We start from the raw sequence: 72089 nt of genomic DNA, 5'->3' as shown, positions 1-72089 counted from the left end.
ACTTCTTGTGGTTTTGTGTTGCTTGTACTCGTTGTGGCTACTCAAGTGACAGGTGACCTCAGCATTCGTCCGCTTCTCGCGAACACATTCTCCTCTCCATCGTTTGTTGGTGTGTTATTGCAACTATTCATATTTTTCTGGGTCCCAACTTCGGGCCGCTATCTCCGCTCGTTGTACATAGTCGCTACCAGTGATCCCATGGTTATCTATGCAAGCAGTGAGGCCATGCAGGGGTTGACACGGTCCTTCATGGGGACCGTGTTCAGAGCCAGATCAGCGCAAGTCAGGAATGTGACATCTGACGCCTAGTACCTAGTGCCTGGGCCTAGACGAGCATCGAACGTACCCGAAGACTTGCCAAGTTATTACCGGGACGGGGGCAACCGCACTATTAGCCCAAACGCCATTTCAGGACGGTGTCACCCTTCCTTACTCAGGGAACAGGATAGTACGACTGTCAGCCTTTAGCGTCGTGTTGAAATCGTTTCCGTATCGTGTCCGTTATCTATGTCGTAACCAGTATGTCGTAATCAGGATCTTACTGGCGTCAATCCTGATGTGCTTGGCACTCCTTTCGTGGCTCCTGTACACGGTATTTCCCCCGTGCAATCTCCAATAGGCTTTACCACGCCCTTACTCGCGTTGTCACCCGATTAGTCGCCTCATACGACAGGGACAGGGACCAAGACCCGAAGTGCTATTCTAGGCCGGCAACTCCACGGCCTCTCTACTCTCTCTTCACTCCTCATACGCTCCCTAGTCTCTACTCTCTCTACTTTCTCTACTCTCTACTCTCTCTACTCTCTACTCTCTACTCTCTACTCTCTACTCTCTCTACTCTCTACTCTCTCTACTCTCCACTCTATCTACTCTCTTTACTTTCTACTCTCTACTATCTCTACTCTCTACTCTGTGCTCTCTCTACTCTCCCTACTCTCTAATCTCTCTACTCTCTCTACTCTCCCTATTTTCTACTCTCTCTACTCTCTATTCTCTCTACTTTCTACTCATTCTACTCTCCTTACTCTCTACTCTCTCTTCACTCCTCATACTCTCCCTACTCTCTACTCTCTCTACTCTCTACTCTCTCTACTCTCTCTACTCTCTACTCTCTACTCTCTACTCTCAACTCTCTACTCTCTACTCTCTCCTCCCTACTCTCTCTACTCTCTACTCTCTCTACTCTCTCTACTCTCTACTCTCTCCTCTCTCCTTTCTACTCTCTCTACTCTCTACTCTCTCCTCTCTCCTTTCCACTCTCTCTACTCTCTACTCGCTGCTCTAAAAAAACGCACACACAAACACATACACGCACATGCACGCACAAATGAACACATGTACACACGCAGACGCGCACAGTCTCACACACAAAAAAACGCATCGCAGCGGCTGACTGCTCACTCTCTCACACTGTTTTTGATAACATCAACCAACCAACTAACCAAAACACACACTCCCGCAAACGCACACGCCCACGTACACGCAAACACACACACGCACACACAAACACATACACGCAAATGTACACGCACACGCAGTGAGCCGTGGAGTTGCCGGCCTAGAATAGCACTTCGGGTCTTGGTCCCTGTCCCTGTCGTATGAGGCGACTAATCGGGTGACAACGCGAGTAAGGGCGCGGTAAAGCCTATTGGAGATTGCACGGGGGAAATACCGTGTACAGGAGCCACGAAAGGAGTGCCAAGCACATCAGGATTGACGCCAGTAAGATCCTGATTACGACATACTGGTTACGACATAGAAAACGGACACGATACGGAAACGATTTCAACACGACGCTAAAGGCTGACAGTCGTACTATCCTGTTCCCTGAGTAAGGAAGGGTGACACCGTCCTGAAATGGCGTTTGGGCTAATAGTGCGGTTGCCCCCGTCCCGGTAATAACTTGGCAAGTCTTCGGGTACGTTCGATGCTCGTCTAGGCCCAGGCACTAGGTACTAGGCGTCAGATGTCACATTCCTGACTTGCGCTGATCTGGCTCTGAACACGGTCCCCATGAAGGACCGTGTCAACCCCTGCATGGCCTCACTGCTTGCATAGATAACCATGGGATCACTGGTAGCGACTATGTACAACGAGCGGAGACAGCGGCCCGAAGTTGGGACCCAGAAAAATATGAATAGTTGCAATAACACACCAACAAACGATGGAGAGGAGAATGTGTTCGCGAGAAGCGGACGAATGCTGAGGTCACCTGTCACTCGAGTAGCCACAACGAGTACAAGCAACACAAAACCACAAGAAGTGTTTGCCGCCCAAGCATTCCAAGGAGATCTTGGCTCCGTACAGAGCCAGTTGTTTACGCTGACCTCAAGCGCATCCCAAGAAGGGCAACTTGGGAGGCTCAGCATCACGGACGTTAGGAAAAAGGTCAACGAACTTTACGAGTTCGTAAAGGACAAAAACAATGTCCACTTAAAAATAAAACATCTGGTGACGAGCATCAGATCGGTCGTCATGGTTGCTGAACGCGAGCATAAGGAGCTGCAGATGAGAGCAGAGGGTGCTGAAAAGGCTCTGCTCGAGGCGAATGAGAAACCCGTCGAGATACTTGAGACGCCGAAGGGTCCTCTGAACACACGATCGGACAAGCGAAGGAGGGACACCCCAGGAGAAGAAGAAGAGCTGAAAAAGGCCAAGAACGATCTGAGTAACGCGAAAGGAGGTGAAAGCAGTGAATGGCGTACTGTCGATAACCAGGCAGAAAAACGCAAAAAACAGAAGGAGAAGAAGAAAAAAGTTGAGCAGGAAAAGAAGAAACTCGGACCTCGAGTGGAGCGAATCAAGGGCGATGCTTTGATCGTTGAAGTGTCAGCAGGAGTATCGTATGCAGCTATCCTTCGGAAAGTGAGAGACGATCCGGAGTTGCAGACACTGGGCGAGAACGTCGTGAAAACTAGGCGCACGCAGAAAGGCGAGATGCTCTTCGAGCTTAAAAAAGATCCAGCGGTTAAGAGCTCCGCTTTCAAACAACTCATTGAGAAGTTACTAGGGGAGGAGGCGAAGGTGAGAGCTCTCTCTCAGGAATCAACCATCGAGTGCCGGTATCTGGACGAGATCACGACTGTTGAGGAATTGAGAACTGCGTTACAGTCACAATGTGACCTTGGCGATGTGCCAATGACAATCCGGCTGAGAAAGGCATACGGTGGGACACAAACGGCCTCGATACGGCTCTCGAAACAAGCTGCGAATAAACTGGTGGAGAAGGGTAAAATAAAAGTGGGGTGGTCCGTGTGCCCGATGAAAGCTCCCCCTCGTATGGCCAAGCAAATGGAGAGATGCTTTCAATGCATGGGCTTCGGTCACCAGGCGAAAAACTGCGGTGGTCCTGACAGATCGAAATTGTGCAGGAAGTGCGGGACGGAAGGTCACGTTGCTAGAGACTGCACCAAGCAACCGAGGTGCATGTTGTGCAAGGAGGAGGACGGAAACGACCACGTCACAGGTAGCTTCAAATGTCCGGCGTACAAAAAGGCGATTGCGGGTTCGCAGTAATGGAGGTTACCCAGCTCAACCTCAATCATTGCGACATAGCACAGCAATTGTTGTGGCAGTCAACAACTGAAACTAAATGCGACGTTGCAATGATCGCAGAACCGTACCGAGTTCCTCGCGATAACGGAAAATGGGTGGTGGATAAAGCAGGGATGGCTGCAATACTAGTGATGGGAAGGTACCCCATCCAAGAAGTGGTGGAAAGCTCACAGGAAGGTTTCGTGATCGTCAAAATCAACGGAATCTTCATGTGTAGTTGCTATGCACCCCCAAGATGGTCAGCGGAGCAGTTTCACGAGATGTTGGACGTACTCACGGATAAGGTCAGCGGCCGCAAACCAGTCATCATCGGAGGAGACTTCAACGCCTGGGCTGAGGAGTGGGGAAGCAGATGCACCAACGCCAGGGGGTACAGCCTACTAGAAGCCTTCGCAAAACTAGACGTCACACTTCTGAACGAAGGCACTAGCAGCACCTTTCGAAGGGACGGCCGCGAATCCATCATCGATGTAACTTTCTGCAGTCCATCACTGGCGGCTAATACGAAGTGGAGAGTGTCGGAGGGATACACACACAGCGACCACCAGGCAATCCTGTATAGTGTCGGCCAACGGAATCCCGCAGCGGTACGGAATACAAAAACCTTTGAGCGGAAGTGGAGGACAAAGGTTTTTGACAAGGAGCTTTTCGTCGAAGCACTACGCATAGACAGCAGAACTCTTAATCTGAGCGCCGACGGGCTGGCAGGAACATTGGTGAGGGCATGCGATACAGCGATGCCGAGAAGACTGAACCCGACGAATGAACGACGTCCAGCCTACTGGTGGAACGAGACACTCAGCATCCTCCGCGCTAACTGTCTACGAGCCAGAAGAAGAGTCCAGAGGGCACGAACCGATGTAGAGAGAGAGGAGCACCGCGCGTCTTTCCGAGCGACCAGAGCCGCCTTGAAACGAGAGATACGTAGGAGCAAATCGAACTGCTATAGGGAGCTGTGTCGAGACGTCGACGCAAATCCTTGGGGTGAAGCATATCGAATCGTGATGGCGAAATTCCGTAGTTCAACGACTCCCATGGAATTATGTCCGGAAAAACTCGAGGTCATTGTGAATGGACTCTTTCCGCAGCACGACCCACCGACGTGGCCACCCACACTGTACGGTGAGGACGAAGCAGAGAACGCACAAGTCACCAACGAAGAACTCATCGCGGTGGCAAAAGGTCTAAAGTTGAAAAAAGCACCCGGCCCCGACGGAATCCCCAATGTGGCCCTGAAATCGGCGATCCTTGCTTTCCCCGACATGTTCAGGGTGGTGCTGCAGAAATGCCTGGATGACGGTCTCTTCCCTGCGGAATGGAAGATACAAAAGTTGGTGCTGCTCCCGAAACCAGGAAAGCCACCTGGAGATCCAGCGTCGTATAGGCCTATTTGTTTGTTGGATACTTTGGGAAAGCTCTTGGAAAGGGTTATTCTCAACAGACTGGTGAAATGCACGGAGGATGACCACGGATTGTCGAAAATGCAGTTCGGGTTCCGGAAAGGAAAGTCGACAGTGGACGCTATTCGGACAGTTATCGAGAAAGCTCAGGTCTCGCTTAAACAAAAACGAAGAGGCGACCGTTACTGCGCGGTGATTTTGATTGACGTGAAGAACGCCTTCAATAGTGCCAGCTGGGAGGCCATCGCCGAGGCGCTACACAGATTGAAGGTCCCTAGCTACCTGTACAGGATACTGAGGAGTTATTTCCAGAATCGGATCCTGGTATACAACACAGACAGGGGACAGATAGTGAACAATATCTCGGCGGGAGTTCCACAAGGCTCCATCATAGGTCCTACGCTTTGGAACACGATGTACGACGGTGTTCTAAGGCTGAAGCTACCCAGAGGTGTGGAGATCGTGGGCTTCGCGGACGACATCGTAACAACGGTAATCGGCGAGACGCTTCAGGAGGTGGAAATGTTGGCGACTGAGGCTGTAGACATGATCGGTAGTTGGATGGACAGCGTAAAGCTCCAGATGGCACATCACAAAACCGAGGTGCTGTTAGTGAGCAATTGTAAGGCAGTGCTGCGGGCAGAGGTATCGGTCGGAGGACATACCATCGTTTCGAAGCGGGCGGTGAAGTACCTCGGAGTCATGATCGACGACCGGCTGAACTTCAACCAGCACGTCGACTATGCATGTGGGAAGGCGTCAAAGGCCATCAACGTGGTGGCGAGGATCATGCCAAATAGCTTTGGCCCAAGCAGCAGCAAGAGGCGTCTCTTGGCAAGTGTATCTTCGTCGATACTGAGGTATGGTGGCCCTGCCTGGTTGGCGGCTCTGGAAACCCACCGAAATCGGAGGAAGCTGAACAGCACATTCCGACTCATGGCCATGCGAGTCGTAAGTGCTTATAGGACCATTTCGACAGAAGCTGTGTGTGTAATCGCCGGAATGATTCCCATCTGCATCACTCTGGCGGAAGATAGCGAGTTCTACAAGCGACGGGAAAGCAGAGGTATCCGGAAATTGATGAGAGCGGAGTCGTTGGACAAATGGCAGTATGAATGGGATACGGCAGAAAATGGTAGATGGACGTACAGGCTGATACCGGTACTTTCGACCTGGTTGAACAGGAAACACGGTGAAGTTAACTTTTACTTGACGCAGTTTCTGTCTGGGCATGGCTGTTTCAGGCAATATCTACACCGGTTCGGGCACGCAGTTTCACCCCTCTGTCCGGAGTGTGGAGATATGGAGGAAACACCGGAGCACGTCGTTTTTGTCTGTCCCAGGTTCACCGAAAGGCGCGAGGGGCTGCCTGCACTTCATGTCGAGAATATTGTGGAGGAGATGTGTCGCGACGAGATGATCTGGAATGCCGTGAGCAGTGCAATCACACAAATCATGTCGGAGCTGCAGCGAAGGTGGAGGGCTGACCAAAGTGCTGACAACGTCCGACGGTGAAAGGTGAACAACGGCGACGGCTGTTGCAAGAGATGGTACCTCACGAGAGTAGCTGTGACGGGGTGCGCGTTGTGTTGGAGGGCACCACCTAATCGGCTCTCCGCTGGGAAGAGAAATCCTGCGAGGGTGACTGTGACGGGGCGCGCGTCAAGTTGGAGGGCGCTTCCTAATCGGTTCACGTCTCGACAGGTGAGAAACCCCGCGAGGGTGGCTGTGACGGGTTGCGCGTCAAGTAGGAGGGCAATTCCTAATCGGTTCACGTCTCGACGGGTAAATTCAAAATGCCTGCGAAGAGGACATCAGCGCAGTGGAATTAAAAACGAATGGAAAGAAAAAAATATTGAGAAAAAGGGAAGGACAACGCTTGTTAGCGTTGAAAACTCGAGAAGTGCATGAGCACAGCCGCCCCCTGAAGTAGTCGCCTAGATGTGGTCCCAGGGGGAATAAGGCAACGAGTAGAGGGCTTGGTTTTTGTGGGTGCGATCCCCACTCGACGTCTGGGTTAACCCTTCCCAGGTAAGGCTGGTAGAGCGTTCCTCACCTCTTAAAAAAAAAAAAAAAAAAAAAAAAAAAAAAACACGCACACGCAGTACACGCAGGAAAGCCACCTGGAGATCCAGCGTCGTATAGGCCTATTTGTTTGTTGGATACTTTGGGAAAGCTCTTGGAAAGGGTTATTCTCAACAGACTGGTGAAATGCACGGAGGATGACCACGGATTGTCGAAAATGCAGTTCGGGTTCCGGAAAGGAAAGTCGACAGTGGACGCTATTCGGACAGTTATCGAGAAAGCTCAGGTCTCGCTTAAACAAAAACGAAGAGGCAACCGTTACTGCGCGGTGATTTTGATTGACGTGAAGAACGCCTTCAATAGTGCCAGCTGGGAGGCCATCGCCGAGGCGCTACACAGATTGAAGGTCCCTAGCTACCTGTACAGGATACTGAGGAGTTATTTCCAGAATCGGATCCTGGTATACAACACAGACAGGGGACAGATAGTGAACAATATCTCGGCGGGAGTTCCACAAGGTTCCATCCTAGGTCCTACGCTTTGGAACACGATGTACGACGGTGTTCTAAGGCTGAAGCTACCCAGAGGTGTGGAGATCGTGGGCTTCGCGGACGACATCGTAACAACGGTAATCGGCGAGACGCTTCAGGAGGTGGAAATGTTGGCGACTGAGGCTGTAGACATGATCGGTAGTTGGATGGACAGCGTAAAGCTCCAGATGGCACATCACAAAACCGAGGTGCTGTTAGTGAGCAATCGTAAGGCAGTGCTGCGGGCAGAGGTATCGGTCGGAGGACATACCATCGTTTCGAAGCGGGCGGTGAAGTACCTCGGAGTCATGATCGACGACCGGCTGAACTTCAACCAGCACGTCGACTATGCATGTGGGAAGGCGTCAAAGGCCATCAACGTGGTGGCGAGGATCATGCCAAATAGCTTTGGCCCAAGCAGCAGCAAGAGGCGTCTCTTGGCAAGTGTATCTTCGTCGATACTGAGGTATGGTGGCCCTGCCTGGTTGGCGGCTCTGGAAACCCACCGAAATCGGAGGAAGCTGGACAGCACATTCCGACTCATGGCCATGCGAGTCGTAAGTGCTTATAGGACCATTTCGACAGAAGCTGTGTGTGTAATCGCCGGAATGATTCCCATCTGCATCACTCTGGCGGAAGATAGCGAGTGCTACAAGCGACGGGAAAGCAGAGGTATCCGGAAATTGATGAGAGCGGAGTCGTTGGACAAATGGCAGTATGAATGGGATACGGCAGAAAATGGTAGATGGACGTACAGGCTGATACCGGTACTTTCGACCTGGTTGAACAGGAAACACGGTGAAGTTAACTTTTACTTGACGCAGTTTCTGTCTGGGCATGGCTGTTTCAGGCAATATCTACACCGGTTCGGGCACGCAGTTTCACCCCTCTGTCCGGAGTGTGGAGATATGGAGGAAACACCGGAGCACGTCGTTTTTGTCTGTCCCAGGTTCACCGAAAGGCGCGAGGGGCTGCCTGCACTTCATGTCGGGAATATTGTGGAGGAGATGTGTCGCGACGAGATGATCTGGAATGCCGTGAGCAGTGCAATCACACAAATCATGTCGGAGCTGCAGCGAAGGTGGAGGGCTGACCAAAGTGCTGACAACGTCCGACGGTGAAAGGTGAACAACGGCGACGGCTGTTGCAAGAGATGGTACCTCACGAGAGTAGCTGTGACGGGGTGCGCGTTGTGTTGGAGGGCACCACCTAATCGGCTCTCCGCTGGGAAGAGAAATCCTGCGAGGGTGACTGTGACGGGGCGCGCGTCAAGTTGGAGGGCGCTTCCTAATCGGTGCACGTCTTGACAGGTAAACGGATGCCGATTTAATAACTACGACGGAGTGAGTGTCAAGGAGGGCGTCTTCAAACTGGTGTATACCCCACGAGAGCTGCTGTGATGGAGTGCGCGTCATGTTGGAGGGCACTACCTGATCGGCGCTCCGATGGGAAGAGAAATCCTGCGAGGGTGACTGTGACGGGGCGCGCGTCAAGTTGGAGGGCGCTTCCTAATCGGTGCACGTCTCGACAGGTAAACGGATACTGCCGCGGAGAACAGCAAAAGGCCTGCCTGACAACGCCTGATCGTGGCCTGGATGGAGGAACACCGCGAACATTTCGAAGGAACGAGCATCAAGTATGAAGCCACGATCAAAATGGTGAATACCCCACGAGAGTAGCTGTGACGGAGTGCACGTCAGGTTGGAGGGCACTGCCTAATCGGCGCTCCGTTGGGAAGAGAAATCCTGCGAGGGTGACTGTGACGGGGCGCGCGTCAAGTTGGAGGGCGCTTCCTAATCGGTTCACGTCTCGACAGGTGAGAAACCCCGCAGGGTGGCTGTGACGGGTTGCGCGTCAAGTTGGAGGGCAATTCCTAATCGGTTCACGTCTCGACGGGTAAATTCAAAATGCCTGCGAAGAGGACATCAGCGCAGTGGAATTAATAACGAATGGAAAGAAAAAAATATTGAGAAAAAGGGAAGGACAACGCTAGTTAGCGTTGAAAACTCGAGAAGTGCATGAGCACAGCCGCCCCCTGAAGTAGTCGCCTAGATGTGGTCCCAGGGGGAATAAGGCAACGAGTAGAGGGCTTGGTTTTTGTGGGTGCGATCCCCACTCGACGTCTGGGTTAACCCTTCCCAGGTAAGGCTGGTAGAGCGTTCCTCACCTCTTTAAAAAAAAAAAAAAAAAAAAAAAACGCAAATGTACACGCAAACGAACACACGCAGACGCACACACTCTCTCACACAAAAAACGCATCGCAGCTGCTCACTGCTCACTCTCTCACCATGTTTGTGTTTACGTCAAGAATACGAACATTTACGACCGTTTACGACTGTTCACGACGACCGCGCTTTATTTTTTAGCGATTTTATTTATAGTAAGATTATTTATAGTAAGAAAAATATGATTTGGAAATCTGTAATTAGCTTCTGTATATCCTCTTTTAACGTTATTCGTTGACACATTCAATTTTGTACCATTTGAGTAACTGAATGGTATGCCTGGTATGTGAACCTCCTATCTTCCTGGCTACTAACACAATCAAAGTTCAACACAACCAAAACCCGTGAATCTTCCCACCTTCTATTTTTCATCTCAACACATCCCTACCAACGATTGGTACATTCTACTACGCGGTATCGGTAACTTTAACGATTGTCATTACTGGCAACCGCGAAGAAAATGTAAACATAACATTATTAACACTTTCGTCGCCTCGTCACCCAGATATGGGTGACACTTTCCTCGTTCAAATTGAATAGGATTTTGAAAAGGAATTCGATAGAATAGGCACCTAAGTGTAACTACAGGATGTGTAGAAAAATAATAAAATTATACCCATATCATTATAATATTTATACTATACTTTTTATTAATTTATAGCGCGGATAGTTTGTACTGCAGATTTTTGCGAAACCCATTTAATATGACTTTGGCATGTGTTATTGTTGTGAATTCATCTTCAAATTAAATAAAATATTGCTAGATCATGTAAAAATTGTTTACAAACTAAGTTTGATCTTCATTTAATAATTTATCTGCAAGTTGGGCTCCGCAAAGATAATTGAGTTGAGCGTAAATACTTTCCGATATTGATTTCGCGATTTCTCCACAGAAAAAGGTCGAACTAACCCAGATTCAGGACAGGTGAGTGACGTTCTTGAAAATTAATTCAATTTCTGTTCTTTAATTAACATTGATACATATTTGACAGCCAAACAATGTTCCGTGCTCGTCTGTTACGAGAGAATCAATAATGAGAAATCTTCAAGGAATCGATAACTTCAAGACACAAGAACGTGCCCCGCCGAGTCCTAATTCCACCGCTTTGCTGTTGTATTTGGTCAAGAAAATCTTAATGGACGTTTTTCGGATGATTGTGATCGGTGATTCAATCAATTGGATGTTTTCCGGACGAAGGTTTCGTTTCCTCTGACGCTGCGCTTCAACCCAATTCTTGCTAGTTCAGCAAGCAAGAGATTAGTTTTTATGTTAGGTGACATAGCATCTCGTTGGAAGCAAACCGTGGCGTTTGAATTTACATGCAATGCAATTCCGGAAGATCAGCTCAAACCAATAGTCTTAGACATTATTGAGAATGCCGAAAAATATAATCTACGAGTCCACTTTGTCACATCCGATTGGGGTAGTACGAATAAAACGACGTGGAATGAGTTCAGAGTGAAAGCTGGGAAAAGTCAGAATGATCTATCAATTGAACATCCATGTGATTCGAATAGAATGTTGGAGTTCACACCCGATCCAGTGCACATTTGGTATGAGATAAATAATCTCAGATTATGAATTCTCGTACAGGTGCCCAAGCATTGCGGCCTTCTGAGTCGTTTAATTATAAGTCATCCATTGATCATAATAAGATAATTGCTAGGCTTATTGGTAATATTAAAGCAGAACAAAGTGCGCAAATTGCAGCAGTTATTGCAACAAAAGCGGTTATAAGACTTCAAATATATTTGTTTGATGTAAACAATTATGCTGTTTTTATACGTCATGATGTGCTCAGGATTGCATTAATTATTTATTTTCTATAATTCGTTCAAAACAAAAACGACCAACGGTACTCCATATGAAGAAACATTTGCAATATATGAATGTCAGAAAAGGCAGCTAATGTGATATTGATGACCGAAATTACCTTATTTTATTCAATGACCTGCTAAAAGCCAGGAGTCGAAATAGTAGGGTTAACAATTCTGGAGGTGTTTTATTTGTCCCTGGTTTGTCATCGTCATCGAAACAGGATTTTTCTGCGTCGGAATGTATAGACCCATCAATGGATAACACGTCACAGATTTTGTTTATTGTTAAAAATTATCCCACCTTACATTTTTCTTCTCGAGTTCGTTCATTTTCCTAGCCTATTGACGAATTTACGCAAGGCTGAATCAGCTCATGCGACACCTACATTAGAGCACAGAACCACAAAAGCGATGATTTTTGTTTTTTCTACGCACTGTAAAGCAAGATTCGGTCGTGATTATACATTTTATTTCTATATAGATTCGTTTCAACCATTAAATCGTCAGTATATGGTAAGAAAGTTAAAGTTTTGTAAATTTACGATGGTTTCAGCACGCGATTTGACCAAAGTCATAGATAATCTTCGAAAACATTAACTTTGTTAATGCATACTGTTTATGAATACTGTGAATAATGACGATGAAATCGATACCATATGAGGTTGGCTAATATAATTGATTATGTAGGGGCACATTCGAGAATGATTTGCAGTATTTTTAGCGCAACACATGCTACTCATCGTTTATCTAGTTGGAAAAGAATTATAGTTACAACACTTATACCAAGCCATTCTGCATAATATACATCACACATTGTAAAATGATGATTTTCTAACCTATTCAGCGTGGAAAGAATACTTAAATCCGGGAAATTTGAAGGAAAATTCGGATTTTTCTAACAAATTTGAACGAATTTCAAATCAAAAAAACAGGAAGTGGGTTATATCTATGGTATAACCGCAAGGGTGACGTAGGACTATAGTTGATTTAGAGATCATTTCTCGCGTAACTTTTGAAAAGGTCCAATGTAACATTTTCGTCAACTCGAGAAAAACGAAGTTGAAGACCCGAACATTATTCCTCGAATTGCCTTAAAAGTTATCGATCTTTATCGCTCCTCTCGCCACTAGCGATCAAGAATAGCTCTCCAAAACCAATAGTAGCTGTTGTTCCGTGATTTGAGTTTAAAGTTGAAGCCAAGGAGCGAAAAATGTTACATTGGACGTTTTGACTGCCCGCGTTTGCACATTGGACATATTACGTTGCACGATAAGAATTTGAAATTAACTACTAAACAACAATCCAAAAATCAGCATTTCGTTCTAAAGACAGATTATTATTGTTATCACCCGTTGAATTGAACTGAAATCGATAACAACTACTGTAAGAAACAAAAACTCAAAACGACCGAAGTACGACTTCGTGTTGTTTTGACTGCTTTGTTACTTCGGACGTTTCGGGCATCGGAGGAAAGTGGCGTCCGAAGTAACAGCCGGGTGCTTAAAATCCGAATCTGTACATTGGATATTTTTTGTATCGGCGATAAAGATGAAGAAAATAGATACGTGAACGATTGTTTTTGTAATGCATTCAATGATTGAAGACTAATAGCGTGCATCTATTAACTCGATTTGTTTACATTTGTTACATAGGACCTTTTCAAAAGTTACGCGAGATTTGTTTGAAGTTGAATCTAAATCCATTCTGAATGAATGAATAAATGAATATTTAGGGGACTTCGAAAACGAGAGCGTTGGAGGCTCAAGGTTTTATGCATCCAATATTGGATACAAAAAACCTTGTTCTGAAGAATAATCTTCAGAAGCTTTCCTGCTAACTGCACTTGATTGACAAATCACAAAACCAAATGTATGTGGTCGCAGTATTATATAGATAGAAAACATTAAAAAAAACTCGCTTGAATGTAATTTTCAATTCCAAGGGGAACTGGCAGATTAATTTTCACCAACGCTCACTTCTTTCCAGGTTTCTTCTCGATAACCAGCAAACAAAAAGAGTTGCGCGCGTGTATGTGTGTGTGTATGTGTGGCGGCTGCTTCGATGTCTTCCCGGGGAACCGTTTTTCGATGCTGATACTCTATTGGTCACTTTCTCTTCTCCTTCTGATCGATCGGCTTTTCTGCGCTCCCTCACAGTTAAAACAAACTGATTGCGTTTCAGGTCAGGTCAGGCCAGGTAATGAATTCTCGCGTAACTTTTGAAAAGGTCCAATGTAACATTTTCGCCAACTCGAGAAAAACGTAGTTGAAGACCCGAACATTATTTCGCGAATTGTCTTAAAAACTATCAATCATTATCACTGTTTTCACCACTAGCTGTCAAGAATAACTCCGTAAAACCAATCGTAACTATTGTTCCGTGATTTGAGATTAAGGTTGAAGCCTCGGAGCGAAAAATGTTACATTGGACGTTTTGACTGCCCGCGTTTGCACATTGGACATATTACGTTGCACTATAAAAATTTGAAACTAACTAATAAACAACAATCCAAATATCAGCATTTCGTTCTAAAGACTGATTTTTATTGTTATCACTCGTTGAATTGCACTGAAATCGATAACAACACCTGTAAAGGTGGTTGTACACTGTTTGCCCGGAGGTCAAATATTTGTTATTTTTTGACAGATAAGTTTTGTTTTGATATTTGTACAAGCACTATTTTGTTTGCCACTCTTCAATTTTCAACAGTAGTAAACAATATCAAACACCGAACATGGAAAAAATCAACTGAAATATTCAAGGTAACCTAACCATGTACCGACAGGTTCGAAGAACAGTCTGAAAAACAGGAAGTGGGTTATATCTATGGTATAACCGCAAGGGTGACGTAGGACTATCGTTGATTTAGAGATCATTTGTTTGAAGTTGAATCTGAATTCATTCTGAATGAATGAATATTTGGAGAACTTCGAAAACGAGAGCGTTACGTTGGAGGCACAAGGTTTTATGGATCCAATATTGGATACGGAAATATCCTACAAATATCCTACTGATGGGGAAGAATAATCTTCAGAAGCTATCCTGTTAATTGCGATTGATTGAAAAATCACAAAACCAAATGTATTTGGTCACAGTGTTACATGGATAGAAAACATTAAAATAAACTCTTTCACATGAATATATTTTGAAAATTCCCAAAGAAACTGGCAGATTATTTTCAGTAACGATTAGATATTTCCACATTTTCCTCGATACTTGGTTAATGCTAACTCGATAACAATCTGTTAATAGCACTTGATTGAAAAATAGTTGGTCACAGTGTTACATGGATAGAAAACATCAAAATAAACTCTTTCACATGAATTTAATTTTAAACTCCAAGAGGAACTGGCGTATTATTTTCCGGATCTTTATCGATGCTGAATGGCATCCAAACGGAAAGAATTCCGCGCGTGTATGTGTTTGTGTAGCGGCTGCTATCTCGATCTCGATCTTCCCGGGGAACCGTTTGTGGCATCACTCTCCTCCTGATGGATTCCCTTCTGGCCTAAGGTGCACAAACAGGTTCTTGGTGACACCGTTCATCCGCGCTTTCATGATAAATGAAGAGCTTCACCACAACAGCGACAACATGCTCCAATCGCTGTTCAATTAGAACTGAGTGGATTTCCGAGCGGCTCTCGCTTATATATATTGGTGATATCAATAGCCTGTTTTGAAAGCAGTTTTAAGACTATTGAAACAAGTTTTTGGATCAGAAAGTAACAAGTATAGAACGCGTAGACATTTTATCTTTCGAATGAAGTGTTTATCATACCATTTCGTTCAGCTGTTTAGGAGCTATTAACACTCAAAATCTCGGTCTCCGGCGTAACGCTTTCGTTTTCGAAACTTTGATTTTACACCCCGGTATAGAAATGAAAGACGTAGTCCTACGTCAAAAAATATTTTAGGCATCCAATAATTGAATATTTGCTTGTCGTGTTTTGTGTAGAATATATTTGATCAGTACACGTTGACCAAATTTTATCTGTCAAAAAGAGTCAAATATTTGGCTTCGGTCAAACAGTGTATGAGCACCCTAAGAAACAAATTCCAAAACGACCGAAGTACGACTGCGAGTTGTTTTGACTGCTTTGTTACTTCGGACGTTTCGGCCGTCGGAGGAAAGTGGCGTCCGAAGTAACAGCTGGGTGCTTAAAATTCGAATCTGTACATTGGATATTTTTTGTATCGGCGAGAAAAAGATGAAGAAGATAGATACGTGAACGATTGTTTTTGTAATACATTCAATGATTGAAAACTAATAGCGTGCATCCATTAACTCGATTTGTTTACATTTGTTACATAGGACCTTTTCAAAAGTTACGCGAGAATTCCTCGATCCCTCGCCGACCAGCTCGTCCAGCACGTTCAGCTCGTTCAGTAACGATGTTGTCTTGTCGATGTCCTCACGAAAATTGAATGCGTTTCACCACCTGAATATCACTCAAGTATGCTTTTTGTCCGTGATTGAATCGAGAATAGGTGTGGTTTACGATGGCTATTTGGAAGGCAAACTAGAGGGGAATGAACTCTCTGAGTTTGAAACTTTCGGCGACTGAGCAATAACCGATTGAAAATTATATAATTTTCGCAATGCGAAACATTTTCCGTTGCGCGCGCATACAATATTGGATACGAAAATATCCTACTGATGGGGAAGAATAATGTTCAGAAGTTTTCCTGCTAATTACACTTGATTGAAAAATTACAAAATCAAATGTATTTGGTCACTGTGTTATATGGTTAGAAAACATTAAAAAAAAACTCTTTCGCATGAATGTATTTTTCAATTCCCCGGGAACTGGCAGATTAATTTTCAGCAACGATTAGATTTTTCCAGATTTTCCTCGATACTCCTCGATACTAACTCGAGAACCACCTGTTAATAGCACTTGATTGAAAAATATTTGGTCGCTGTGTTATATGGGTAGAAAACATTAAAATAAACTCTTTCGCATGAATGTATTTTTCAAATCCCAGGGAACTGGCAGATTATTTTTCAGCAACGATTAGATCTTTCTGGAATTTTCTCGATGCTGAATGGCATCCAAACGAAAATACTCCTTTCAGTTTGTCTGTCTGTCTGCTTTGTCCCAAACAAACGAGTCCTCACGGTGCGAGAGTAGAGTAAGAAATGAACGAAAGCAAAGGAAGCATCATTTTATAAACCATAAAAGTATAGAATGTAAACCCCACCCTTATTATATTCGTAGCTTACCCTGAGAGAGAAACGAATAACATTGAAGTAAGCGATTAATTAGTAACTATCAAGTAACTATATTAGTAAATATTAATCGCATATATTCAACATGAAAAAAATGTTATAGCTGTGGTATGATATTGAATGTAATGCAAAGTGTCCGGATTAAAAAGCGTCCGGATTCAAAAGCATTACTGTAAAAGAGAGTTAACTCGACTGAAAATTTTTCAGTTCGGTCTGCAAAAACGAAATTAATTGGAAGAGTACAGCATAATGCATAGACGTGAGTATGAGCTTCCCCATCTCACATTCCAATAAGATTAATGGGTTTCCAAGTGGGCGCGCTACATACGGATACGAATGATTTCAATAACCTGTTTTCGAAGCTATCATTAAGCTATTGAAACAATTTTTCGAGTCAATAAATAGCAATCGTATAACTCTTGGACATTTTATCTTTTGTATGAAATGATTATCATACTGTACCGTTGATCCGAAGCAGAATGAATCACGCTTAAAGAAAGAATCGATTTTTTCTTGGAATTTACTCAGCAAAAATAATGCCATTTCCCAACTTCATATTTCCTGCGGTTGGTGCGCTTATCCGAGCTGCTTTCGTTGTGCCTTACCACCGAAAGACTAACGAGCTGTCTGCTTAGGCCCGATGAAACGAGTCCTCACGGTGCGAGAGTAGAGTAAGAAATGAACGAAAGCAAAGGAAGCGTCATATTATAAACCATAAAAGTATAGAATGTAAACACCACCCTCTTTATTATATAAGCTTACTGTATACTTACTTCGATGTTATTCGTTTCTCTCTCAGGGTCTCTACGAATATAATAAGGGTGGGGTTTACATTCTATACTTTTATGGGCACCTTACACGATCAACCGGATTGACAATAAGTGTCTTCAATATCGTGACAGCTAGGCTCTCAACATCTGATCTAACCTCAATCAATATTTTTCCACCTTACACGGTCAATATCGCCCTCAACCCGAGACAACGAAAATATCCGCGATGGCTAATGGCGACATTTGAGTTTGGGATCCAAACTATTCTCTATCAGATTAGAAGGCTAAAAGGCAATTTTCAATTGGTAAAATTTGAATGAAAATATCTACTTGGTATTATTTAATTAGTTGAAGCGCGTAGTCCTAACCTTAACCTATTTTCCCTGTATTTTCAGATATTCTTACTAAAATGTATTATTATAATATAACGTCAATTTCAGATATAATTTTTGTATGGGATTTTCTCACCACTTGCAGGAAAAAAGTGATTTGCATTCACATAGAATACTAATTTGATTCGTAAAAGTTAATTTTCATTCATAATTTACACTTTAGAATTCGGTTTTTCTTCTCAAAAATACATCATAATTCTCGTTTCGCAAATACAGACTGTTCCTTTCAGTTTCAGAGATGCCAGATTATTTTAGTTTGCGAAAATATAATATATGCAAGTTATTTTATCTGCAAGCAAATGTTTTTATTCCATTAATGAGACTATGATAGTAGAACCCCAATTATCCGCGAGCGGGTGATTCGCCCTGCGGATTATTCGTGACTGCGAGTTCCAAAGTAAATCAATAGGCCTTTCCGGAATTTGTTAGTGAGTGGTAGGCCCATGCTCTTTTGTTGTGGTCATGGTTTTTACATTATTTAGCCACTGGTGTACACGACCTTATAGATGGATAGTTGATTGATTTCTGTATTGATAGAACATAGTTTTTATGTTGAAACATCGCTTTTCGTGTTTGCATTTTTTTGTCCTTTAATGGGTCATCCGCGATTTTCTTTAATCGCGGTGAGTTTGCCCGACTATTCCGCGGATAATCGGGATTCTACTGTAGCTTGAATTTACACATGATGTTTTTTCATCTGTGATTTTCCCAGATCTTCTCATTTTCCAAATTTTGTAGCGGAGTGTGAAGAAACACACAACCCGCTCACTAGCGCAAATAATGACCGAGTTCAACGTTAAAAAATTCCTAAAACGTTGTTAAGTTTCATCCACTCTCTCACCATCACATTGTCAGTTTACTTTGAAGTTTTGATTTGTATCGTGAAAAGTACCGTATTTTGCTATTCAAAGTATCGGTTTTCCAAACTAAAAGCTTCCATTTATGATTCCTACAATTTTAATTGCAATCGCAAAAAAAGACTAACAAAAATTAAATGTGCGCTTGCATATCTGGCAACTCAGTCTGGAAGTCCGTGAGGTAAAACGTCAACATCATGCATCCATATGAAATGTCACGATATTGATGCTCGAAAATCAGAAAATCCGGATTTCTGCGTCGTCGGCCATGTTCAGCTGTCATTATGCTCTCAAATGTCATCATATTGTCAATAAAGTTGACCGTGTAAGGTCCGCTTTATGGTTTATAAAATGACGCTTTATTTGCTTTTGTTCATTTCTTACTCTACTCTGGCACCGTGAGGACTCGTTTGTTTGGGACAAAGCAGACAGCTCGTTAGTCTTTCGGTGGTAAGGCACCACGAAAGCAGCTCGGATAAGCGCACCAGCCGCAGGAAGTGTGGAGAAGCCACATCGCTATCGACCGGGAACTTTGCGTGAAATTCGTCGCTATCAGATGTCGACCGAATTGCTGATCCGCAAGCTACCTTACCAGCATTTGGTTCGTGGAATTGCTCAGGATTTCAAAACCGACTTGCGCTTCCAAAGTTCCGCGGTTATGACGCTGCAGGAGGCCTATTCGAAGATACCAATTTGTGTGCTATCCATGCAAAACGCGTCACATCATGCCCAAGGACATCCAGCTGGCCCATCGTATCCGAGGAAAGCGTGCTGTATTAGCTTAGCATATAATTATCGATGATCGATGATAATTCGATACCGATAGGTGCCATGGATATGGATTTTATAGTGAAGAATATGAAATACATGACATGATGTAGTGAATATTTCCCCATATCGAAGAAATCACTTTGATGAAACTGCATTATAAAATTATTTGTGTACGAATACCGCTATCGATAGTCGATTCTAATTTGCGCTGGGTAATTTCCTCGGAGGACTCGATTCCTCCTTTGAGCATTAATAATCTCTTTCTGGAAAACGAAGTGGTATGAATCACATTCTTCGAAAGATAAAATGAAGATGTTTTCTGCCAATTTCCTTCAACCTCCAAACATCTCTTTCTCCAGTTTGTGGTTTTTGCGTTCGCTAATCCTTTCTCACAACACCCATTTCTCGTTTGCGAAATTGTTGAGTAAACATCGTTTGCCAGTGCGCGTAGAGCGGGAATTCCTAAAGATTCATTGCATCTCTAATAAATTGCCGAGAGTGGTCTTACGTTGATCGCACTTGATTGAAAAATGCAAAACGAAATGTATTTGGTCGCAGCATTATATGAGTAGGAAGCAAATAATCGCTCGAAAATTACATGATTTCCGCGATGTGAAACATTTTCCGTTTTTCATGTTATGCATCCAATATTGGATACGAAAATTTTGTACTGATGGGGAAAAACAATATTCAGAAGCTTTCCTGTTAATTGCGATTGATTGAAAAATCACAAAACCAAATGTATTTGTTTGCAGTGTTGTATGGATAGAAAACATTAAAATAAACTCTTTCGCATGAATGTATTTTTCAATTCCCAGGGGAACTGGTAGATTATTTTGCAGCAACGAGGGTTCCGCGCGTGTATGTGTGTGTGGCGGCTGCTCCGATGTTTCAAGCGGAATCGTGGCATCACTCTCCTCTTGATGGATTCCCTTCTGGCCTAAGATGCACAAACAGGTTCTTGGTGACACCGTTCATCAGCGCTTTCATGATAATCGAAGTAAGTTTTACCACAACAGCGACAACATGCTCCAGTCGCTGTTCAATTATAACTAAGTGGGTTTACGAGCGGCGCTCGCTTATATACCGATTGGTGATTTCAATAGCCTGTTTTGAAAGCAATTTTAAGGCTATTGAAACAAGTTTTTGGATGAAAAAGTAACAAGTATATAACGCGTAGACATTTTATCTTTCGAATGAAGTGTTTATCATACCATTTCGTTCAGTTGTTTAAGAGCTATTAACGCTCAAAATCTCGGTGTCCGGCGTAACGCTTTCGTTTTCGAAACTTTGATTTTACACCCCGGTATAGAAATGAAAGACGTAGTCCTACGTCAAAACAAAACATCATCACTTTACTCGCTGCGCCATCTGGTTGCAAATCTAACGTAAATTCCAACGAGCCTAGAAATATACCCTAAGGTGAGGCCGTTTCGTCACTTAGTTGGTTATGGGAGCGGTATATGAAAGCAGTACGGAAGAAATCAGAAAGGGAAATATTTGTTTAAAACGTGAAAGAGACAGACTGATCACGAGCGAGCTTGGGCACAAGCGTATTGTGTTCTGTTTACAAACAAAACACAGTAGACTTCCTAAAACGTAAAATCCCTCATATTGCCAGTGTACCCAATATTGCTGCGGTTCACTGACATTTTGGTTCTGTCAATTACTGTTGTTTACAACTCGGTCCGGTTATATAGTCATATAGTGGCTAACTTTATACTTATGACAGACATACAGCTGTACTAGCTTTGTGCTCCGAACATTGTATGTCTGTCACCATGTACAGCGCTAGAACCATGCGAGCAACTCGGAACAATCGTTGTACCTGTACCGACCTGTTTTACCGCTGTACATGGCTACAGTTGTACTGTGCGCAGCGCCATAGACGGTTGGTGGTGGGTAGCATGAACAAATCGAATCAAAGCGCTTGTTAAACGTTCTTTTCATTGATTTTTTCTTAAGTTAATAACTCAGATTGGATGCTTGTTTGTAGTGTTTGATAGTTTAGACGTTAGAAAACCCTTTTTCATTGAAATTTGTGGTGGAAATTGGGAAAATTTCTGATTGTCAGTTTGACATACGGTACAATGTACAACCAAAGTATGTCTGTCATGGTACGATGGTACCTGTACAACGCTGTACACGTACAACGCAAGTGTAGGGTTTTCCCCTGGATACGGAGCTGAACCTATCTTATAATTAATATTAATATCCCTGAGTGTGGCCCTGTAGTGTGGACAGGAAGGACAGTCAGTTAGAGTGGGTGTGACGAAGTGATCGACACAGGAAAGAGTTCCGCGGCGGTGGAATCTTTTGTTAAAAGGTGTCGTGGATGTATTTTGGTCGCTGCGCCGGAACCTCCAGAACCTATGGTACGCAAAGAGATGCCGAATGGGGCCTGGCAAGAAATTGCCATTGATTTCCTTGGGCCTTTACCAGACGGACAAACTTTGTTAGTTGTGGTAGATTACTACAGTCGATATATCGAAGTCTGCGAAATGAATTATACTACGTCTAAAGAAACAATCAACCAGTTGTCAACGATATTCAGTCGATATGGCGTTCCGTTAACATTACGTGCTGATAATGGACCTCAATTCAATGCGAATTGTGAAGAATTTCAAGCATTTTGTGATGATCTAGGAGTACAGCTGATAAACACAATTCCCTACTGGCCGCAACAAAATGGGGAGGTTGAACGACAGAACCGTTCAATTCTAAAAAGATTGAAGATAGCACAACAACTTGGACAGGATTGGAGAAAAGTTTTATCACAATTTCTTCTATCGTATCATGCCACAACTCATCCTACAACTGGGCGTGCGCCGTCAGAACTTATGTTCGGTCGAAGAATCAGGACAAAGCTACCTGAAGTACCAACAATCACTCGAGTCAATGAAGAACACCGAGATCACGACAAACTTCAAAAAGAAAAGGGAAAGGAGTATACTGATGCGAAGCGCAAAGCCCGGTTTAGTGAAATCACAGTAGGAGATCGCGTTATTGTTAAACGGATGCGGAAAGAGAACAAGTTGAGTACGAATTATGAACCTGAGGAATTCGAGGTAACCAGGAAAGCTGGTGCTGATGTAACAATAAAATCACTTACCAATGGAAAAGAGTATCGCAGAAATGTTGCTCATCTGAAGAAGTTACTAGACGGTATCGACAAACCAGCGAACGCAGGAGATTCTGAACCGGAGAAGACAACGGGAACAATTCCAACAAACAGCTGTGATATTGAATCATCTACAAGAACTACTTTAACGAGGATGCAGCCCCAGCCAGAGCAGGATAGTAACATTATGGAAAAACGAAACCGTGTTGTACCATCTAAGTTCAAGGATTATCTACCTCATTGAGCACTCATAAAATAAATATTGTAAAAGGGGGGTTGTAGGGTTTTCCCCTGGATACGGAGCTGAACCTATCTTATAATTAATATTAATATCCCTGAGTGTGGCCCTGTAGTGTGGACAGGAAGGACAGTCAGTTAGAGTGGGTGTGACGAAGTGATCGACACAGGAAAGAGTTCCGTGAAATAAATCTATATATATACGTGTAAAACTCCTTGAACATAATTGTTTTATTGCTACAGCAAGTACAGCTGTATGTCTGTCCCTGGTATTAAACTCCATGTTAAATGTGAACACCTCCATGTGAAACCGATATATGAAAATCATTTACTATCTCCGTGTTTTCAACGATTTCAATCCTCGCAAATGATATGTTGGTAAACAAATGACGCCATATTGATTTTGATTTTGGATTTTGGCTATATTCAATTGATGTCTAGCCCCTGGTGGTTTTAGCAAGTTGGCCCACCTTAGGATATACTTCTAGGCGCCTTGGTAAATTCGTCAATGATCAATCCAAGACGGGTCTATGGTACTAGGTGAGGCAGTTTCGTCACTAGGTTGGTTAGGGGAGCGGTATATGAAAACAGTACGGAAGAAAGCAGAAGGGGATTTTTTTCCTTGAAGTGTGAAAGAGACATACTGATCACGAGCGAGCTTGGGCATAAGCGTATTGTGATTTGTTTACAAACAAAACACAGTAGACTACCAAGATGGCTGAAGAGTGGTTCTAGCAAGTTGGCCCACCTTAGGATATACTTCTACGCGCCTTGGATCAATCATTACGCATTCGCAAGAAGAGTGTGTTGGAGTTGTTTTTGTTTTCGTACACTGATTCCTAAGATACTGATTCATAAGTTTAAACGGTAAAGTAAAATGTTTCATTGAAATACGGAGAACTGATGTTATTGTAAGGTAACTTGATCCACCCAATTGACGAATTCTGCTCAGTTTGAAGTAATATATTTTTGGTTTTACTGCTTACATTCCTTCAATTACCGAAAACAATCCTCATAATTATTTTCAATTACGCGGCACTTGTTAATGCAAAATTTATATATTTTCCAGGCTTGTAATGGGTCCCTCAAGCAACGTTTCTGCAGCTCGTGAAAAATATTATTCACAGTTATTTTTAATATATTACCGGATATACCACTGTTGGCCTAAGGCTATACGATATTCAATCGGTCGGAAGATAAGGAAATATTCATGTTTCAACGATGTGCTTCTGAAAATATACCGCGAACAAAGTTGTTCTGTATACCTCTTCGAGATTGAAAACCTTCGGTACCGAAGAGAGAACGGCCCTGACTATGGATCATTGGGAGAAGCGCCGCCAACGATTGCGTACAACCTTCAGAACTATTTCAAAACATATCTGCGGATGAGAGCAGATTCCAGCTTCTCGGATTGCAAGTTTGTTGTCTTGGTCAATAGTGAGTATGACGTTGATCGGTTTGAGCATAATCCTAATTATGACATTGTTCAATGCTCGGATTCGGACTTCGATGAGACAGATGTTATAAAATATCGGATCGTTTATAATTCAAACATCGCAAAGGAGATACTGAAACATGCCCACCCTCTGTGGGGATTTGCAAGGAGAATCTCGCGAATGTTATTTAAAAACATAAAAATCGGTTCGAAAACATTCCCACACCAATTTTACGACGTTCTGCTAAGAGATGTGTTTGAGAACGAGTCGTTTCGAGAATGTTTCCTCCAAGACAGCCCAACGCTGGGTAGCGAAGCAAAGGTTTTCAGAGAATATTTAGAGGAAATATTACAGCATAAGTTTCGTCGAAGAAACTTGGATGGTTTTGCATTATCTCGAATAAACCAGGAACAATTCGCCAAACACATCAATATTCGCCTAAGTCACACGACTAATGATGATCGCTACGAAGATCCCCAGTGGGATGTTGATTGCCCCGCAACTAATGTGGAAGTTGAGCAATTCCTCGTGGCGCTCGTTTTTCACGTTCCTACTCAAGCAACAATCGATAAAATATCTCGCTATGAACTGAGCAGATTCTACAAGAGAGGTATTTGGCTTCACAGCTCAGAAATAAATCTTATATTTAAAATGATCGAGTTGAAACGGTGGAGGGAGGATCGCTCGAGGCAAGATATACGTTTCAAATGGAAACAAATGGATGTACTGGGATCAACATTGAGAAATTTCTGTTCTCAGACTACAATCAGTACTTTGCTTGTTGAAGCTTGTGCAGACCTGAACGTTACAGTTGATCGTATACAAGATTTGCTGAATGAATGTAAACTCTCTACCAATATCATGATACTGAACGATGAACAATATAGAAAAAATATGAAACGATTGTCACAAATACTTCACATCCTTGGTCCAAAGATGGAGGAGGAATTGATTTTGATTGTTGCTGTTGAATCGCCAAAAAAGGACTATATTCGTGCACAGCAGTTGACCGCAATGAGATGTCCGACTATATTCGTGGTGCCAAAAATATGTTCCAACATAGCCGTTGAATCTATGGATTATCACGACCAATTTAGTTTCAATGATCTTGCGAACTGTACCATGCATCGAATGCTATCAAAAGTTGTTCTCCTTCAAGGGCGACAAATTCATATCAAGGACTTATTGGATAAGGATTTATTTTCAAGAGTTTCATCGTCAGCGCTTCTAGATTGGAACAACAGCGAACGAATAATAATAGCAACAGAACAATACCCTGAGCTTTTGGAAAACTTTATCAAACGTGATATTCGCGATGAGTTTGGGAATTCAGTCAATTTATTTGAGAAACATCTAGCAAAAGTTGTGGTCCTTTGTGGTCCACCTGGAATGGGAAAAACAGCCATACTATCAGAATGGTGTAAATATTTATTCGAAGCTCAGAGCGATTGTTTAATAATATCAAAGGACGCAAAAGCAGTAATTGAGTTGTTCTGCGAAGCTGAACATGATTTCGAAAATGTGCTAAAATTACTTGGAATCAAGCAGCTGGATGGTATCCAGAGATTTATTGTAGAAGAGTTGATCAAAGAGGGTCGAGTGTGCCTTTTTTTAGATGGGTTTGATGAAATCAGTGACTCATGCCAACAACATTGTAATTCTTTGCTAAGATTCGTGAATAACGCTGATTTTCGTTTAATTGTTATCACGACGCGACTAGAGCGGTTGAGGTACTTGAAACATCATTTGAACGAGCCAATGATCTGCTATGTGCAGCCGATCTCTGAGGAAGATCAATCCAAACTACTCAGGAATAATTCTAGAAAATGTTGTTCCAATGAAGACCAAATCACTGACTTGCTTTACACGTTCAAACGAATGTTCGATAAGGATGAAGGTACGGGAACATTACTAGGAGTTCCTCTCCAAACAGCTATTGTAGCGTCTATCATTGACGAATGCCGGACGTTAACCAATCATCCAAACATTGCTGAATTGGTACAATTATTCATCAACAAAACATTCGACATATACGTTCGTAAATATTTCGATCCGACCAACAGAGCCCATGAGATCGCTTCGAAGATTCTTAGAGCAACCTTTGAAACGAAACACGCCGAAGTGGCATTCATCATTGAAATCAATCGTAAGGTTGCCCCGAATCAGCTTGAAGACCTTCAGCAATTCGGGCTCCTTCGCCTAGAAAGCGATCGGATAATATTCTCTAATTCAGCCCTCTCGGAATATTTCCTCGTCCAATATTTGCTGATGCATTTCGTAGAACAACATTATTTTAACCACATCCTTGCCAATCGGCTCAGCAAATCGAACACTAACTGGTTCGATGCCTTCCTGGATCATTGCATCAAACAAACTGATCCACTTCGGAAGCTTATTGGATACACATCCCTACATCAGTCAGACTTCAGCGAATTCAGGAACACCAAAGATAGCCGAATTCACTTAGACAAAACTAAACAATTTCACTTGTACCTAAAAACAAATTGTACCGACCAACAAGTATACCACTATCTCCGAGATGCTACCAACCGGGCCGCATTCAACGTTTTTGAGGTCCTCTTCGACAGTTTGCCCATCGCCCTCGCACAGAGACTGCGATTCAAATTCATTTCGTGTGATCATGACCCAGCCATGATCGATCTATCAACGATCAGCGACGAGAATTGTTTGGTTCAAATACTTTCTATTTTCGGCAGGAAGCAGTCCGCAAAGCCACTGCAAATGTTAATAACCAATCCCACCCTGAACGAACCCGACTTTGTTGAGAACGCTGTCGTGAAGAACTACGTTCGAGTTATCGATCAGCTGTTTGATTTTGAAAGAAGCATAACCGATCAGGAAGCAAGGAATCATTTGCATAAATATTATGACAGCAGATGGCGACAGTATTTTCGATTGATTGTTCTTCGAGGAAAAAGCGACATTGTGCAACACATGACCCAGGGTTTGGAGAAAAGATTTGATCAGAAACTGATTCGACGCTTTCTGATGACAGAAAATGTTTTACGCGAACTAATCCTCGTGAGCGTGGATGCGGAAAGCTCGGCAGCAGAAGTAATTCGACGGTTGATTGATATCTTCAAACAGTATTTGAACGATAATGATATAAATATTTTGACGAAAAGAATACACAACGGTCAAAACTATTCGGAATTGAACAAGTGCGTAAAAAACAAACAAATTCAGGAGTTGATTTTTGCATTCACGAATCTCAGTAACAATTACCAAAAGTAGTATTATAGTGTTTATAACTTATTCTAAAATTTTTAAGAAAAATATAGGAAAATATATTTTTTTTGTTTGCGATATCGGATTTTATTGTTATATGGATCTAATAAAAAATATTAGTAATTTGTAAAAAGACAAATACAACATTTTTTTATAAAATACAACATTTTTTATTTTAATTAAAATCGTAATGAGTGAAATGTGTTGAGCTGAACTTGGGATGACTTCAATTTGTAGTTGCTCTTAGTATTGACCTGAACCAACGAAATTGTACCAAAAACACACCGAATGACGCTTGGGAGCAGGAAACCATTCTCATTTTGCAAGTATCGGTAATTCGATCTTTAAATAGTCAATAACGACAAACATTTTTTCGATTTTCCTAATTTTATGTGTGAGGAGAAAAGGAGAAATATGGAAAAATGGAAAAAACGTTTTTTCGGACCACGAAAAAAAAAGCCTTTCTGTTATCGAGATATATTATGTAAACAATCCTCAAGGAAGGAAGGTATTGAATTAGAGAGACTTTAAACTCTGAGAGTTCGTTCGTCTCTAACAATCCTCAGCTTTCAAGAAAAAATATCAGGAGGATCTTGACATAGGACTGTGTTTGTGTAGTAATTGAGTTTTTTAACTGTTCAAAATCTAACATTTTTTCTCTTTTGATACATCAAAGAAAAGCCCTGAAAACCCCGTTTCCTTTATGAACTTGTATCCTTAAAACGGGTTAGATGAGATAACGTGGTAGAATATGGAACCACATTCTGTCCAAAAATGTACACAAAAACACCATTAAAGCCATTACTCCCCCTTTCTTCTGTTTATTAAATTATGCAGAAAAAGACAAGGAGTCGTCATTTATCATTTTTAAGCACAAACATGAGTCAAATAAATCTATAATTACAGAAATATGTTATAGATAAAAACAGAATTAGGGGGTTATAACCTTACATCCAGGTGATGTTTATTGAGATGCTTTTTTGGGAAGTTCGTGTAGCTGCTTTAGTGAACTGATCTCATTGAGTGTTTAGTTCTACTTATGTATTGGAAAGGGAAAGAAGAATGGGCAATTGCATTCGAGGAATTGAAGCAGGCTTCTAAGGAAGACATATATGGAGAACATAATATTATGATCGCGACTATTCAAACTATCATAATCTGATATGCGTGAGTATACCCTTTCAAACTTTTAAATCAGCAGCCAGTCAAATTCATTATCTGCATTTTTACATACCCAAACATCTTGCTTGATATTATGACATCCTGGACCACAATTACTTAAATTGTTAGTAGCAAGACCTACACGATACCGGCGTGAATTGAGTCCGAATTGATTGAACTTTGGGGATAATAGAGTACACCTATACCTCGCTATACGGCCGCTCTTTATACGGCATTTCGCTATAACGACCCTCTTCAATTCAGGCACATTTTCGATTTATGGCCTGCAATGTTTCGTTATAGCTGCCGTAAAAAAAATTCGAGGATTGGTTCAAAAATCACTTTTGTACAGAAGTGAAAAAATATTTGCCAGACAATAAATTAAGCAACATACAAATTAGGTATGTATACATTAGGGTGCCAATGAATGTATGGGATAAAATGGACCCTAAAATTAAAAAAAAAGTTACCCTATACAAAATGTTCAAACCCCGACTTCCGGTGATTTTTCGGTTTTCAAAAAACAGGAAGTGGGTTATATCTATGGTATAACCGCAAGGGTGACGTAGGACTCTCGTTGATATTGAGATCATTTGTATGAAGTTGAATCTGAATTCATTCTGAATGAATGAATATTTGGAGAACTTCGAAAACGAGAGCGTTACGTTGGAGGCACAAGGTTTTATGCATCCAATATTGGATACGGAAATATCCTACTGATGGGGAAGAATAATCTTCAGAAGCTATCCTGTTGATTGCGATTGATTGAAAAACCACAAAACCAAATGTATTTGGTCACAGTGTTACATGGATAGAAAACATTCAATTAAACTCTTTCACATGAATATATTTTGAAAATTCCCAAAGGAACTGGCAGATTATTTTCAGTACAATTAGATATTTCCACATTTTCCTCGATACTGGAAGCCCACCAGTGGTTAATGCCAACTCGATAACCATCTGTTAATAGCACTTGATTGAAACATATTTGGTCACAGTGTTACATGGATAGAAAACATTCAATTAAACTCTTTCACATGAATATATTTTGAAAATTCCCAGAGGAACTGGCAGATTATTTTCAGTAACGATTAGATATTTCCAAATTTTCCTCGATACTGGAAGCCCACCAGTGGTTAATACCAACTCGATAACCACCTGTTAATAGCACTTGATTGAAACATATTTGGTCACAGTGTTACATGGATAGAAAACATTCAATTAAACTCTTTCACATGAATATATTTTGAAAATTCCCAGAGGAACTGGCAGATTATTTTCAGTAACGATTAGATATTTCCACATTTTACTCGATACTGGAAGCCCACCAGTGGTTAATGCCAACTCGATAACCACCTGTTAATAGCACTTGATTGAAACATATTTGGTCACAGTGTTACATGGATAGAAAACATTCAATTAAATTCTTTCACATGAATATATTTTGAAAATTCCCAAAGGAACTGGCAGATTATTTTCAGTAACGATTAGATATTTCCAAATTTTCCTCGATACTGGAAGCCCACCAGTGGTTAATACCAACTCGATAACCACCTGTTAATAGCACTTGATTGAAACATATTTGGTCACAGTGTTACATGGATAGAAAACATTCAATTAAACTCTTTCACATGAATATATTTTGAAAATTACCAAAGGAACTGGCAGATTATTTTCCAGCAATGATTAGATCTTTCCGGAACTTTCTCGATGCTGAATGGCATCCTAACGAAAAGAGTTCTGCGCGTGTATGTGTTCTCCTTCGCCGTCCACCTCCTCCAGCACGTTAGGCAACGATGTTGTCTTGTCGATGTCCTCACGAAAAATGAATGTGTCTCACCACCAGAATATCGCTTAAGTATGCTTTTTGTGTGTGATTGAATCGAGAGAAGGTGTGGTTTACAATGGCAATTTGGAAGGCAAACTAGAGGGGAATGAACTCTCTGAGCTCGGAACTTTCGGCGACTGAGCAATAATCGATTGCGGGCGCATACAATATTGGATACGGAAATATCCTACTGATGGGGAAGAATAATCTTCTGAAGCTATCCTGTTAATTGCGATTGATTGAAAAACCACAAAACCAAATGTATTTGGTCACAGTGTTACATGGATAGAAAACATTCAATTAAACTCTTTCACATGAATATATTTTGAAAATTCCCAAAGGAACTGGCAGATTATTTTCAGTAACGATTAGATATTTCCACATTTTCCTCGATACTGGAAGCCCACCAGTGGTTAATGCCAACTCGATAACCACCTGTTAATAGCACTTGATTGAAACATATTTGGTCACAGTGTAACATGGATAGAAAACATTCAATTAAACTCTTTCACATGAATATATTTTGAAAATTCACAGAGGAACTGGCAGATTATTTTCAGTAACGATTAGTTATTTCCACATTTTCCTCGATACTGGAAGCTCACCAGTGGTTAATGCCAACTCGATAACCACCTGTTAATAGCACTTGATTGAAACATATTTGGTCACAGTGTTACATGGATAGAAAACATTCAATTAAACTCTTTCACATGAATATATTTTGAAAATTCCCAGAGGAACTGGCAGATTATTTTAAGTAACGATTAGATATTTCCACATTTTCCTCGATACTGGAAGCCCACCAGTGGTTAATGCCAACTCGATAACCACCTGTTAATAGCACTTGATTGAAACATATTTGGTCACAGTGTAACATGGATAGAAAACATTCAATTAAACTCTTTCACATATATATATTTTGAAAATTCCCAGAGGAACTGGCAGATTATTCTCAGTAACGATTAGATATTTCCACATTTTCCTCGATACTGGAAGCCCACCAGTGGTTAATGCCAACTCGATAACCACCTGTTAATAGCCGCGCGTGTATGTGTGTGTAGCGATGTCTTCCCAGGGAACCGTTTGTGGCATCACTCTCCTCCTGACAGATTCCCTTCTGGCCTAGAGTGCACAAACAGGCTCTTGGTGACACCGTTCATCCGCGCTTTCATGATAAATAAAGAGCTTCACCGCAACAGCGACAACATGCTCCAATCGCTGTTCAATTAGAACTGAGTGGATTTCCGAGCGTCGCTCGCTTATATACCGATTGGTGATTTCAATAGCCTGTTTTGAAAGCAATTTTACGACTATTGAAACAAGTTTTTGGATCAAAAAGTAACAAGTATATAACGCGTAGACATTTTATCTTTCGAATGAAGTGTTTATCATACCATTTCGTTCAGTTGTTTAGGAGCTATTAACGCTCAAAATCTCGGTCTCCGGCGTAACGCTTTCGTTTTCGAAACTTTGATTTTACACCCCGGTATAGAAATGAAAGACGTAGTCCTACGTCAAAACTCAAATTTTAACGTTTGTGTAACCAGTAAATGAAGTCCGAATGAGCTAATATTTTGCATAGGGTATATTATCGTGCAAATCAACATTTCGTTGCAAGTTCCGAATGAAAAATCGAAATAACTATTTTTATTGGCGCCCAAAACCAAACTTTTCGTTTCGTATTCCGAAAAAAAAATCCCAGAATGCCGATTTTTGACAAAAAAAAAAATGACAGATGTTAGTATCTCGACGTTTCACGCAATTTTAAGACATTTGGCATCAACATTTTTTTCCCGAAAACCCCGATTTCCTTTACTCCCACCTTAGGTGATTTTTCGATTTTCAAAAAACTCAAACTTTGACCGCTTTGCGCCACTCTCCCTTAAGCCCGATCGAGCTGATGTTTTGCATAAGGTGTTTTTTCGAGGTGGTAAACATTTTTATGGAGTAACTTCTTGAAATTCGAGATGACCACTTTCATTTTCAGTATACATACACATATTCTATATAACATGAAGTTGTTTCATTTTTGTTTATAAATTATTGTTTGTTTTTATGTATGTATTGTATGTTTTATGCTCATGTTATGTATTGATTTTTGATTTAAATGAATTTAATTTTTGATTAAAATGAAATAAAAATAAAAAGATAAAATGCATCTTGAATGATGAACCATGTTACATATTTAACAAATTTGGAACCGCTCTGATTGAATTTTTATGTATTTGTATTAGAATAATTGATTCCTTATACGGCTTTTCGCTTTGCGGCCGAATTTCGTGGAACGTATCTATGCCGTAAAGCGAGGTATGGGTGCAAAACTATCTTCCAAGACCCCCCCCTTGTCTCCGCTGTCCGGTAGTCTAACTGGATAATGAAAGAACAGATAGAAAACTCTTACGCCTAAATGGCTACTGTGTAAATGTGTACCATATGCAATGGTATAGAAGAGAATACTCTAACGCCGAAGAATGGCAACTGTGTAATGTGCTAATTATAGATATGATAACCATGTGACATGAACCCATTGGTGATCGGAAATTTTGAACAGCTGATCGAGCTAAATTTTCAATCTGGGTTCATGAGTCCATATCATGAATTCATCTCCATGCAGGTTGATCCTTCTTCGTATATTCCCAACCGTGTTTGTTTTCCTGACTACATCAATTCCTCTGTGCATTTTGATCTGTCCATGATGCAGGATATCCATGGAACATCAGATTATCTTCGATCGAGGATCGTTCCAACGATCTTCGATGGATGCAAAGTATGGGGATATCAATTGTGACAATATGTACTTTACTGATGGGTCCTCTATGAATGAGTCCACAGGATTTGGAGTGTTCAACGAATTTTTTAGCACCTCCCACAGTCTTCAGAATCCTTGCTCAGTGTATGTTGCTGAATTAGCAGCGATACACTGGGCGCTGGACAGCGTCGCCTCACGACCTGTTGAACACTATTACATTGTAACGGATAGTCTTAACTCTGTCGAAGCTATCCGTTTAGTGAGGCCGGAAAAGCACTCGCCGTACTTCCTTGAGAGAATACGAGAAATTTTGAGTGCTTTATCCAGGCGCTGTTATGTCATACCTTTGTCTGGGTCCCTTCACATTGCTCAATTCCGGGTAATGAGAGGGCTGACTCATTAGCAAAGGTAGGTGCAATTGAAGGCGATATTTATCAGCGTCAAATCGCCTTCAATGAATTTTATTCTTTAGTCCGCAAAAATACCATAGTTAACTGGCAACGCAAATGGAACGAAGATGAATTGGGCCGGTGGTTCCACGCGATTATCCCTAAGGTTAGCCTCAAACCATGGTTCAAAAGTCTGGACTTGAGTCGGGACTTTATTCGCACCTTCTCCCGACTCATGTCCAATCACTGTTCGTTAGACGCGCTACTCTTTCGTATTGATCTTGCCGACAACAATCTTTGTGTTTGTGGCCAAGGTTACCACGACATCGAGCACGTTGTTTGGTCGTGCGAGCTGTATCTTGTCGCCAGATCGAATTTAGAAGACACCCTTCGGGCCCGAGGAGGGCAGCTCATGGTACCGGTTAGAGACGTGTTGGCTCGGTTAGACCTTGATTACATGTCCCAAATATATGTATTCCTTAAAGCTATCGATCTTCGTGTGTGTCCTTATACCCTTAGTTTTTCCTTTTACTTTTCCTTTGTGAGAGATCGGATCCCTTCTTAAGAATAAGATGAAATGTAAATACATATTAGGTATAAGATAGGTTTAAGAATTGAGTGTGATGAGTGTGATTGAGAGTGTGAGTGTGATCATTGTCAACATATCCTCATATCCCCTCCTTTCCCTGAAGAAAATATGTCACCCTTCTAAACTCGAGTCGACCGCGAGTAATCGGTTTCCTATATTATTAACATTAGAATTAAGGAAAAATGTATGTATACTAGTCACAATACAGTAAGGAGTTCGGCTCCTTTAAACCTATGTAACTGAGCCTGTAAAAATAAACGATTTAAATTAAAAAAATTAAAACCATGTGACATGTACATGATTAAAATTCGGCTCTGTTACAGTTAAAATGCTAATGAGCCTAAAATAAATAAATGGGATATAAAAAAAGGTCATCCCTCCATTGATTCTGCCAACTGATTAATGCATATTATCGGGAAATGGAGAATAATTCATAACACGTATCGACACATAATGTTAGCTTACGCCTGTATGTTGGCAACAAAATTTCTCATTGTGAATGGGAGGAAACGAGTGGTTAATGCATTAGAAAAAACATACCCATTTCAATCGTCAAATTGTTTACCTTTTTTCCTATATTTTCTGTTTGTGTTTCAAGCAAAAAAATTTCTGGATGAATTTCCTGTTTAACGGTATATAACACAGCATATGTCGCAATAACCCATACCTCGCTATACGGCCGTTTTCGATTTACGGCTTAAAATTATTCGTTATAACAGATTATAACACCAAAAACTAATTTATTTTTTTCGACATCGATATACAGCCACTCCATGTCAAACTAATATAGTGGTTCTCAGATTTTCGTGAAAAGTGGTAGTTTTGTTCCTTGTCGGAAAATAGAAGATCCGTATTTCTTATTTTTGCATATAGGTGCTTATTTACATTTTAGGGTGTTCCGAAAAATCAACTTTTTCCATTTTCTCAAAAATGACTTTTTTCAAAAATTTATATCTTTCGGACTACTGAATCTAGGCCGTAAAGTGAGGTATGGGTGTAATATGTCTGTTCTTCAAACCTGTCGGTACATGGTTAGGTTAACTTGAATATTTCAGCCATTTTTTCCCATGTACAATGTTTGACATTCTTTGACACTCTCGATAATTGAAGAGTGACAAACAAAACAGTGTTTGTACAAATATCAGAACAAACTGTACAGTCAGTGTACAGTCACCTTTACTGAAGATACGAGCTCACCTATAGTATACTTCTTTTCACCTTGGTTTAGAGATTAAGAGCCCCCGCAGACTGCAGACTGACTTGTCGGTCGATAGTTCAGTCGGCTTCTTAATCAGTACGGAGAGGTATGCATGTGCGCACCTTATACTTATGACAGACATACAGCTGTACTTGCGTTGTACTTCGAAAATTGTATGTCTGTCACCATGTACAGCGCTAGAACTATGCAAGCAACTCGGTACAATCGCTGTACCTGTACCGACCTGTTTTACCGCTGTACATGGCTACAGTTGTACTGTGCGCAGCGCCATAGACGGTTAGTGGTGGGTAGCATGAACAAGCAGAATCAAATCACTTGATAAACGTTCTTTTCATTGACTTTCTTTTAAGTTAATAACTCAGATTGGAAACTTTTTTGTTGTGTTTGATAGTTTAGACACTAAATAAAAACCTTTTTCATTGAAATATGTGGTGGAAATTGGAAAAATATCTGATTGTCAGTTTGACATACGGTACAATGTACAACCAAAGTATGTCTGTCATGGTACGATGGTACCTGTACAACGCTGTACACGTACAACGCAAGTACAGCTGTATGTCTGTCCCTGGTATTACACCGATTCAGTTGGGTCGGTTTTTGCACCGGTAGGCCGATCCGACCAAACTGTCGACTGAAAAAAAAGTCTGTAGTGTGCGGGGGCTCTAAACCGAAGGGCTGCGAAATGGTCATCCTTTTGTAGCTAGTGATGCCTGATTTTTGAAATTAATCGTTCATCAGCTAATCGAATACATTACAGCAAGGCGCGTAGAAGTATATCCTAAGGTGGGCCAACTTGCTAAAACCACTCTTCAGCCTTCTTGGAAGTCTACTGTGTTTTGTTTGTAAACAAAACACAATACCCTTTCGCCCAAGCTCGCTCGTGATCAGTCTGTCTCTTTCACGCTTCAAGGAAATAATTCCCCTTCTGCTTTCTTCCGTACTGTTTTCATATACCGCTCCCCTAACCAACTTAGTGACGAAACGGCCTCACCTAGTACCATAGACCCGTCTTGCATTACAGCAGTTTGTTATTCGATACGATTAATCGCCCCAAATTATCGATTAAACGACTAATCGTCACACTGAGAGAAATAATTAGTTGAACTAATATTTCTCGCTTGCTAGAAAGCCATCTGAAATCAAAAAAGTGTTCGTTCCACCTGAAAATCTATGATTATATTTTACAATGCCTTCAACGCGAATTGAGCTTCGTTTACGATTTCAGGGGAGCGATCGATTTTCAGGATAAAACTGCAGCGACCGTACGTTTTTTCTCTCGGTTTGGATCAATAATTCGTTGTAAATTATTCGTTCCCTTCGATTATTGGTTGTGCAGTATTCGTTCGATTAATAATCGATTTCTTTAGGAAGTGTTCGATTAATCTATTAATCGAACGATTATCGGGGATCACTATTTGTAGCCAGCATAGAAATCATAACCTAAAATTGAAAATGAAGTGCTTCATGCGATTCTACAGCAGTGATTTTAATTGCAAATCGTTAAATAAAGCGCCCGGATCAATGGCTACAGGCCATTACTAATGCTGAACATATTTGCATCAACATTGACTCTAGACAATAAACAATGCGTAAGACTATAATCGTGCTGCTTACGCTTAATTTGTGTTGGTTGAGATAGGGCTGCCAGGGCCCCGTTTTAAACATTTACACTGGAGAAATAGTTTAGTAAAAGCAGCTACCAAATCTTTAGTAGCAAAAACATTGGTAAAATATACAATTTTTTTGTAAATATTACTAAAATTGCGTAAAAAACAGGAAGTGGGTTATATCTATGGTATAACCGCAAGGGTGACGTAGGACTATCGTTGATTTAGAGATCATTTGTTTGAAGTTGAATCTAAATCCATCCTGAATGAATGAATAAATAAATATTTGGGTGACTTCAAAAACGAGAGTGTTACGTTGGAGACTCAAGGTTTTATGCATCCAATATTGGATACAAAAAACCTTGTTCTGAAGAATAATCTTCAGAAGCTTTCCTGCTAACTGCACTTGATTGACAAATCACAAAACCAAATGTATGTGGTCGCAGTATTATATGGATAGAAAACATTAAAATAAACTCGCTTGAATGTAATTTTCAATTCCAAGGGGAACTGGCAGATTATTTTTCAGCAATGATCATTTCTTTCCAGGTTTCCTCTCGATAACCAGCAAACGAAAAGAGTTGCGCGCGTGTATGTGTGTGTGTGGCGGCTGCTTCTATGTCTTCTCGAGGAACCGTATTTCGATGCTGATACTCTCTTGGTCACCTTCTCTTCTCCTTCTGATCGATCGGCTTTTCTGCGCTCCCTCACAGTTAAAACAAACTGATTGCATTTCAGGTCAGGTCAGGCCAGGTAATGAATCCCTCGATCCCTCGCGGTTCAGCTCGTTCAGTAACGATGTTGTCTTGTCGATGTCCCCAGGCGTCGTGCACAAATTACGTAACGCTAAAAATCCGAATTTTGAACCACCTCCCCCCCCCCTTTCGTAACGCAATTTCCTATCTCTAATAAACAGAAAGTAACGTAACATCTACCCCCTCCCCCCTCATCGCGTTACGTAATTTGTGCACGACGCCTCACGAAAAATGAATCGGTTTCACCACCAGAATATCATTTCAGTATGCTTTTCGTGCGTGATTGAATCGAGAGAAGGTGTGGTTTACGATGGCAATTTGGAAGGCAAACTAGAGGAGAATGAACTCTCTGAGTATGAAAATTTCGGCGACTGAGCAATAATCGATTGAAAATTATATAATTTTCGCGATACGAAACATTTTCCGTTTTTCATGTTATGCATCCAATATTGGATACGAAAATATCCTACTGATGGGAAAGAATAATCTTCAGAAGCTTTCCAGCTAATTACACTTGATTGAAAAATTACGAAATCAAATGTATTTGGTAGCTGTGTTCGCCATATAATTAGAAAACATTAAAATAAACTCTTTCGCATGGATGTATTCTTCAATTCCCAGGGAACTGGCAGATTATTTTTCAGCAACGATTAGATCTTTCCGGAATTTTCTCGATGCTGTATGGCATCCAAACGAAAATTCTCGTTTCAGTTTGGCCTGCAAAAAACTTTTCTAAACTCTAATCCATCAAATTTGGAGCCCTGAAAAGGGCCGTTGATTATATGCTAAGCTAATATAGCACCCTCTCCTTGGATTCGATGGGCCAGCTGAATGTCCTTGGGCATGATGTGACGCGTTTTGCGTGGATAGCACACAAATTTGTATCTTCGAATAAGCCTCCTGCAGCGTCATAACCGCGGAACATTGGAAACGCAAGTCGGTTTTGAAGTCCTGAGCAGTTCCACGATCCAAAAGCTGCAAAGGTAGCTTGCGGATCAGCAATTCGGTCGACTTCCGATAGCGATGAATTTCACGCAAAGTTCCCGGTCGATAGCGATGTGGCTTCTTCACCTATCCTGCGGCTGGTGCGCTTATCCGAGCTGCTTTCGTGTGCCTTACCACTTAAAGACTAACTAGCTATCTGCTTGGTCCCAAACAAACGAGTTCTCACGGTGCGAGAGTAGAGTATAGTATAGAATCTAAACCCCACCCTTATTATATTCGTTGCTTACCCTGAGAGAGAAACGAATAACATCGAAGTAAGTATACAGTAATGTATTTAAATCCGGACACTTTGCGTTACATTTAATATTATACCGCAGCCACAACATTTTCTGCATGTTGAATTAATGCGATTGATTAGTAACTATCAAGAAACTATCAGTAACTATATTAGCAACTATTAATCGCATAAATTCAACATGAATAAAATGTTATGGCTGTGGTATGATATTGAATGTAATGCAAAGTGTCCGGATTCAAAAGCATTACTGTAAAAAAGAGTTAACTCGACTGAAATTTTTTCGGTTCGGCCTGCAAAAACGAAATTAAGAGCCCCCGCCGACTGCAGACTGACTTGTCGACCGATAGTTCGGTCGGCTTCTTAATCAGTACGGAGAGAAAAAGTCTGTAGTGTACAGCATAATGCATAGACGTAAGTATGCGCTTCCCCATCTCACATTCCAATAAGATTAATGGGTTTCCAAGTGGGCGCGCTACATACGGATACGAATGATTTCAATAACCTGTTTTCGAAACTATCATTAAGCTATTGAAACAATTTTTCGACTCAATAAATAGCAATCATATAACTCTTGGACATTTTATCTTTTGTATGAAATGATTATCATACTGTTCCGTTGATCTGAAGCAGAATGAATCACGCTTAAAGAAGGAATGGATTTTTTCTTGGAATTTAGTCAGCAGAAATAATGCCCTTTCCCAACAATTTAAAACGACAAACGGTAAACAGTTTCATCAAAGTGATTTCTTCGATATGGGGATATATTCACTACATCATGTCATATATTTCATATTTTTCATTATGAAATCCATATCCATGGCACCTATCGGTATCGAATTATCATCGACACCACGGTTTTCGCTAAATGCTCCTTTCAGTTCGGCCCGTAAAAAACTTTTCTGAACTCTAATCCATCAAATTTGGAGCCCTGAAAAGGGCTGTTGATTATATGCTAAGCTAATATAGCACGCTCTCCTCGGATATGATGGGCCAGCTGGATTGTCCTTGGGCATAATGTGACGCGTTTTGCATGAATAGCACATAAATTGGTATCTTCGAATAAGCCTCCTGCAGCGTTATAACCGCGGAACTTTGGAAACGCAAGTCGGTTTTGAAGTCCTGAGCAATTCCACGAACCAAATGCTGCAAAGGTAGCTTGCGGATCAGCAATTCGGTCGACTTCTGATAGCGACGAATTTCATGCGAAGTTCCCGTTCGATAGCGATGTGGCTTCTTCACGCTTCCTGCGGCTGATGCGCTTATCCGAGCTGCTTTCGTGGTGCCTTACCACCGAAAGACTAACGAGCTTTCTGCTTAGTCCCGATGAAACGAGTCCTCACGGTGCGAGAGTAGAGTAAGAAATGAACGAAAGCAAGGGAAGTGTCATTTTATAAAACATAAAAGAATCGAATGTAAACCCCACCCTCTTTATTGTATAAGCTTACTGTATACTCACGAATATAATAAGGGTGGGATTTAGATTCTATACTTTTATGGTTTATAAAATGACGCTTCCTTTGTTTTCGTTCATGGTGCTACTGACACTCGACCGCAACGGTTATGTTTTAGCGCCATCCTAAAAGAGAATAATAACTATAGAAGTTTTCTCCTACAACCGGATGCATAGCTTTTTTCAAAGCTGTCTTCGGTACTAAATAAAGCGTTCTTTTTCAGCAACAGTTGTCCGGACATCAGGAAAGGAGGAAGCAGCCGAGAAGCCCCCAACGGCCATTCAGGAAGTTGGTTCGGTCGGATTGGCCACTTTGTCCGGCAGTTTTCACTGCCCCCTGCGTGTCCCGCTGTTTGTGCCCGTCTCATCAGCTACGTTTTTCCTGCCAGTGACGCGCGATTTTGGCGCAATTTCTACTCATCAATCAGCAGCTCAGGAGGTGTGGAAAGAGGTTTTCTTCGCTTCGTCGCTTCGAACCGCTGCGGCGATTGCCCTGCCGTCGGTGGTATCCGGTCCCTTCCCCGCTACCCCACTACCATTTGGTGGTGTATTAGGAGTGGTTCTTCAACACGATCGGTGAGTGACCAAACCTTTCTTAATACCAGGAGTTAGTGAGAGATAGGACGCCCAAAGGGTATAGGTTAAAAATTTTTTTTTTTTTTTTTACTACATATCCCAAATTGATTTTAATTTAACTGACATTTAAAAAGTGATTTTTTCCAAGTGTTTTAAAAAAAAAAAAAAAAATAGTATTTTTCCGCCAAGTGATTTCGGTGTTTGTTCATGTGACTGCGTTGGCATTGTCCCCCGCCGTTACTGTCCTCCGCCGTTTTCGTCCCCCGTCGCACGTCGTAGGGTCTACTTTGGTTAGTGAATATTTTACGACTTTTTCGCCGGCTACACCTGGGTGTAGCTAGGCAACAAAAATGGCTTCCAGTAGTTCCGGACCTCCAGGAGGCCGGGCTACAAACCGTTACCGTGGAAGACCAACCCAACGGACCAGTCCATTTTGGGCTGACCCACTGAGTGGTGATCTTGAAATTCTTCTATTACGGGCCACAGGGGAAGATACCCTCCCCTCGAACCCCTTTCTTGTAAGCAAGACAGTTGCCAAGGCAGGATCCTTAGAAAGTGCAAGACCACAACGAGACGATAAAAACCGAATTCAATATGTACTCTCAGTAAGAGAAAAGGATGTTATCGAAAATTTACTTTCAATTAACAAGCTAATTGATAACACCCCAATAGAAATTATTTACCATCCGACTCTAAATCAACGCAAATGCGTTGTCACCTGTCGTGAAGTTCTAGATTTAAAGGAAGACGAATTGTTGAAAGAACTAGCCGATCAAAAAGTGATCGAGGTAAAGCGTATCACCAGGAAAGAAAATGATTTGATTATAGCCACACCAACATTAATTCTGACCATTCGTGGAACTGTTGTTCCTGAATATATAAATTTTGGATTTCTTCGAGCAGGGACTAGGAATTATTATCCAAACCCCATGCAATGTTTTAAGTGTTACCGCTTTGGGCACACAACAAAACGGTGCAGACGAAATACTCCACTCTGCAAAAACTGTGGAAAAGAACACAAAATAAATATTTCCGGAAACAAAATTTGTAAATCCCCTGAACTTTGCGTCAACTGTAAGGGTGATCATACCTCATCCAACAGGACGTGCCCAATATGGGTAAGAGAAAACAACATAACCAGAATAAGAGTAGATGAGGGAATATCTCACAACGAAGCTAGGAAAAAGTATGACCTCCAGAACAATGGAATAACCTATTCCAGTGTGCTGCAGGACAGACTTAATACCATTCAAACAACAGTAGATGGCTGCACTCAATGCAAATGCCAATGTAATTCCGCTAGACCCAATCAGGATAATAGCCAATCCATTACTTCAGGCAATGAAACGGAAAGCTCGGTAGATGAATCTGAAGAAGATTCCGAAGAATCAGAAGAAGAAGAAATGGAGGTACCAAAGAATATAGAATCTGAAGAGGATAGACAGGACATGCAAACCGAAGAGGAATCAGATAATCCAATGGAATACATTGAAATTAGGAATAAAAATAAAAGGAAAATCTCGAACAAAGGAATATCTTCTGAAGAACATAAGTCTTCTGATGAGGAAAACAAGCAAACCAAAGAAGTCCAACGAAAACGGACAAGGAACGAACAAACAAATCAAATAAATGGAAGAAACAACACACACACACACACCAACAATAAACACCCACATAACAACAATCAACAATCACATGCTAACACTCTATACCACTCCACTCCAAATAAAAATAACACTAACACAAATAACACACACACCAGGAAAGTTTCCAGCCCTCCAAAGGGTAATAATAAAAACAAATAAATTATTCCTTCTATTACATAATTTTAACCTTTGATCTGCAGCATTTTTATATCAATCAATATTATTTTAGTTAAACCGAACGGCCCGGAGTTGCCGTCCACCTTATTTTTGAGGGAGGTAGGATGGACGGCGGCTCCAGCCCTCAATCTCTTGATACTATTTACCATACTTTTCATAAAATAATTCATAAATCGAAAGACCTGGAGTCACCTTCCGCCTTATTCAAGAGGGATGGGACGGAGGGCGGTCTTCAGGCTTTCACTTATTCATATTATATTTAATCGGATTATTTCTTTAAATAACTTTCATAATCGTAGGACCGGAAACCGACTCTCACCTTATTTTTGAGATGGCAGGGTGAGCGGCGGTTCCTAGTCTAATATTATATTTTCTCTAAAGGCCGGGAATTGTCCTCCATTTCACTCAGTGGGATTGATGGCGAAGACTCACGGTGGAACACATATTAATCACATGCCCTAAATTTAATGCTTCAAGAATAAAGTTTCAGGTTGCAGACACCATAAGGACAGCACTATCGGACGACGCCGTCGAGCAAAAAAGGACCATCTAGTTCCTAAAGGATACAGGTTTATTCGATCAGATCTAATGTCAAATTACTAAATCTACCTATACTGATAAAACTACGTTTGTTTTCTCTTCTAATTTCAGCAAAAGATGAGCAGGTTTTTTACGCCCTTTTTAGAAGCGAGCTCGTCAAGCACACTAAAAGGGGCTTTTTCCCTGCTCCAATTGTTTGGTTGTGTTTTTGGCCCCAGAGCCGTGTAGGGTGCGGCGATACGACATACGTCCATAGCGGTTACTAAGACTGAGTCGAGCGAGAATAACGAATTTTGCAATAGTTTTTCTTAGTTTTCCTTTAGTTAAATTTCCCGCCCTCAAGGGCAAGAGACGAATGAACTCTCAGAGTTTAAAGTCTCTCTAATTCATTACCATTACCATGTTTTCGTTCAATGGTGCTACTGACACTCGACCGCAACGGTTATGTTTTAGCGCCATTCTAAAAGAGAATAATAACTATAGAAGTTTTCTCCTACAACCGAATGTATAGCTTTTTTCAAAGCTGATTTCGGTCCTAAATATAGCGTTTTTTTCAGCAACAGTTGTCCGGATACCAGGAAAGGAGGAAGCAGCCGAGAAGCCCCCAACGGCCATTCAGGAAGTTGGTTCGGTCGGATTGGCCACTTTGACCGGCAGTTTTCACTGCCCCCTGCGTGTCCCGCTGTTTGTGCCCGTCTCATCAGCTACGTTTTTCCTGCCAGTGACGCGCGATTTTGGCGCAATTTCTACTCATCAATCATCAGCAGCTCAGGAGGTGTGGAAAGAGGTTTTCTTCGCTTCGTCGCTTCGAACCGCTGCGGCGATTGCCCTGCCGTCGGCGGTATCCGGTCCCTTCCCCGCTACCCCACTACCATTTGGTGGTGTATTAGGAGTGGTTCTTCAACACGATCGGTGAGTGACCAAACCTTTCTTAATACCAGGAGTTAGTGAGAGATAGGACGCCCAAAGGGTATAGGTTAAAAATTTTTTTTACTACATATCCCAAATTGATTTTAATTTAACTGACATTTAAAAAGTGATTTTTTCCAAGTGTTTTTAAAAAAATAGTGTTTTTCCGCCAAGTGATTTCGGTGTTTGTTCATGTGACTGCGTTGGCATTGTCCCCCGCCGTTACTGTCCTCCGCCGTTTTCGTCCCCCGTCGCACGTCGTAGGGTCTACTTTGGTTAGTGAATATTTTACGACTTTTTCGCCGGCTACACCTGGGTGTAGCTAGGCAACAAAAATGGCTTCCAGTAGTTCCGGACCTCCAGGAGGCCGGGCTACAAACCGTTACCGTGGAAGACCAACCCAACGGACCAGTCCATTTTGGGCTGACCCACTGAGTGGTGATCTTGAAATTCTTCTATTACGGGCCACAGGGGAAGATACCCTCCCCTCGAACCCCTTTCTTGTAAGCAAGACAGTTGCCAAGGCAGGATCCTTAGAAAGTGCAAGACCACAACGAGACGATAAAAACCGAATTCAATATGTACTCTCAGTAAGAGAAAAGGATGTTATCGAAAATTTACTTTCAATTAACAAGCTAATTGATGACACCCCAATAGAAATTATTTACCATCCGACTCTAAATCAACGCAAATGCGTTGTCACCTGTCGTGAAGTTCTAGATTTAAAGGAAGACGAATTGTTAAAAGAACTAGCCGATCAAAAAGTGATCGAGGTAAAGCGTATCACCAGGAAAGAAAATGATTTGATTATAGCCACACCAACATTAATTCTGACCATTCGTGGAACTGTTGTTCCTGAATATATAAATTTTGGATTTCTTCGAGCAGGGACTAGGAATTATTATCCAAACCCCATGCAATGTTTTAAGTGTTACCGCTTTGGGCACACAACAAAACGGTGCAGACGAAATACTCCACTCTGCAAAAACTGTGGAAAAGAACACAAAATAAATATTTCCGGAAACAAAATTTGTAAATCCCCTGAATTTTGCGTCAACTGTAAGGGTGATCATACCTCATCCAACAGGACGTGCCCAATATGGGTAAGAGAAAACAACATAACCAGAATAAGAGTAGATGAGGGAATATCTCACAACGAAGCTAGGAAAAAGTATGACCTCCAGAACAATGGAATAACCTATTCCAGTGTGCTGCAGGACAGACTTAATACCATTCAAACAACAGTAAATGGCTGCACTCAATGCAAATGCCAATGTAATTCCGCTAGACCCAATCAGGATAATAGCCAATCCATTACTTCAGGCAATGAAACGGAAAGCTCGGTAGATGAATCTGAAGAAGATTCCGAAGAATCAGAAGAAGAAGAAATGGAGGAACCAAAGAATATAGAATCTGAAGAGGATAGACAGGACATGCAAACCGAAGAGGAATCAGATAATCCAATGGAATACATTGAAATTAGGAATAAAAATAAAAGGAAAATCTCGAACAAAGGAATATCTTCTGAAGAACATAAGTCTTCTGATGAGGAAAACAAGCAAACCAAAGAAGTCCAACGAAAACGGACAAGGAACGATCAAACAAATCAAATAAATGGAAGAAACAACACACACACACACCAACAATAAACACCCACATAACAACAATCAACAATCACATGCTAACACTCTATACCACTCCACTCCAAATAAAAATAACACTAACACAAATAACACACACACCAGGAAAGTTTCCAGCCCTCCAAAGGGTAATAATAAAAACAAATAAATTATTACTTCTATTACATAATTTTAACCTTTAATCTGCAGCATTTTTATATCAATCAACATTATTTTAGTTAAACCGAACGGCCCGTAGTTGCCGTCCACCTTATTCTTGAGGGAGGTAGGATGGACGGCGGCTCCAGCCCTCGATCTCTTGATACTATTTACCATACTTTTCATAAAATAATTCATTAATCGAAAGACCTGGAGTCACCTTCCGCCTTATTCAAGAGGGATGGGACGGAGGGCGGTCTTCAGGCTTTCACTTATTCATATTATATTTAATCGGATTATTTCTTTAAATAACTTTCATAATCGTAGGACCGGAAACCGACTCTCACCTTATTTTTGAGATGGTAGGGTGAGCGGCGGTTCCTAGTCTAATATTATATTTTCTCTAAAGGCCGGGAGTTGTCCTCCATTTCACTCAGTGGGATTGATGGCGAAGACTCACGGTGGAACACATATTAATCACATGCCCTAAATTTAATGCTTCAAGAATAAAGTTTCAGGTTGCAGACACCATAAGGACAGCACTATCGGACGACGCCGTCGAGCAAAAAAGGACCATCGAGTTCCTAAAGGATACAGGTTTATTCGATCAGATCTAATGTCAAATTACTAAATCTACCTATACTGATAAAACTACGCTTGTTTTCTCTTCTAATTTCAGCAAAAGATGAGCAGGTTTTTTACGCCCTTTTCAGAAGCGAGCTCGTCAAGCACACTAAAAGGGGCTTTTTCCCTGCTCCATTTGTTTGGTTGTGTTTTTGGCCCCAGAGCCGTGTAGGGTGCGGCGATACGACATACGTCCATAGCGGTTACTAAGACTGAGTCGAGCGAGAATAACGAATTTTGCAATAGTTTTTTCTTAGTTTTCCTTTAGTTAAATTTCCCGCCCTCAAGGGCAAGAGACGAATGAACTCTCAGAGTTTAAAGTCTCTCTAATTCAATACCTTCCTTCCTTCCTGCTTTCGTTCATTTCTTACTCTACTCTCGCACCGTGAGGACTCGAGCTCGTTAGTCTTTCGCAGACAGCTCGTTAGTCATTCGGTGGTAAGGCACACGAAGTCAGCTCGGATAAGCGCACCAGTAGCAGGATAGGTGGAGAAGCCACATCGCTATCGACCGGGAACTTTGCGTGAAATTCATCGCTATCGGAAGTCGACCGAATTGCTGATCCACAAGCTACCTTTGCAGCATTTGGTTCGTGGAATGGCTCAGGATTTCAAAATCGACTTGCGCTTCCAAAGTTCCGCGGCTATGACGCTGCAGGAGGCTTATTCGAAGATACCAATTTGTGTGCTATCCATGCAAAACGCGTCACATCATGCCCAAGGACATCCAGCTGGCCCATCGTATCCGAGGAGAGCGTGCTATTAGCTTAGCATATAATCAACGGCCCTTTTCAGGGCTCCAAATTTGATGGATTAGAGTACAGAAAAGTTTTTTACAGGCCAAACTGAAAGGAGCATTTAGCGAAAATCGTGGTGTCGATGATAATTCGTTACCGATAGGTGCCATGGATATGGATTTCCTTATGAAGAATATGAAATACATGACATGATGTAGTAAATATATCCGAAGAAATCACTTTGGTGAAACTGCATTATAAAATTATTTGTGTACGAATGCCGCAATCGATAGTCGACTCTAATTTGCGCTGGGTAATTTCCTCGGGGGTCTCGATTCCTCCTTTGAGCATTAATAATCTCTTTCTGGCAAAACGATGTGGTATGAATCACATTATTTGAATGATAGAATGAAGAAGTTTTCTGCCAATTTCCTTCAACCTCCAAACGTATCTTTCTCCCGTTTGTCGTTTTCGCGTTCGCTAATCCTCTCTCACAACACCCATTTCTAGGTTGAGAAATTGTTGAGTAAACATTGTTTGCCAGTGCGCGTAGAGCGGGAATTCCTAAAGATTCATTACACCTCTAATAAATTGCCGAAAGACGTGGTCTTACGTTGATCGCACTTGATTGAAAAAATCCGGCTGTGTGTGTGGCGGCTGCTCCGATGTTTCAAGCGGAACCGTGGCATCACTCTCCTCCTGATGGATTCCCTTTTGGCCTTAGGTGCACAAACAGGCTCTTGGTGACACCGTTCATCAGCGCTTTCATGATAAACGAAATTAGCTTCACAACAACAGCGACAACATGCTCCAATCGCTGTTCAATCATAACTGAGTGGGTTTACGAGCGGCGCTCGCTTATATACCGATTTTTGATTTCAATAGCCTGTTTTGAAAGCAATTTTAAGACTATTGAAACAAGTTTTTGGATGAAAAAGTAACAAGTATATGACGCGTAGACATTTTATCTTTCAAATGAAGTGTTTATCATACCATTTCGTTCAGTTGTTTAAGAGCTATTAACGCTCAAAATCTCGGTCTCCGGCGTAACGCTTTCGTTCTCGAAACTTTGGTTTTACACCCCGGTATAGAAATGAAAGACGTAGTCCTACGTCAAAAGATGTCAGACGCAATGAATGTTCCTACCAGGAATTCGTATATTTTACTTCATACCATTAGTAAGTTTGTTTTTATTGTCATACCTAACAACTGTGATGTGCGCACTTTGTCTTTTGTCTTTTGGAGACGAAGCGATTTGGAGGTAAGCACTTTGTTTTTATTGAATTCAATTATGCATTCAACTCCCCCGAGAATTTGTTTTCATATTTTCAGCGGGGAAAATATCACAAGAAATTTTGATCCATATTAACATAATTGACCTAATACCATTTTTTTCTTTTTTTGTTGACCTTAAAATTATATGCAGTACAATCATTCATTATAAACAAATCGGAGATAAGTATTCTTTTTTTTTTACATAATTACATCAGTCACCTCGGTCGGGAAACTATTTTCATATTCCCGCCAAGGATAAACATCAGTTATATTTTATACATTACAACACTATTGACCCTTTTCCTTGTCTTTACAGCTGGCATGATCCCAGACTCGTAATACTTGTTTATCAAAAACCATCCAAGCTATGGGATTGAAGGTAACGGCGAGTTTGTCGCTAAGATTGGAATCTTTCTTCAACACATCATCGACCGTAAAAATCTTAAGGTGAACATACATAATTTATTGCATATTTAATATCATCAACATATGTATTTCTTTTCTTCATAGGGACACGAGAGAACAAAATACGGATGAAACGTGCTAATTCTACCGTCACTCTGCTAATCAGCTAATGCAAATCAGAGCGATGCAGCAGGAAGCTTGCTTTGGAAATGCTCATTAAATTGAAGTGGTTGAGGCTGCGATTAAAATTTGCCTCTTGTACGCAGTTTATAGAATGATTCCAACGAGAATTATTGATGTTGTTTATAGAATAAGTTATTAGTATAATGTATTCTAAGTATGTAGAATTAAACGCAATCAAATACAATTTTTTAAATTAAAAATAATTATTAAAAAATATTGTCATTATCCCTGATGATTACCTCTAACAAATATGAAGCAAAATTTTCACTGTTATTGCACCAATGCTGGACCAACAATTTGTAGTTTGTTTGACATATGTGCCTACCATTCTTTTTTTGTAACATGTACCAATGATTAGTAGGGTAGAAAATGACTAGATGAAGTGGTTTCGGATAGGCCAGGAGGAAATAAATATGAGAAATCCGCGATTTACTTCGAAAAGAATTTATTCTATTAAAAAAACGTGTTTCTACAGTTTTGTCTGTTTTGTTTATATACTGATTTGACATTTACGCAGAGACGTAGAAATGTGGGGGCAACCATGGGTAATGTGGTTACACTCTTAACACCCCTGCTTAACCACGGTAGCCTGTTGCCGCTCCAATCCCAGCTTACCGCAAAACCCTCTGAAGGTAGCAAGTGGCAAACTCTTTGTCATGATGTCTGCTTGCTGGTCCGACGATCGTACGAAGCAGATATCGATCACTCCTTGCTGCACAAGATCACGTACGAAATGAAATTTTGTGTCCACATGTTTGAGTCGCGTATAATCTTTCGAGTCTTCGACGATGCGAATAGTGGACTGATTGTCCTCGAATACGGGTACCGCCTGCTCTAAACGTTTCCCCAAATCGCTAAGCAATCTTCTCATCCAGACGACGTGACAAGTGGCCAAACAGAGCGCTGCCAGCTCGGCCTCCGTAGATGACAGAGCAACAGTGTGTTGCTTTCGAGTCATCCAACTCACGGTGCACCCATACACCTTACAGACACATCCGCTCACAGAACGCCGATCCACACTGCTGTTCGCCCAATCGGCATCTGAAAACACCTCCAACAATCGAGAGTTCTGTTGCTTCCGATACACGAGCCCAACATCTAGCGTTCCTTGCACGTACCGCAGTACTTGTTTCAAATAGTTCCAGTGTTCGTCGCTAGGGCAAACTTGAAACTGGCTAAAAAAGTTTATCGCTGCCGACAGATCCGGTCGGGTAATCAGTGATGCGTACATTAGACAGCCTACGAGTTCACGATACGGTTTATCGGTTCTCTGCTTCTCATCTGCCTTACCCAACTTCAGACGATTCTCAATCGGTGTCGACCTCGGTTTGCTCTCGCTCATGTCAAAACGTTTGAGTAATCCCTCCAGATAGTCTCGTTGACTTATTTTCAGCACTCCAGCTTCGAAATCACGCTCGATTCTCATGCCCAGGAAATGCTTTACTTCGCCTGCATCCGTCATCTCAAACTGCTCCGATAGTCTCCGCTTAATATCCTGCAGAACCTGCTCCTTCCCCGATCCGAGCGTGTAGAGACACTGGTCGCTTGCGCTTCGCCGAAATCCCAACTTATCCACAAATCGATGGAACTTCTCATTCCATGCTCGTGACGCTTGCTTTAGGCCGTACAATGCCCGGTTCAGCCGGCATACAAGTCCTCTCCCCTGCTCAAACCCGTCTGGCTGAGCCATAAAGATTTCTTCGGCCAGTTCGCCGTTCAAAAAGGCGGTTTTGACATCCATTTGATGGATGTGCATACCACTCTGGTTCGCCAACGCTAACACCGTCCGCAGGGTGTCCATCTTCGCTACTGGAGAGTATGTTTCTGAATAATCAAAGCCGCGTCTTTGGGTGAATCCTCTCGCGACCAGCCTGGCCTTATATTTCTCCGGTTGGCCCGTTTCGCCTCGCTTAATCCGGAAAATCCACTTCGACGAGATCACCGATCGACCTTCCGGTTTCTGCACAAGCGTCCAGGTGTTATTCCGCTTAAACGAGTTCAGCTCGTCCTCTATCGCAGCCTTCTACTCTTTCCAATCACCGCGCTTCTGTAGTTCAGCAATTGTGGTCGGAATTTCATCCACGTAGTTGACAGCACTCAACGCGAAACTTGCATACTCCATCTCGAAGTCATGATGCCATGCTGGTGCATTTCGGGATCGCTGTGGTCTTCCAGTTGCATTCTCGTCGGTATCTTCAGCATCGCTTTCTTGCAATGCGGATCTTTCATCCTCTACGAAGCTCTCGAACTCGCTGTCAGATGTCTCTTCTACCGCAACCTCAAGTTCACCGTCACTATCCGCAACTTCTTCTTCTTTGGTTTCAGGAACTCGAACAAATCGATCCGGCCTACCAACTTCCGACGAATCCTTGCTTTCAACAAAGACCACGTCACGCGCTACCACGATCTGCCGCTTCGCCGGATTCCATACTCTGTATCCGTTGTTGCTGTACCCCAAAAAGATGCCGCTCCAGGCTTTCCGATCCAACTTCCGTCTCAATTCATCCGGAACATGAACGAAGACTTTAGAGCCAAACACTCGAACATTTGCTACATTCGGCTTTCGAGATTCCCAACGCTCAAACGGAGTTTGCTTTGAATCCAACGCGTTCGTAGGACTCCGATTTGTGAGATAGGCTGCCGTCAGCACAGCCTGTCCCCAGAACCGCTTGTCAATGTTTTGGTCTTCCAGCATCGCTCTCGCCTTCTCGACGAGCGTCCGATTTAGTCGCTCGCTCAGTCCGTTCTGTTGTGGAGTGTACGGGACGGTCCATTCGACTTGAACTCCCTTGCTACGACAGAATTTCAGGAACCGCTTGTTCTTATATTCTGTCCCGTTATCGCATCTCAGGCGGGAGATTTTCTGACCGAACCGAATACTCCATTACCTGGTCCTTTGTCTGCATCAGGTAGACGACCGTAAAGTGGCTATAGTCGTCCGTGAATGTGACGAAATACCTCACTCCAAACAGCCCAACTGGTGTCACAGGTCCGCAGACGTCCGTGTGCACGAGCTCAAGTACACGCGACGATCGCTTGGCAACAGACGTGGAGAACGGTTGTCGTTTGCTTACTTACGACGCACGATTCACATACAATAACGTCCCGATTGTCATTTTTGGAGTTCATGTTCATTCCTGACACCATTTCACACTGCACCAGTAGTTTTAGACTGTTCTCGTTCAGGTGGCCGAAACGTCGGTGCCACAACTCAGAGTTCTTCCTGATCCGACCACATGACAACAAAGCATCACTAACAATTTTCTTGTTCGAATAGAAATCCAGTTCATACAGTTTCTCACGTCGAATCGCATTCGCGACGATTTCGGAACCGCGGTACACTTTCGCTTTTCCAAACTCGAACACAACAAGCATTCCAGCTTTCTCCACCTTCATCACAGAAAACAAATTGCACCGCAATTTGGGAACGAACAAAGCACCTTCGATTGTACAGTCGATCTTTTTACCATTCACCACAGATATAATCTTCACAGTGCCTGCGTGTTCCGCCACAATCGTCTCCCCGTCCTTCGCCACTGCAATCTCAATCGGCTTCTTTAATCGATGCAGCTCGCTGAACAATGTCTTGTCCCGCACGAGATGATCCGTTGCACCGGAATCAATATACCATCGAGTACGCTGGTCTTCTGGTAGAAACAAGTCGCCACTAACACCGACGAAACAAACTCTATTTCCTTCGTTCGCCTCGGCTACATTTGCCTTCGACTTCGGGTGTCCCTTCGAATCCGTCTGCTTCTTCCTATCCGGACAATCAGCTTGCTTGTGACCATCCTTCTTGCAGTGAAAACAGATTAACTTTTTCTTCTTCAACTGCTTCGTTCCGCTGAATGCGGCTTCTCCACTCGACGAGGGTGACAATTCCATACCTTGCCGCTTGGTTTCCTCATCCAGTAAGCGACATTTGACGAATTCGAGTGTCAGGTTTTCTTCCGGCATCGTTTCGAGCGCCGTCACGACACCGGCGTACGCTGTTCCAAGCGTCAGTAGAAGATGGCAAACTACATCCAGATCGTCCAGATCTGCACCCGTCGAACGATACTCACGTACTAGCTTATCGAAGCGAAGAAAATGTTGCTGTAGGCTTCCCTTTTCGAATCGCAGCTGCAGCATCTCCCGCTTCAAATGCATCCTGCTCGCGATGCTATGGCGCTCGAATACGCGATGCAAAGCATCCCAGATGTCCTTGGGAAACTTCTTCCCCTGGATATATTCGAGCTGCGTGTCGTGGATCCTAGAAACCAACAGCGATTTGCACCTGCGATCTTTCTTCATGCGCTTTTCCAGTTTCCTCGCCTTCGCAGTTTTCTCCTCGTTCGAGTCGCCCTCCTTCACAATCAGCTCCTCCACCGCCTCGACATACGTCTCGACGCACTCTACGAGCTCGTGCTCTTCCAAGAGTATCTGCATCCTGAACTTCCAGGCAGCGAAGTTCGAGCCATCAAACAATGGCAACAACACACGATCGAATTTTTCCTCCTCCATACCGAAAACGCAAAAACGGCACTTTCGACTACTTTTCCGATACAGCGCGACCTGGGCCCATAACCTGAAGTGGTTTCGGATAGGCCAGGAGGAAATAAATATGAGAAATCCGCGATTTACTTCGAAAAGAATTTATTCTATTAAAAAAACGTGTTTCTACAGTTTTGTCTGTTTTGTTTATATACTGATTTGACATTTACGCAGAGACGTAGAAATGTGGGGGCAACCATGGGTAATGTGGTTACACTCTTAACACTAGAGAATTGGTAACATGTACCAAAAAATTCGTCATATTTACTAAATTTTCCTCTCAGTGTAGAGCCCCCGCATGACGGCGGAAAACGCCCTTCGACGAAGCGGAAGTACAGCGTACAGAGCTGGGATTCGGAAAGGAAATAAAGCACACGCGAGAATACAAACTAATAACTATTTATTATAACGAGAGCGATTAAAAATGCGTCTGTACGCGGTAGAGGTTGGATTTGAAAGAGAACAATACATGTTACTTCTGCTACTCTACACACAAGGTTCATACATGGTGTGTATACTCCAAGGTTTGCATAAAATGGTAGACGTTGCTTACTTCCACACCGCAGACTGCAGACTTTTTTGCGGCCGATAGTTTGATCGGCCGACTTAAGCAGTATGGAGAGATATGCATATGCGCACATTACAACGATTCATTTCGCTCGGTTTTTGCACCAACAGGCCAGCTCGATCTAATTGTCTGCCAATAAAAAGTATGCAGTCTGCGGGGGCTCTTAGTCAAGGCGCCTAGAAGTATATCCTAAGGTGGGCCAATATGCTAAAACCACTCTGCAGTCATCTTGGAAGTCTACTGTGTGAAAATATAAAAGTTTAAATGAAAATCTCTACTTCACATTGTTTGTTTACCTAATACCATGGACAGACATACAATTGTACTAGCGCTGTACGTGTACAGCGTTGTACAGGTACCACGATAGTATGACACACATACTTTGGTTGTACATTGTACCGCATGTCAGACTGACAATCAGAAGTTTGAATTTATTGCATTGTATTTTCACCAAGATTTCAATGAAAAAGGTTTTTTTTAGCGTCTAAACTATCGAACACAACAAATATGTTTCCAATCTGAGTTATTAACTCAAGAGAAAGTCAATGAAAAGAATGTATACCAAATGTTTTGATTCGTTTTGTTCATGCTACCCACCACTAATCGTCTATGGCGCTGCGCACAGTACAACTGTAGTCATGTACAGCGGTAAAATAGGTCGGTACAGATACAGCGATTGTACCGAGTTGCTTGCATGGTTCTAGCGCTGTACATGGTGACAGACATACAATTTTCGAAGTACAACGCAAGTACAGCTGTATGTCTGTCATAAGTATAATACTTGGTGGGTAGTATGAACAAATCGAACTAAAACACTTGGCAAACATTCTTTTCGCTGACTTTCTATTGAGTTAATAACTCAGACTGGAAATTTGCTTGATAGTTTAGACGCTAAATTAAAACGTCATTGAAATATTTGTTGAAAATTGGAAAAATTCTGATTGCCGTATGTCAACGGTACAATGTACAACCAAAGTATGTCTGTCATGGTACGATAGTACCTGTACAACGCTGTACTCTTACAACGCAAGTACAGCTGTATGTCTGTCCCTGGTATAACACTCACTTAACCTTTTGTCGGTACATTCCTGTTTGTTCCACAAATAATAACTATTATAATATAAAATCATCATCAGACACAGTTTTCGTTCAATATGTTTTTGCCATTTCGGGAAAAACCTCTTATTTCATCACATTAAATAAAAAAAACGATACGTTAAAGTTCATAATTCATAATTTTGATTTTGAAAGCATGTTTATTCCACCTGAATATCCATAATTATTTTCGTCTCTCAATAAACGCACACGAAGTTTAATGCTGTTCATGCGAATATACTCTTCAAAATAAGAATCCGAATTGGATTACGATTCCAATAATATAAAAGCAAAGCAGCAGGTTTTCCATTCTCATAATCTTTATTTTTAGATTTTCTAAAATAATACTCGGAATTTGACAATTCAGTAAAGTGCCGCGACCCGTGAAACATCCCATAGCGAATTCGTTTTTAAAATTGAGTTAACGCCAAACTGACACTGTAATAAAAAACGTTTTCAGTTTCACGAATGCGGTAATTTGTTGGTGTGCGTTGTATAGTCTGATTTGTTTATATTTGCGACGACTAATGTACAGTGTCGACATCTGGTGACGATATTTGTGCTTGGGAGGTAAATTATTCTCTATCAGATCAGAAGGGCCAAGTGCGGTGTGCAAATATAAAAGTTTGAATGAAAATTTTTACTTCATATTGTTTGATTACCTAACACATGTAGTCCTGACACTCACTCAACTATTTGTCGAATTTCCGGTTTGTTCCACATATAATTACTATTATAATATGAAATCATCATTAAACACAGTTTTCGTTCATTATGTTTCTGCGATATCGACAGATTCCAAAAAGTTTTTTTCTTAGACGCCATGTGTTTTTAGTGAGTAGTGACGATGAAATAGTGCGAAGCGCTACAAGAAAAGCTTTGAGTATTATCTCATCGAGCTCCGAATTGGATACAGGGCGGACTCGGATCATTTACAGTTTCTGATTTATCACTGTATATAATCGAGTAAAAACAAATTTTTTTAATCGTTTTTTTGCATGTATTTTTCATTTTTTGAATATAAAAGAGGAATTTGATTTTTGATTTCTCATGAATTCTCCGTCGTCGAGTATAAATAACTCTAAGAATCAGGAAACATTCGATGTTTGCGATGTAGTGTAGAGGTGTTTGCGGGTGATATTCTCAGGTTTCTTATGGATAATCTCCGTCGTCTGGTGTCAAAATAGTGGTTGAAAGTCCGCGTATACAGAATCTCATCACTTACCGCAGTGAATCCTGATTCTTCACTCTACCCACTAACACACATCCTTCTCATGATAAACGCTAGGGAACCACGCTATAGAGGCGACCCTTCTGGCTTTCGGGCGGCGAATATCATACTAACATTCCTTCCCTTCCCCTGGTGACTGTAAGGGTGTGGCCGGCGTCGTTATTGACCATTTAAAGCTCGAATCACCGAAATTGCACAACGAGAATGATTTGCTAGTCCCAAGCGTCGTTCTGTGTGTTCTTTGTGCAATTTGGTTGGTTCAGGTCAATCACGGAGAGCAACTACGAATTGTACAGTCTACCCAAGCTCAAGCAAGCGCAATATGTTTCTGCGATATCGATAAAAAAACCTATTATTTCATCACGTAAAATAAATATTCGATACGTTAAAGTAAATTTCCATACATAATTTTGATTTTGAAAGCATGTTTATTCCACCTGAATATCCATAATTATTTTAGCCTCCCAATGAAAGCACACGAAACATAATGTCGTCTACGCGAATATACTCTGCCGTCTACGCGAATACACGCGAATATAATATACGAAACTTGTCAGTTCAGTATAGTTGTATTGATGAACCCGAATGCCAACACGTGAAACATCTCAGTGCGAAACTAACAGCTTTTGGGTTGAACCTAGTGCGGAACTAGTTGAAACTGAGTGAATAAAAACAAATTATAAGAGGTTGTATCTAGGACAAGACCGCATATTTTCGACGTAGAACTACGCAATTATATTATGCAATCTACTTGTTTACCATTTTGAATAATATTTTAGAATGCTTCGAAATTTTTGTAATAGATTATGTTCTTCGTTACAAATAAATTTGATAACGGTCCTTTTAAGTTTGATATGATGTCTAGGACTTCCAAAATGTGTGAACGGAAAAATTGTCAAACGATCATTTTACATTTCCCTCTGAAATTATTGCACATCTCATGTTTACGTAGTTCTTGAACCGCGAAAGTTCATTCACCTCTGGTATCTGAAATGACGATTTTCCCAGGCTTCTCAGTTTAAAAGTACCCACATTCCGTTTTGCCTGCCAAGATTGGGTCGATGAAATGTCAACAATCGACCTCAAAGGCTGCCACTTTGCAATTGATTTATCGACCTTTTATATGTATTCATCGAACAACTTGACGCCACTTTTTTGCCAACATGTGCAAGACGTCGAACTGCTTGCAGCGCTGCTTCCAGCACTGCTTGCCTTTTGTTTGTATTGGTTTGTTATTAAAATGAAATGAAATATTAAAAGGAAAATACATAATCAATTTTAGTCATTTTATTACTCGAAAAAATACGTATTACAAAACAATATGTGTTTGTGATATACAAATAACCACAATACAGCGGAACTTTCAATTCCGGGGTTTCCGGATTGACGATTCGAGTCCAGCTGAGCTCGATGATAAATACCTCCTGCGTTGATAGTTTTTATTTCCTTGATACACATTAGTGCCCGAGGATTCGATTCTGCTGTTGCTGTCCCCGGCACGGATTTGGAGGATACTGCTGATTGGAATTGCAGATGTTGTTGGCTCCTGTGATAATGGTGAAAATCTGCACTGTTGTTTGTTCTTGTTGTTTGGCGACTGGTAATGGGGGAAATCATCTTCCGGCTAGTTTCTATTGATGGCTATAGAAAAGCCAGATGTTTTCACATCATAGTCTGAAAGAAAATGAAATAATTAATGAATGAAAAAGCGATAACAGTTTCCTTACTCACTAGTTATATGGTCCATTTGTTTTTGTTTAAGATGACAGTTTAGCGGACTACCAGTGATACCATTCGCGACTACGAAGCTGAATTTGACAGCTTGTGTGCGTGAAGCGAATGTCAACAAAGAATTGCAAAAAAAAATGTGATTTTTAAACGCACCACTTTGAACGTTTTTTGCAGAAATTCCGTAATGGTGAGTATGTATCGAAAGAACTATCCTCTAGGATGCTAATTTAGTTAAATCACATAAATTTACTGCAGGGGAAAACGTTTTCTTATCGCATCCGAAGGACACTGTCTTTACTTGTGAAAAAGTAAACAAACTTTCAGGATACTAAATTTTAATGAAAATTAATAATTGTGTGCAAAATTTATCTTCCAAACGGTTGGAAAATGAGTTTTCCTTATGCCGTGAAAAAAACTTTGCCGTAGCTTAAGCTGAATTTAACTTATAAGTGTTTTTCCGTGACCTTGTTTCATGCATTATCAGGAGCCATCAGTCGGAGAAAATGAAACCTGCAACGTGGCTGTGGAGTTTGCGGATGTGTTCGATTACGCTGCGGGTGGAAGCCGTTTAGTCGTCGAAGGCGAAAGAGTATTCAAAGCTGGACATATTTTAATAGTTGGTTTTGAAGAAGTTCACGATGAAGGCTTCAGTATTTTCTCGTCCTTCCTCCAGTCATCATCTCCAAGCTCGGAACCCCATAAAATAAAAATTCGTACGAAAATCTCTTTCTCCAAATAGTTGTTTTCGTGTTCCTGTAAAGCTGGCAAAGGGAAGTGCAAACACGTCATGGCTGTTTTGTGTCATTTGCTTAAGTATGTTTTATTTTATTTCTTTATTATTGCACATTTTGCACCAAGTTGGAATGCTTCACACTTTTTCAAAAGTGCGAAAATGTGAATGTGAATACATGGAGAGTAGAAGTTCGACACGGTAAAATGGAGGCTACAAATACGGGAGGTTTTTGTAGGTTCTATCTTTAGCCGTAGTCGTTGGATCCAGTCTAGATACCACGATTTGTCCATTTTCGGAGGGAAGGCATGAAAAGAAATTCCGGGGCGATATCTCTGCTTACATCCGGGGACGACACAAACAATACGGCTTTTGAATTTTGCAGATTGTTCGGAGTCAGCTTCAAGCTAATTTCGTCCGACTTGCATGTTCTCCGGGCAATTTGCGCAGCTTTTGACGTCCATATTTCACACGTTCTAAGGAAAATATTTTGAAAAATATTAGAGCACTGATTGAATAGAAGCCAGATCTTTGTATTTTAGGTATTTTATGAACACTAAGCGGATATTTTTATATCAAATTTCATTAATTCGGTTTACCTCTCTCGCAGGTAGATTGACAGAGGGTGTACTTCAACGGCTTTTTTTCACTACTAAATGACAATAAATTTTGGTTCGGAGCATCGAAACAGCTAAGGAAAACTATTTTTCAACAATTTCCACTAATTGTATGATAAACACGGTACAAGTTTTCGAGAAATCAGTATATTAATTACAGAGAAAATATGCAACGGTTTGTTTACATATTTTTCACTCACACGCGAAACTTTCATAGGTGGCGACACCGTACCTTCGATGACGCGAATTTCGTTTTTTTAATTATTCCGTATTTTCAACCAATGAACTATACACTCTTAGGAAAAATTGGTATATATGACGATTTTTTGGGTAAATATTACCAATGATTAGTTGATTTTTGCGATATGAATTAAGTGCGCTACACATACAACATCACCGTCATCGTCCCGTCAAATATTCTCTTGGACTTATTCTGCCGACGTCACAGTTGCCGGCGATGGTGTATGTGAATGTTACCATACGATTTCCATGGGAGAATATTTGACATTTCATTACTTTACGTTGACTTCACAGTGACGGGACGTTGTATTTGTAGCGCACTTTATTGACGATCTAACGCAAAACGTAAACGATCGGTGAGACATCTGGATTTTGTTTTTGAACTATGAAAATGATGCTAATGTAACCTAAAACTCAAAAACAAAACACGTATATTTTACTTCCGGGCTTTCCAAGGTAGTTCTCACATGCAGGAATCGTGCATTTTTCTACTTGTGTTTGATTGTGCTCTCGAATTTCCTTCTTTAATTCAACCATTGTCAACATTTTTATAGTTTTCACTACTGAAAGAGGTAAATAAATAACATGTTATATATAAAATTGCGCAGAATTAAATTTCTTACAAACTCATCACAATTATATAATCTTTTATGATTATAACATTGTAATTTATGGAAAGAACTACAAACCTTCCATAAGCTCACATGGCAAAATTTAAAACCATCATCACTTTCACCGCAGCGCCGCCTAGGTGTAGATTTGTATGTTAGATCGCCAATTCGTACATATTACGCGATAACATTGGTAAACAAATGTGAAACCAGCCAGTATAACAGTAATTATTGATCTATTGTATGCATTTTTAGTCATTTATTGAACTATCTAAAATACGATTTAAACCACATTACAATGCATATTAACATGAGGCATGGCCATTGCAGCGTCCGACATCTGATCCTGCATCGATTAAGTTAGATTCTCGGCTACGAATTAGGAAAAAAATACAGAATGATTACTACAAACAGCTACGATAGACTACATCAAAGGGCCAGTTCTATGCCCCTTTTCAACATTGAGTTGAAGCGCAGCTTCAGTGAAAACGGAACCTTCGTTTTGACGATTTCTAAAACATCCAATTGATCGAACCACCGATCACAATCGTCGGAAAACAGTTTATGAAGTTGCCCTTGACCAAATCCGACAATATAGCGGTGGAATTAGAACTCAACTAGGCTCGTTTTAGTGTCTCGAATTACCCAAATTCCTCATTATTGAAGTAATGTCTTCACTTTCTCTCGCAGCAGACGAGCATGGATCATTATTTGGCTGTCCAATATGTATCAATGTTGATTAAAGAACATAAATTGAATTAATTTTCAAGAACGTCACTCACCTGTCTGGGTAAATTCGACCTTTTTCTGTGGAGAAACAATATCGAAAAGTAGTTCCGCTCAACTCAATTATCAGCTCGACAATTAGGTTAATAATGTTTTGTTTACATTTCTTTCACGGTTTCCAGCAATGACAATCGTTAAAGTTACCGATACCGCGTAGTAAAATGTACCAATCATTGGCAAGGATGTATATTGCATCTAACATTGATTTTACATACAGTTGATCAATATTTACAGAAAATCTGTACATTCTACTAATGTTTGCCTTACCAAAGATTTGGCATATTTTAGTAATATGTTTTCTGGGTGTAGGCAAGACGGAGAAGTCACAGCATTTCGGCCAATGTTAGGTCGATATTTTGTTCGTCGACTGGATTGTGGGATAGTACTCAACACCAAAAATGGGTGGGTTATATCTATGATATAACCGCTAGGTTGACGTGAGACTACCTTAGCTTTGCAATCATTTGTTTGTATTGATTTAATTTTTGATTGAATGAAACAATTTCCGAATTCATCTGAATTCAATATATTTAATTTGTGAGTAAAAAGATTGTATGATACCATGTGAGGTCAATTCATGCATTTGGATAGATTATGTTCTTCTTTATAAATAAATTTAATGACAGTCCATTTACGTTTGGTATGATGACATCTTGGTTTGTCTGTGTTAGACAAACACATTTCAGTCGGAACAAAATGCCTCCGATTTGCAATTCCGAGTTCCCCAGACACCTTCGATTAGAAATCTGTAATGGGTAAACACATTTCAGCAGGAATAAAAATGCCCCGAATTGCATGTATTTGTTATGCCAATTTCCCCACGCTTCTTGGATTTGAAGTCTGTGTTAGAGAAACACATTTCAGTCGGAAGAAAAATACACCCAACTTTCATGTATTTGCAAAGTGGATTCCCCCAGGCACATTGATTTTGAAGTCCGTGTTAGGGAAACCCAGCTCGGTTGGAACAAAAATACCCCCTACTTGCATGTATATTTGCTAAGCGGATTCCTACAGGTACATTGATTTTGAAGTCTGTGTTCGGGAAACCGTAAATCGGGCCAATCAAAACTAGGCAGTTAGGGCCTTTAGATAACGCTTGACATTTCACAGTTATTCAATTGTTTATCTAATGGAAAATAACATTTTATTAATTGCGATAGAAGCGTAGAAATATTCCGTATCAATTGATGCAAACATCTTTGCGACCCAGTAAGAAATGTTCGAGTTATAAGCAATTGGAATCTTTCTTTTTTTTCCTGCATGTTCTGTGTTTAGGTTTTCATTTTACCCCCCATATACTCCAGTTAGACGTAGTCCCACGTCAAAAATACCCCCGACTTGCATGTAATTGCAAAGCGGATTCCCCCAGGCTCATGAATTTTGAAGTCCGTGTTAGGGAAACACAGCTCGGTGGGAACAAATATACCCCCGACTTGCATGTATATTTGCAAAGCGGGTTTCCACAGGTACATCGATTTTATAGTCTGTGTTGAGGAAACCGTAAATCGGGTCAATCAAAACTTGACAGTTGGAGCGTTTAGATAAAGCTTGATATTTTACAGTTATTCAATTGTTCATCTCATGAAAAATAACATTTTATTAATTGTGATAGACGCGTTTCATATCAATTGACGCAAACATCTTTCCGATCTGTTAAGAAATGTTCGAGTTATAAACATTCGAAATACGGGTAGGGTTAGAACACAAATCGGCCGAACAAATGTATGGAAAAAAGGAAGTTCTTCCAGTTTTCATGAATTTAAACAATTAAGAGATTAGCGAATTGTAATGGGTAGCATATCAAACAAATCTTAAAGAATTTCCTATTCGATTGGTATGCAAATCATGAAAATTCGTTCACAGTGTTATTAACGTTAACTTTATTTCATAAAATAGTGACCTGTTTTCTGATTTGCCACCTTTCCTGAAAGACGTAGTTCTACGTCAAAAACGTTTGACAGCAGATAGTTTCGCACTGGTGTTGAAACTGAACAAAAACAAATTCGTTAGAATGCCGGATTTACAATCATTCACGTTGAGCGCGTTTTTTTTTCTTCAATAACGATTTTTATTCGCCAACCAATCAGAGCAAAGCGCGAAATAACCCATGACAGTGCGATAAAAGATAGAACTCTCCAAGCTTTGGCTGCGAAAATCGCGTTGCTTTGACATGAGACGCTACATACATCAGGCAGGTGGAACAAGATATGCTAGATGGGAGGAATGATATATCGAAATAAATGTTCAGCTTTATACATACGAACCGCTCCAATAAGTGAGAGCTAAGTCGACCACCTATTACAAACGTATTGCTGCATAATCATAATTATTTTTACACATTTTTGTTAATATCCTATTGTATAAGCTAGTTTTTCAATTATTTATTATCTGGAATACTTGCTTTCACACGTCTAGCGACATAATTTTGTTCCACCAATCTAATCAACGTTGTCCATAACAAATAATGGCGGTATGATTAGAGGGGTGCAGGTTTGACAGACAAATTATGACAGATTATCGCGCGATATCGCGCACCATTGTAAAGAGCTGCACTGAAAAATATCGCGAGTGAGTAAATCGTATGCGATTAAAAGCTTGCATTGTAAAGGAAGCATAAGTGTGAGTTTGTTATCAAGCATCCTGTCCCTGTAGGAACGAATAATGGCCTATTTGATAAAACAAGAACAGGATAAGCATTTGAAGTTGGTCCTGAATCAGCCAGAGGAAGGTAATTGGCTAGTTATATTAATTATGATCTATGCATAAAAATCGTTACTAACAGTTTAAATTTTATTATTTTCCTAGTTCTTATCGAGTTTTGTAAACTCGCTATCGAATACATCAACAATGGTATTAATGAAAAGAAATGTGCTATCGCATCAAGTAAATTGTGCAGTGACTATGCCTGAACTTGGCAATAACATATTTATCATTCGTAGAAAAACTGGAAACAACCATCGAAACCGTAAAATCATGCGTGGAAGCCCTAGTTTGCCTGCTGATCGGTTGTACCAAATTGCACATCACGGAGGAAGATTTTAGCTCGCTCCGAACACTTAACTTCGCCGATAGTCAGATTGAAATCCTTTGGCAATTTGTAAGTAGCAAGCGAAATTTGGTGGAGAATGTTCTTAGACATTCCAACGATAGCGAATTACACTATCGTGATTTAGAGTGGCGTGTGGAAGCCATAGTTGCATCTAGATCATTGCTAAAACAAGCCACTCCGGTGATTGCAATGAAGCTACATTTGGATGGCGAAATTGTGAACGAGCACAAGGAGAAGATTGGACAGATTGATGCAACGGAAGAGAGTAAGAATAAAGTACAGAACAATAGGAAAGAGGTACTATTGCAAACCGATCCGACAAGCCTCATTCATTTGATACAAGTGCTTGAACAAGCCTTAATTGATTCCAAAACTCATAGGGTTCGGAACTTTGTGAAGTCCTTCGAAAAATGAAGATTAAGACAAAATAAAATATTTTCGCCGTATATTCTCAAATTTTGTATTTCAACATTAAACATTAATATTTTATTGTACCTTCATCGAAATACTTATTATATTTCTTCCATTGGTATCGTTGTTTCGGGTCGTTTTTACTCCAAAATGGGTTAAAATTAGGCATCAAACCAGCTTTTTGGGCCATAGTTACTAGTGTACCAATCTTCCGCTGCTGCCGCTTACATAATCCGGTTATACGACGTGGGAGCATACATCCGTCGTTGCGAAGATATTGGCTTAAAATAAGCACATCTGTATGTTTGATGTCAAGACCCAGTGTACATTGGGGGCAGAATAACTGGCCATCACATCTTGGCTTTGCTGTGTGTTCAATCAACTGATTGGTTCTTGGAGAAGCAACATAATCGGCACTTAGAATCAGCGAATCCTTTTGAATAGTTTTTTTGACTGCAAAAAAAAAAAAATTGGTAGGGAAACATAAAACAATGACAGAAACAACATACTTTCTTTGAGTTTGTTGACACTCGACACGCTGATGGGTCTTAATTGTGCCTTGAATATCGTGGTTATTTTACTAAATCCAGATTTCGTAATATTGGAAAGAGCCATTTCTGTAAATAAGAAATCGGTTCATACGTATTGTCAAAACCAAGGCGCGTAGAAGTATATCCTAAGGTGGGCCAACTTGCTAAAACCACTCTTCACACTGAGAGGAAAATTTAGTAAATATGACGAATTTTTTGGTACATGTTACCAATTCTCTAGTCATTTTATACCCTACTAATCATTGGTACATGTTACAAAAAAAGAATGGTAGGCACATATGTCAAACAAACTACAAATGGTTGGTCCAACATTGGTGCAATGACAGTGAAAATTTTGCTTCATATTTGTGACAGGTAATTATCAGGGATAATGACAAAATTTTTAATAATTATTTTTAATTTAAAAAATTGTATTTGATTGCGTTGAATTCTACATACTTAGAATACATTATACTAATAACTTATTCTATAAACAACATCAATAATTCTCGTTGGAATCATTCTAACAACTGCATACAAGAAGCAAATTTTAATCGCAGCCTCAACCACCTCAATTTGATGAGCATTTCCAAAGCAAGTTCCCGTTCCTCTTCCTGCTGCATCGCTCTGATTTGCATTAGCTGATTAGCAGACTGACGGTAGAACTAGCACGTTTCATCCGTATTTTGTTCTCTCGTGTCCCTATGAAGAAAAAAAATACATATGTTAATGATATTAAATATGCAATAAATTATGTATGTTCACCTTAAGTTTTTTACGATCGATGATGTGTTGAAGAAAGATTCCAATCTTAGCGACAAACTCGCCGTTACCTTCAATCCCATAGCTTGGATGGTTTTTGGTAAACAAGTATTACGAGTCTGGGATCATGCCAGCTGTAAAGACAAGGAAAAAGGTCAATAGTGTTGTAATGTACAGAATATAACTGATGTTTATCCTTGACGGGAATATGAAAATAGTTTCCCGACCGAGGTGACTGATGTAATGATGTAAAAAAAACGAATACTTATCTCCGATTTGTTTATGATGAATTATTGAACTGCATATAATTTTAAGGCCAACTAAAAAAGAAAAAAATGGTATTAGGGCAAATATGTTAATATGGATCAAAATTTCTTGTGATATTTTCCCCGCCGATAAGATGAAAACAAATTCTCGGGGGAGATGAATACATAATTGAATTCAATAAAAACAAAGTGCTTACCTCCGAATCGCTTCGTCTCCAAAAGACAAAAGACAAAGTGCGCACATCACAGTTGTTAGGTATGACGATAAAAACAAACTTACTAATGGTATGAAGTAAAATATACGAATTCTTGGTAGGAACATTCATTGCGTCTGACATCTTTTTTACGCAATTTTAGTAATATTTACAAAAAATGTGTATATTTTACCAATGTTTTTGCTACTAAAGATTTGGTAGCTGCTTTTACTAAACTATTTCTCCAGTGCAGCCATCTTGGAAGTCTACTGTGTTTTGTTTGTAAACAAAACACAATACGCTAGTGCCGAAGCTCGCTCCTGATCAGTCTGTCTCTTTCACGCTTCAAGCAAATAATTCCCCTTCTGCTTTCTTCCGTACTGTTTTCATATACCGCTCCCCTAACCAACTTAGTGACGAAACGGCCTCACCTAGGGTGCTCATATATTGTTTGACCGAAGCCAAATATTTGACTCTTTTTGACAGATAAAATTTGGTCAACGTGTACTGATCAAATATATTCTACACAAAACACGACAAGCAAATATTCGATTATTGGATGCCTAAAATATTGACGTAGGACTACGTCTAACCGGAAGATATAGGGGGTGAAATGGAAATCTAGGCACTGAACAAGTAGGAAAAAATGCAAGATTTGGAACGCTTATAATTCGAGCATGTCTCAATAGATCGCAAAGGTTTTTGCATCAATTGATAGGAAATATATCTACGCATCTATCATAACGAATAACATTTCATTTTTCTTGAGATAAATAATTGAATAATTGTGAAATATCAAGCATTGTCCAAATGCACTATGTGCCCATTTTTGATTGGTCCATTTTGTGCTCCTCAAATCGTACCGACCAAAACGGGCAACCAGAGCAGCAGCGAAATAGAATGAAGCACGATTGGAAAGGAAAAAGAAAAACAGGAAGTGGGTTATATCTATGGTATAACCGCAAGGGTGACGTAGGACTATCATTGATTTAGAGATCATTTGTTTGAAGTTGAATCTAATTCCATCCTGAATGAATGAATAAATAAATATTTGGGTGACTTCAAAAACGAGAGTGTTACGTTGGAGACTCAAGGTTTTATGCATCCAATATTGGATACAAAAAACCTTGTTCTGAAGAATAATCTTCAGAAGCTTTCCTGCAAACTGCACTTGATTGACAAATCACAAAACCAAATGTATGTGGTCGCAGTATTATATGGATAGAAAACATTAAAATAAACTCGCTTGAATGTAATTTTCAATTCCAAGGGGAACTGGCAGATTATTTTTCAGCAACGATAATTTTTTTCCAGGTTTCCTCTCGATAACCAGCAAACGAAAAGAGTTGCGCGCGTGTATGTGTGTGTGTGGCGGCTGCTTCTATGTCTTCCCGAGGAACCGTATTTCGATGCTGATACTCTCTTGGTCACGAGAGTATCAGCATCGGCTTTTCTGCGCTCCCTCACAGTTAAAACAAACTGATTGCATTTCAGGTCAGGTCAGGCCAGGTAATGAATCCCTCGATCCCTCGCCGTTCAGCTCGTTCAGTAACGATGTTGTCTTGTCGATGTCCTCAGGCGTCGTGCACAAATTACGTAACGCTAAAAATCCGAATTTTGAACCACCTCTCCCCCCCCCCCCTTCGTAACGCAATTTCCTATCTCTAATAAACAGAAAGTAACGCAACATCTACCCCCTCCCCCCTTATCGCGTTACGTAATTTGTGCACGACGCCTCACGAAAAATGAATCGGTTTCACCACCAGAATATCATTTCAGTATGCTTTTCGTGTGTGATTGAATCGAGAGAAGGTGTGGTTTACGATGGCAATTTGGAAGGCAAACTAGAGGAGAATGAACTCTCTGAGTATGAAAATTTCGGCGACTGAGCAATAATCGATTGAAAATTATATAATTTTCGCGATACGAAACATTTTCCGTTTTTCATGTTATGCATCCAATATTGGATACGAAAATATCCTACTGATGGGAAAGAATAATCTTCAGAAGCTTTCCAGCTAATTACACTTGATTGAAAAATTACGAAATCAAATGTATTTGGTCGCTGTGTTCGCCATATAATTAGAAAACATTAAAATAAACTCTTTCGCATGGATGTATTCTTCAATTCCCAGGGAACTGGCAGATTATTTTTCAGCAACGATTAGATCTTTCCGGAATTTTCTCGATGCTGTATGGCATCCAAACGAAAATTCTCGTTTCAGTTTGGCCTGCAAAAAACTTTTCTAAACTCTAATCCATCAAATTTGGAGCCCTGAAAAGGGCCGATGATTATATGCTAAGCTAATATAGCACCCTCTCCTTGGATTCGATGGGCCAGCTGAATGTCCTTGGGCATGATGTGACGCGTTTTGCGTGGATAGCACACAAATTTGTATCTTCGAATAAGTCTCCTGCAGCGTCATAACCGCGAAACTTTGGAAGCGCAAGTCGGTTTTGAAGTCTTGAGCAATTCCACGATCCAAAAGCTGCAAAGGTAGCTTCCGGATCAGCAATTCGGTCGACTTCCGATAGCGATGAATTTCACGCAAAGTTCCCGGTCGATAGCGATGTGCCTTCTTCACCTATCCTGCGGCTGGTGCGCTTATCCGAGCTGCTTTCGTGTGCCTTACCACTGAAAGACTAACTATCTATCTGCTTGGTCCCAAACAAACGAGTCGTCACGGTGCGAGAGTAGAGTAAGAAATAAACGAAAGCAAAGGAAGCGTCATTTTATAAACCATAAAAGTATAGAATCTAAACCCCACCCTTATTATATTCGTTGCTTACCCTGAGAGAGAAACGAATAACATCGAAGTAAGTATACAGTAATGTATTTGAATCCGGACACTTTGCGTTACATTTAATACCATACCGCAGCCACAACATTTTCTGCATGTTGAATTAATGCGATTGATAAGTAACTATCAAGAAACTATCAGTAACTATATTAGCAACTATTAATCGCATAAATTCAACATGAAAAAAATGTTATGGCTGTGGTATGATATTGAATGTAATGCAAAGTGTCCGGATTCAAAAGCATTACTGTAAAAAAGAGTTAACTCGACTGAAATTTTTTCGGTTCGGCCTGCAAAAACAAAATTAAGAGCCCCCGCATACTGCAGACTGACTTGTCGACCGATAGTTCGGTCGGCTTCTTAATCAGTACGGAGAAAAAAGGTTTGTAGTGTACAGCATAATGCATAGACGTAAGTATGAGCTTCCCCATCTCACATTCCAATAAGATTAATGGGTTTCCAAGTGGGCGCGCTACATACGGATACGAATGATTTCAATAACCTGTTTTCGAAGCTATCATTAAGCTATTGAAACAATTTTTCGACCCAATAAATAGCAATCATATAACTCTTGGACATTTTATCTTTTGTATGAAATGATTATCATACTGCCAACTGTTCCGTTGATCCGAAGCAGAATGAATCACGCTTAAAGAAGGAATGGATTTTTTCTTGGAATTTAGTCAGCAGAAATAATGCCCTTTCCCAACAATTAAAAACGACAAACGGTAAACAGTTTCATCAAAGTGATTTCTTCGATATGGGGATATATTCACTACATCATGTCATATATTTCATGTTTTTCATTATAAAATCCATATCCATGGCACCTATCGGTATCGAATTATCATCGACACCACGATTTTCGCTAAATGCTCCTTTCAGTTCGGCCTGTAAAAAACTTTTCTGAACTCTAATCCATCAAATTTGGAGCCCTGAAAAGGGCCGTTGATTATATGCTAAGCTAATATAGCACGCTCTCCTCGGATACGATGGGCCAGCTGGATGTCCTTGGGCATGATGTGACGCGTTTTGCATGGATAGCACACAAATTGGTATCTTCTAATAAGCCTCCTGCAGCGTCATAACCGCGGAACTTTGGAAGCGCAAGTCGGTTTTGAAGTCCTGAGCAATTCCACGAACCAAATGCTGCAAAGGTAGCTTCATGATAAACGAAATTAGCTTCACAACAACAGCGACAACATGCTCCAATCGCTGTTCAATCATAACTGAGTGGGTTTACGAGCGGCGCTCGTTTATATACCGATTTTTGATTTCAATAGCCTGTTTTGAAAGCAATTTTAAGACTATTGAAACAAGTTTTTGGATGAAAAAGTAACAAGTATATGACGCGTAGACATTTTATCTTTCAAATGAAGTGTTTATCATACCATTTCGTTCAGTTGTTTAAGAGCTATTAACGCTCAAAATCTCGGTATCCAGCGTAACGCTTTCGTTCTCGAAACTTTGGTTTTACACCCCGGTATAGAAATGAAAGACGTAGTCCTACATCAAAAATGAACGAAACATTGGTCGCAGTCTCACACATGCGTAATTCTCGAGCCAGCCAGTCAGCTTAAAAATCCCCGCTCCGCTGCCATAACGATCACATTCTTTGTGTGGACACCGACTGGACAACATCGTTGCTGGACGAGCTGGACGGCGAGGGATCGAGTGCCTTTCTCAAGGCAAGAGGGCGGAGGTGGTAGCGCTGGAGTAGAGTAGAGTAGAGTTTTCAAAGGGCCTTTCTCAAGGCTAGAGACGAATGAACTGCAAAAGTTCAAAGTCTCTATAATACAATACCTTTCTTCCTTCCGTAACGATCATTCTCATTCAAACCGTACACCACATCGGTTCGCATCACAACACATCAACAAACCAACCCAAGCAGCCATGTCTGGACATGGTAAAGGAGGAAAAGTGAAGGGAAAGGCAAAATCCCGCTCGAACCGTGTTGATCTGGAGTTCCCCGCAAGGGTAGCTAGGCCGAGCGCGTTAGTACCAGTGCACCAGTCCACCTAGCCGGCGTTATATAGTTTCGGCCGCCGGAGTGATCGAGTTAGTTGACAAAGCTGCTCGCGACGATAAGAAAACCTGCATTCGGAACAGAACACATTCGGTACGGTGGACATCAAGACAACAGGCAGTTGCAGCGAGTGGCGAGTGGCAAACGCAATCGCAAAACGGCATCAGGTAGCAGAAGAAAAAAGTTTGTTCTTTATACAAACTGCTTTGGTGGCAAATCCAGAACAAGGCGACATCGAGGGCGTTCGAAATGGTTTTTTTCAAAACCACGAGTACTAAGTTTTCTAAATTGGAACCATTCCATAAAACAAGGCGCTTTTCAGGGCCATTAAACCTTCCAAAAAAGAGTTTAGGAAATACAGTTCAATGCTTTCTAAAACATTATCCAAAATAATAATAAAACACAAATTGATTTTTTCATAATTTGTTTGCCAGGATATGACGAGTATGTGAA

The 72089-nt window shown here is 41.0% G+C and overlaps 4 protein-coding genes across 6 annotated transcripts; 3 read left to right on the top strand and 1 right to left on the bottom strand.

Moving 5' to 3' along the window:
- The first annotated feature begins 23714 nt into the window (after nucleotides 1–23714).
- On the top strand, nucleotides 23715–27708 carry LOC129778297 (uncharacterized). 3 transcript variants are annotated; one of them, XM_055785107.1, is made up of 2 exons: nucleotides 23715–23847; nucleotides 24001–27708. In XM_055785107.1, the coding sequence occupies exon 2, from the start codon at nucleotides 24008–24010 to the stop codon at nucleotides 27620–27622; it is 3615 nt and encodes a 1204-aa protein (XP_055641082.1). In that variant the 5' UTR covers nucleotides 23715–23847; nucleotides 24001–24007; the 3' UTR covers nucleotides 27623–27708. The 3 variants fall into 3 exon arrangements, with proteins under 3 accessions (XP_055641082.1, XP_055641084.1, XP_055641083.1); XM_055785109.1 differs by having other exon boundaries at nucleotides 23743–23798; XM_055785108.1 differs by having other exon boundaries at nucleotides 23825–23889.
- A 13667-nt stretch (nucleotides 27709–41375) lies between these two features.
- On the top strand, nucleotides 41376–49282 carry LOC129778298 (C-module-binding factor A-like). The gene is made up of 2 exons (XM_055785110.1): nucleotides 41376–44457; nucleotides 49184–49282. Exon 1 carries the CDS (start codon nucleotides 41533–41535, stop codon nucleotides 42985–42987), a length of 1455 nt encoding a protein of 484 aa, XP_055641085.1. The 5' UTR covers nucleotides 41376–41532; the 3' UTR covers nucleotides 42988–44457; nucleotides 49184–49282.
- Nucleotides 49283–64040: 14758 nt separating this feature from the next.
- LOC129777487 (COMM domain-containing protein 2) lies at nucleotides 64041–65102 on the top strand. The gene is made up of 3 exons (XM_055783775.1): nucleotides 64041–64325; nucleotides 64403–64480; nucleotides 64537–65102. The coding sequence occupies exons 1-3, from the start codon at nucleotides 64259–64261 to the stop codon at nucleotides 65058–65060; spliced, it is 669 nt and encodes a 222-aa protein (XP_055639750.1). The 5' UTR covers nucleotides 64041–64258; the 3' UTR covers nucleotides 65061–65102.
- Nucleotides 65075–65714, bottom strand: LOC129777488 (39S ribosomal protein S18a, mitochondrial). The gene is made up of 2 exons (XM_055783776.1): nucleotides 65567–65714; nucleotides 65075–65510 (listed from the first exon to the last, which is right to left on the bottom strand). The coding sequence occupies exons 1-2, from the start codon at nucleotides 65670–65672 to the stop codon at nucleotides 65125–65127; spliced, it is 492 nt and encodes a 163-aa protein (XP_055639751.1). The 5' UTR covers nucleotides 65673–65714; the 3' UTR covers nucleotides 65075–65124.
- Nucleotides 65715–72089: the final 6375 nt, after the last annotated feature.

The sequence above is a fragment of the Toxorhynchites rutilus genome, chromosome 3 (assembly GCF_029784135.1).
Source record: "Toxorhynchites rutilus septentrionalis strain SRP chromosome 3, ASM2978413v1, whole genome shotgun sequence".
NCBI lineage: Eukaryota > Metazoa > Arthropoda > Insecta > Diptera > Culicidae > Toxorhynchites > Toxorhynchites rutilus.
This window is presented reverse-complemented; position numbering and strand designations above follow the sequence as displayed.

Bases quoted from the DNA above. Each gene is read 5' to 3' on its own strand.
- LOC129777488 (XM_055783776.1), bottom strand. From the start codon at position 65,672: ATGGCTCTTTCCAATATTACGAAATCTGGATTTAGTAAAATAACCACG. The intron at 65,511-65,566 runs GTATGTTGTTTC...TTTTTTTTGCAG, and splicing joins TGTCAACAAACTCAAAGAAA to TCAAAAAAACTATTCAAAAG.
- LOC129777487 (XM_055783775.1), top strand. From the start codon at position 64,259: ATGGCCTATTTGATAAAACAAGAACAGGATAAGCATTTGAAGTTGGTC. The intron at 64,326-64,402 runs GTAATTGGCTAG...TTATTTTCCTAG, and splicing joins CCTGAATCAGCCAGAGGAAG to TTCTTATCGAGTTTTGTAAA. The intron at 64,481-64,536 runs GTAAATTGTGCA...TATCATTCGTAG, and splicing joins GAAATGTGCTATCGCATCAA to AAAAACTGGAAACAACCATC.
- LOC129778297 (XM_055785107.1), top strand. From the start codon at position 24,008: ATGGGTCCCTCAAGCAACGTTTCTGCAGCTCGTGAAAAATATTATTCA.
- LOC129778298 (XM_055785110.1), top strand. From the start codon at position 41,533: ATGGCTTCCAGTAGTTCCGGACCTCCAGGAGGCCGGGCTACAAACCGT.